Source organism: Scomber japonicus, chromosome 14, assembly GCF_027409825.1.
Source record: "Scomber japonicus isolate fScoJap1 chromosome 14, fScoJap1.pri, whole genome shotgun sequence".
Lineage (NCBI taxonomy): Eukaryota > Metazoa > Chordata > Actinopteri > Scombriformes > Scombridae > Scomber > Scomber japonicus.
In genome coordinates, this window is record NC_070591.1 from 8,668,491 (window position 1) to 8,740,579 (window position 72,089).

The 72,089-nt window shown below is 38.7% G+C and overlaps 2 protein-coding genes across 2 annotated transcripts in view; both read left to right on the forward strand.

Moving 5' to 3' along the window:
• The first annotated feature begins 6,477 nt into the window (after positions 1-6,477).
• cdh5 (cadherin 5) lies at positions 6,478-36,693 on the forward strand. The gene is made up of 15 exons (XM_053333606.1): positions 6,478-6,841; positions 16,261-16,500; positions 16,849-17,125; positions 17,705-17,827; positions 17,960-18,127; positions 18,226-18,410; positions 20,553-20,657; positions 21,171-21,313; positions 21,406-21,539; positions 22,676-22,785; positions 23,280-23,382; positions 29,222-29,352; positions 29,453-29,567; positions 33,882-34,014; positions 35,270-36,693. The coding sequence occupies exons 2-15, from the start codon at positions 16,261-16,263 to the stop codon at positions 35,652-35,654; spliced, it is 2,352 nt and encodes a 783-aa protein (XP_053189581.1). The 5' UTR covers positions 6,478-6,841; the 3' UTR covers positions 35,655-36,693.
• A 19,906-nt stretch (positions 36,694-56,599) lies between these two features.
• Positions 56,600-72,089, forward strand: part of bean1 (brain expressed, associated with NEDD4, 1) — a 40,483-nt gene continuing 24,993 nt past the window's right edge. The window contains exon 1 of the mRNA XM_053333604.1: positions 56,600-56,771. Within this exon, the coding sequence (XP_053189579.1) occupies positions 56,600-56,771 (172 nt within the window). The remainder of the gene's footprint in view (positions 56,772-72,089) is intronic.

Here is a 72,089-nt window from a genome sequence, read left to right on the forward strand (position 1 = left end):
TTGACACATGAAAGACAGACAGTGAGAAGCCCCTCTTAAGCACAGTGTCGAGCACATCTGGAAGGAGTAACGTTTGCAATCTAAGCTTCATACCCGGACAGTACAACTTGCAGGCTTCCATTTCCAAAGAGGAACAAACTTAACAGCAATAAATTTGAGAATACTGTGAAGGGACAGATGGTTTTAAATTGCTAATTGACAGCAATGTGGACTTTTGAAAGAAATTTAAACATCTTGTATTGAAGTGGGGGTATGTTGCGCTCACATCAGTTCCACACCACGGAATTTGACAGCTCCTCGCTAACAAACGCCAGCTCTTGCCAACTAAGAGGATGATATTCCCAGTAAAATGTCCAAAAACCAGATTTAACTTCTTTGGAAAATATAGTCACAACAGTTGCACGTAAGCAGTGAACAGCTACTCATCATAAGCATTGACTATTTTGATATCTCTGCTCAAGATATATATGCACGTATACATTGAGCTTGATATAAAATTGAAGTGTATTTGACCCAGTTATACAACAACTGTGAAGGAATGAGAGAAAATGCAGTTTTTTTTTTACTGGAGCTGAACATATGCTTCTGATGCAACAACGCAGCGAGAGTGTTTGAACACTACGGTGAAATGTACTAACTGACATTTACATAAAGCTTTTCTAACAGCCTTTTATGTGGTGGTGAGGCGATTAACAAATGTGTTGCAGCGTGACTAATGAATCATGACTGAAAATACACGCTCGATTTGTTTACTGATCAGCTTGAGCAGTAATAAGCATTGAAACATTGTTCTTATAGGCATGATACTGCACAAGGTGGGTGTACAGAAATCTGAAAGTTGTTTGAAGACTGAAGACTTATTTCTGTGTATTGATATAAGACTTAGGCAGAGTATTGCAAGGAGAAAGAAAAAAAAATGTTTAAATGGATGTTAAATGCAAAAAATTATATATATTGTGATAACTCTTATTGAGTGTTGCCTATTTCTCACTTATGTGTGTAAGTTCTCGTTCCCTTTTATATGTGAAATTAAGTCTTAACATTAAATCTTAGCATCAGCACTTGAAATGATCTACCAAGGACACAGATTTCCTTCATTTCTTTGGTTATGCCCATTGTAAAAAAGTATAAATGTGGCATTGTGAATGAAACAAGAGATGAAACTGATAACTTGTAATGTAAAAATGTGCAATAGAGTAAAAAAAAAGAAAAAGGACACATAGAGGATTTCAGTGCCTCTTCTCATCATTTAAAGAAACACTTCACAGTTTTTCAACCTTTTCTCTATGCTTGTGTCATATCATGACATGCCTTTATACTTCACTGCACTTGTCAATACTCTCCGTATCATGTAGGCAGGCTCTGTTCACCACCCAAAATCCTACATATGATGATGCAAGCACCGGCCAAACGGCAGCAAGAAAGACTCATTTCAGCCCCAAGACCTGTAATCATTCTCTTTACCAGATAAGACTGTGAGATTTGGAAAAAGGGGAGCTAAAGTAAGAATCTAAAACCAGAAAACTGTAGCTATTCTTGCTACTCTTCATCCTATGACTGCAAAATCAGATCTAGGATTATGGTGGGGTGGAGGTATATTTGACAATAGTCTCTAAATTTAACGTTGTAAAATGGTATATATCTTTGATTTATGGGAAACAGATTAAAATACTGTAAAATGGTGACGTGGTCCTTTAATGAAAAGGTTGTCCAGCAAGCCAAAGTCCTGTCAGAAGGTCAGATTTCACATCTGCAGTCTGTTGCTCTTTTGATTTCACAAGTATGAACTGCCTGGTGCTTGCAGATAACAATGTGCAGAATGGTAATTGAGCTAACAAAAGGTAGCATGGAGGTAACTTGTTGTGAAGAAAGGGTGAAGACGATAAAACACAAAACACAAAACACACCACTGGTCTCAAAAAAAAAACTGGCAATTCATTTACAATCTCCAAAAACAATAAGAAATGGAGAAAAGGAAGCCTGCAGGTTTCTAACAAAAACAGATATTCATCTCTTAAATTGCTCATAATAACCTCTGCTACTTATTTTATACAGTAAGCTCATTAAAAATGAACAAACAATTCTGTCATTGAACAGTATTTAACCAAATTACATTTAATTTCATCACACAAGCATTATCCAATTAAAACTGAGATCCTGCCTACACATACTATTGTGTTCCCTCTTTAAGCTCCAGCCCAAGTTAGACTTCACAAAGGACACGACTAAGAACATGTTATCATATTTTTTTACTAAATAAAACAAAATTATAATCACTGCTTTTTTGTCCTTATCAATCTGAAAACTGCATACACAATAAAAAAAAAACACATGCAAAAAAAATAACCCCAAAAAGAAACACCTCGTGCAGCATGGCTCAGAATATGCTGAAGTCTGAAGTGTTTTACTGAAGGTAGATTCTTTGTTACATCCTGTAGGACCCAGCTGTTAAAACTAAGAGGCCACTACTTTACAATGAATAAGTAATCACAAAGAAGCTTGCAAAGGTCAGTTCACTCAAAGGTCAGTGGCGCTCAGAGCTTTAAAAAATGACATTTGAAAAGCTCAAGGAACGTGTTTCCAGAGACATTGTCGCACTTTTTTATTGTGATTTTTTTTCTCTCCTTAAAACGTGCAAACTGTTCACAATGGAGCACCATATGATTTCTGGAAAGATACTTTGAGCACCATATATTTATTTCTTATTTTTGGGTGAACTAACTCTTTAAAATCAGTAACTTCCAACACTCATTCGCTCTTGAAAATCAGCTTTTAAATATGGCTCCCTCCATCAATCAGCACTTTGATTTGATATGTGGGTTTTCGGAGCAGCATGAGAGCACCAGCACAACTTCAATCCAATTTGACCCACCTTTGTACTACAGCAGCAACGCCAGCGAGTATGTGTGTTACCCCTCGAATGTGCTTATGGCAAAAGCATTGTAGGTGTTAATGATGAAAGTCGACCCTTTAGGCAGATATGTACTTTTAAAAAAAAATCTGTCATGTTAGACATTCGCCCCTCTCTCTCTCTCTATCGCTCTCTCCCTCTTTCTTTTTTTTTCTTCTTGCTGTCTCTCTGTCAGTCCTCCAGCCCTTGATGTTCAGCTCCCAGTGGTCCTCCTCCAGTCAAACCACCAGTGGGGGAATATCACCCGTTTCCTTACATGTCATGAGTGGAGCGAGGATGCAATTTCTAGTTTGAAAGTGTGGATTTTTTTTTTTTTTTTTTTTTTTTTTTTTAGGAAAGTAGGCCAAGAGCATGAGGATTTTTTGAAATAGACAGAATGACAGAGAGACACAGAGGGGGGAGAGGAAAAGCGATGTGTAAACATGAGAGTTTCCATCATATTTGTGATGTTGTGTTTGTTTGTTCGTGGGACAACCGTCATTCTTGTATACGTCGCCTCGTTCACTGAAAGAAAAATGACAGCTGACATGAGGACGAACTGACTCCTTTCTCTCTTTTATTCCCTCTCATGTTCCCCCTTCTCTCTTTCAAGTACATACAGTACATTGCTCCCTCTACACTGCTCAATTAGATTTAAATCAAGATAATTTATAGGCAGGATTTTTAACACATTAATAATACTCACAAAAGAGGTTTATATCAAGAAACTTACACAAGACATATGACATATACACACATTTAGATAAACAAGTCACATTCCTTTAATTATGGCGAACACTGAGGAATAATGTTGGGTGAAAGATTTAAAAAATGCATTCGGTGTCTGCCCTTTATGCTTTTTCTGTCTCTCTGGTGTGTAGCTGTCATCCAACTCACCAGATTCTTTATCTTTATATATGCTTAAGATGACACTTGCAGGAATACACACACACACACACACACACACACACACACACACTTACACACATTCAGACAAAGAGTAAAAGATTCAAAGTTATGCATACAAGCAGAGAATAGAGAGAAAATTAAAGCGGGAAGAAGAAAAAAAACCCTGAGACTGTCCTCATTAGAAAAATGACAGCCTCGGCCGTTTAAATATGCGACCCCTGACAACGACCTCCCATGATTCTTGAAAAAATATGACCATTGTCTCTTAAACACAAAGGCAGACAGTGGACAGACAATGACAGACAAAGACAGCGGCATGACGTTATAACACCACAAGAAGTGTCAGACGATAAAATATGAGCCAGGAAGGATGTTTTTGAGTAATAGATCCTTAAATTTAAGGATGTAAAAAGAAAAACAACCATATACTACTACTAAGAACAAGCCATTCTTAATAGTATTTGGCAGGATTTTACAACTCGGACTAATTATAATGGTGTAAATTATGAGCCCGTCTTGATAATTGCAAGGTCAGCAGAAAGACTCCCATTAGAAAATAATCTAATCTAACAGGAATGTGCACTTGCATGTACTTAATTGTCTGGGGGGACTTTCTGGCAGATGTCACTTTGCACCGTGGCAAAAGTTGAACCGTCCAATTTGCTTTTTTGCAAGTGCCCTTTGTGTTGGCACCCCCACTGTGCTTGATGTTGTGGTGAGGGGATTATTTATTTTTTTTATTTAATTTTTTATTTATTTCCTGACAAACAAGTGTTGTCATTTGTTTTTTGTTTTTTTAAGGTTGCTATTTTTCATGAATATATTTAGGTTGCTAGAAAGCTAAAGTTGCATTCAGAACAAACACAACAGCTTATGGTAAAGTAATGTAAAGTACAGCTGGAGCTACAGATCAAAGGTTTATCAGCTTTGGAAGCTATCGCATTGGAAACGGTTTTATCTTTTTAAGTGTGTTGAGCTCAGTTCAACTTTTTTTCCAACACAACTCTGTGTTGTTTTGCCGAGCCCTCTTCTGTGTCAAAGCACTAGCTCCATTAAAATGAAATATAGGGCTGCTTTTTTTGAGTAACGATCTGAACATGCGGGTCTGATTTCTACAACTGGTGGAAACAGTTAATGGTCACACCTAAACTGGAGATGTGTATAGAGATTCAGAGACTTGAAACCAATCTAAAAGTGGGCAGTTGTGTATAAAAACATGCATGTCACTATTATTTAATTTGAGTTTTTTAAACCTACCCTTAACCATAGCAGAACATGAAAAATAATGTTCATTTAGCCACTGGGAGAGAGCGAGATTATACCCACGCACACATGGCCACATTACCAGTCAAAAGTTTGAACACACCTTCCCATTCTCTTACATGTGAAAGTGTGTCCAAACTTTTGACTGGTGCTGTACTTCAATATGTGAGGGGATTCAAAGTAAATGTTGATTTTCGTCATGTCAGTGCTCTGGCAACACCGCTCCCAGCTGTAATGAAATTATTGTACGTAGAACTGAGCTGAAACTGCAAATAACAAGAGAGTGAGCAAACAGAGAGAGCGAGAAGAAAGAATGAAAGAGAGAAAGAGAGAGGGAGAGAGAGAGAGAGAGGGAGGGAGTGATGGAAGTGAGCTGCTGTTGCCACAGGAGAGGTTTCATGTAAAAACACACAGCCAGCTTTCCTGTCCAATTCGCCAAATTACTGACGGCCGACCCCCCCCTCCCCCCTCCCCCCTCCCCTCTGCCTCCCTCCCCGAAGTGAGGAGAAGGGGGGATAAAATAGATGAAGTGTGTTTGTGTGTGTGTGGTGGGGCGTCCCTCTCATCTCATTTACCGGCTTAGACAAGATCTCTCTGTCAGATACACTCATGCACACACACACACACACACACACACACACACACACACACACACACACACGCATACCGAAGTCAGCCCTCTGAAATATTTACTAGCCTCATGTGGGGAAATCTCTTAGGATTATCCCCAATAACCTGTTTAACTTAATCCTTATCTCACACACATGAATAATAAACCTCTCCCCCACTCTCCGTCTCTCTCTCTCTCTCTTTCTGAGAAGGGCTGAGAAGTAACGCCTCTCTCACCTTACTCTCCATCACCCTCCCTCCCTCCTTTTCCCTCACACACTCACTCCATCTGCTTCATGAACATGAGCCGGCTGCTTTCTCTGCCTCTCCGAGCGTCTTTGAGCTGTTTTGACATATGTGGTGCTCCCTCTCTGGTTCTCTGCCTCTCTCTTTTTCTGTTTCCCCACCAGTCTTTATATCCATCTTCCGCCCCCCCAGGACAGGAAAAGGAGCGGTAGCAGGGAGCACCAGCGAAGAAGGCTGACCACAATAACAGGAAGAGGAAGTGGGCAGTGACCTGTGCGAGAGAGCACTGTGGCTGGACAGCTGTGGTTCAAACACTTTTGGCCACTGGATGAGAAAACCACATCGGAGAAGACAGGAAGAAAAGAGAGGCTCCGAACCTGTTGGAGTCTCACCTGAGGAAAATTGTTAACAACCCGAGGAGGGGAACAGGGCGATAAAGACATTTCGGGGTGAAAAACTTTACACAGGAAGAGATAACTGAAATATCTCCCTGTTTGTCGCTTTTTGACTCTCACAGAGTTTCTCTTTGGAAATCCAGTTCTGGGATCAACTCATTCTTCATCATCTACTTTATTATCTGGTCCACAGTCCAGAAAAGGATTTGTACCAAACACCTGGTAAAGAAAAAAACAAGCTGAGAGAGAAATCTCTGCCTGTACAACAACACCTGCTGCTCTCTTTTTACACCAGGGAAACCAGCTGACAAGAGAGGAGAGTGCAAGAGCGAGGAAGAGTTGATTCAGTAGGTGATTTTACTCTCTGTTGAGTAGACAACCACCTATCAGCTGCTAATTTCTAACACAACCTGCCAAGGTAGTGAAGAAGAAACAACAGTTTGAGTGAACGAGGCAGCACACCTTGAAGGATTTGGATTCGTTTTGAACCAAAAACAGAGGTCTGATCCTTGGACTTTCCATCTCTGTGGTAAGTTTTCAGGGTTTTTTTTTTTGTAGGTGTGGGATAACTGTAAAAGAAAGAAGGATTGCACAACTATGCATGTGTGTGTGTGTGTGTGTGTGTGTGTGTGTATGTGAGTGTGAACAGATGGCCAAGGTGCTCTAAACAGACACAGACATTTATGTAAAGATTTAAATATTTCCAGAGCAGAGTGTGAATATAGAGATTTCTTTCTGATTGAAAAGCAGAAGCGTAACCAGAACAATGTCACCTGAACGCCCCCAATTACTTTCATAGACACTCCAGGGTGAAAAGCTCATGAATACTGGTCAAACTGTCTGGGAGAACATACAGAAATAACTTGAAATGATGGTTATAATCCCTTTACGGACAGGCTGTCGCCCCCGTCACCGTTCACATATGTTATGCCAATGATCTCGGACAGCTCGGTGTAGATTTGAATGCTGTAATTGAGCGCTGCACCCCCCCCGCCCCCCTCCTTCTCCCATCCAACCCTCACCTCCCAGAGGCTGGACTGTCATTCCTGAAGACAGACGGCTGTGACCATCAAGATGATACAGTGATGATCTGTGGTCAGAGCTGGAAAAGAAAATTAAAAAGAAAACTAAATCCAACTAGGCGGTCTTCAGCTGTTCATTTAGAGAGAGAGAGAGAGAGAGAGAGAGAGAGAGAGAGAGAGAGAGAGAGAGAGAGAGAGAGAGAGAGGGAGAGGAGAGAAAAATCCTCACAAACTGTCAACTTCATGTCACATTAGTGTGACTATAAAGTATTGATGACAGCATTTATTATTTCCAAAGTAGCAGAGAGCTTGTCAGTTGAGTGGTGTCATTTTGTGAGCTGAAGATTTCCCTCATTTTTCAGATGAGACTCTTCATTCTTCAACAGTTTATGTCACACAAATAAGTAGACAACATAACACTTTACAAGATGATCTCAATTCAAATACTCATTTTTGTTGAGAGGGTGTTTGAGAGAATCATTAGATGATTTCTGAAGCTCTACTTTGCTCTGTAGTTGTCCTGAATTCTATTACAATGCTAAGTATTTATTATTTTTTGTCTACTCTACTCTGTGTACTGTGTGGGAATTGTTACTTGGCACTGAGTGGTGGATTTTCTTTGTGGGTCTGGATTCATTGCCCCGAGCGACAGAGGTGATTTGATTTGGTTGTTACGTCGAAAGCCGTTGATGCAACTAAACCCAGTGGTCTAATTCCTGGAGAGGGAACTATCAGGGAAAATCCTTTGGGTGCCATCTGGGAGACTTCACCCTCCCACACATACACATACAGACACGCACACACAAACACACACACACACACACACACACAAGACTCATGATTAGAGCCATTCATTCATTCAGATATATGTCAGAGTGGTTGACAAGCTGTCCAGCTGTGGCGATGTTAGCTCAGCTGCAAGTTGCTGATTACTACTGAAAGACCCAGTTATTTTCAGTGACTGACCTGTGTTCTACATTTCACATAATAAACCATATTTTAGCTTGTATTTGAACAATCTTTAATTTTCTAGTATAATGTTTTAAAATCAGTTTTATCCCCAAGGAATGGATCGATAAAGATATTCAGTCACCCAGAGAGAGGAGAGTTTTTGTTTTTTTCCCCCTCCATATTCTACTACATGAATAATGTGTAAGCTTCAAAACGTAATTAGGATAATAGGAAAACAAAAGGAAATACATAAAAAATGATAGGAAATCTCTTGATGCATTTGAAGGCTACTCTAATTGCTCCACAGCTTTGAAATGCTACAAACTTGGGCTGATTGGACTGATTTAAACATTTATTTATTTATTAGCAAGAGCCAATCAACTCCACCTGCAATCATGATGTTTTTGGTGGAAGAAAAATCAGAAGAAAACATCTGCAATATATTAATTTTAACACATAAATTATATGATCATTCACAGCATGGTTAACATGAACAGGAAATCTCAATTCTCCATAATTTGGCTCTGTTACCATTTCCACTATTGGAGGTGGTGTAGTTGGAGCTTTTGCCCACAGCAAAGGCTAAGCCTGACAGCTGAGCCAAAACCAATGTGGATAACACGCTTGGCTCTAAATTATTTTCAGATTACTGTTGGTCATTACTGCCAGTTTATAGTTGGCTGACATCATTCATAATTGGTTCACTATGATCAGATCTGATTTGTCTGATTGTGAAAGAAAATACAATTAACTAGCGAATCCGTGAAGACCATTCAGAGCATGAATACACTCTGTGACATGACAAGAGTGTTAGTGAGGACAGTGTGTGGGTGTGTGTGTGGGTGAGTGTGTGTGCGCAAGTGAATGTCTGTGTGTGAGGGTGTAATAGCGGTTCCTAGTGTGACTTGCTGGTAGACAGATTGTTGGAAGCTGCTCGGTGATTAAACATCACAGATTTGAGGCTTTGAAACAGACCGTCTTCACAAGGAAAACAACAGTATAGGTCAAAAATTCAGCCTATAGTTAGTTTGGGTGACAGACAGCATCTAGCAGCCGTTGTACTTATGACCCCGGAGAAGTGACGCAGTTCAGATGACGTCGACGTAAGGTGACAAATGTCCATATTAGGAGGTGGCAGGTTGAGTGGATGCTACATAGATAGCCCTGGGGCAGTTCTTTTAAAAACATAACCTTGATTGCTATAGTATTTACTGTTGCCTTGATGACAAAGGTTGCCTAACTTTAACTGTAAGCCACACTGGACTTCAAGGGAATCATTTTAAACCAAACCATGATTCCCTAATCCTAATCAAGAGGTTTCCATGCCTAAGGTTTGGTGTGTCCACAGCCTTGTCACACCATAAAACATAGTTATTTTTAACAGTGATTTGTAATGGTTTTGGAAAGCACAGTTACAAACCGAGCAGCATATTTGGAAACGCCCCTGTCAAAACTGACCTCAGGGTGGACCCCAGATAATGGAATAACCGCACATAAACAGGTTCTTCTACTGAAGTGTATCACAAAATACTAATCAGCCTTTTACATCATGCCAGAGGCTAACTTTGTACAAGTTTAAATTTTAATATTCGGGTGCATAGAAAAGATCATGTGACTATTACTGTCACAAGGTTTATCCTCTGGGGATCATTCATTTCACTGCAATCTGGAAAATGTTGTGTGTACTAAGAGCAAGAGGAAAAGCTCACAGTGTCCAAAATGGAAAGTGTTCATCTTTTAGGGAGCATGAATGTGCTCAACATCTTTCATGGTGATCTGCCCACTAGATTTTGATGTGTAATAACTGAACTAAAGCTTTGTGAGAAATGTACAATGTACAATGTATTGCTATGTAGCACAGCGAGCTGATGATCCACCGCAATCAGAACAGAGGTTTTAGAGGAGAGGAGTCAATAAAATCTTAAGGAATAATCATCTGGGGACTGTGAATATCCAAGTTGTTGGTGAGATAGTGTTCAGACTCACTCATAATCAAACTGAATTGCAATTTTCTTTCACCTTATTATTGTGTGTCTTCATTATATAAAGCATTTTCATAGGTTGTTGTTTTGACACAAATGAGTGATGTATCCATCCCTCGGATGTTATTTTCAGCCGTGGTAGCGGCTGCTTGAAGCAGATAAAGTTTTTAATGTCAATCGCAGAGGTTTAAGAGTTGCTATTTCTGAGTCAATTTACAGCTACATTTATTGCTGCAGTTAAGCAATATGTCACCACTTTTCTTTTGTCCTCATTTAAAAGCCTGAACACATAATGCTGATTGGCGTGGTTGTTTTTTTTCAACTGGGGAAGCAGCTAATGAGCAAACTGGCAGACCTATTCACAATTAGAAACACATGTGAGATAAAGGCATCGATAAGATCTGAAACATCAGTAGATTCCTCTTGTATCTACAAATTCCTTTTATTTTTGTGTTGAGTGGGACATGGACTTCAAATTTCCTGCCAGTTATCAGATGAATTTGTGAATCCCTGAGCCACATGTTTTTCTTTTTTTTATATTAAAAAGAAAATAAAGAAATACATTTAATATCACACTTTCCTTTGAATGATTGCAGTTGGAGCTGTACAAAAAAGTTACTTCTTGTGACTTCAGTTTATGTGTCAAAGAGTTGTTCAAAACGCATGACATACAGATAACATGGACAAAAGACAGATACTTCCCTCATCCCACCAAAACCAGATTTGTATTTCTGTCTTAAAAACACCGTAGTGACACAACAAGACTTGAGCGTGAACTTCAATGACCCGCCAGGATTATGAAGTCTTGTTGACTCGTTTCTGTGCTTTAGCCTTTAGTAGACTGAAACTAGGTCAGACCTGTCTGCCAGTCACAAAACATCCCAGAGAATGACAACTGTATCTCTGCGTCTGTCTGTTTCTGCTTCTCTGTCACACTTGCACACACTCCCTTGCCTGCGGATAATGTACAGATGTAATTACAGATATTCCTGGATGTTATTTATTCTCCATACCGCTGAAAGATGCCTTTGATAAATGATGTGGTAAATAACTTTGTATAATCCTGAAGTGAGATTTGTATGCATGACACTTTCAGTTGAGAAGAAAATTAAAAAGTTGATTATCATAACAACTTCCAGCATAAACGAACATGACAGGTACAAACAAGTGTATAAATAAAACTGTTTACATACTATCTGAGCATACCTCATTTACCATATTTCATCTTCTTCTATCATAATGATGCAGAATGAAACTGAAGCTAAATCACGACTATAAAAAGTTGTTAGACTAAGTTTTTCTAGGCCTGTTCATCCTTAACACCATCTCATGAGGTGCTAAATCCATTCTGAAGGTGAGGTAAAGAGAGTGACAGGGATGAAAAGGAGGGAAAGGTGATGAAAAAAGGTGAGAAAAGGAAAAAAGGGGAATGATAGACAGGAGACAGAAATAGGCTGTGAAAAACAAGATTCATCTGCAGAGATTCAACAAGAGGGAATTAGAGAAATTGTCAAACGATTGACAGTATTAAGAAAAAAATAGGTGGACACACAGCGAGATGGAGAGTGTGGACAGTAAGAGACCAAAGCAGTGAGTCAGAGACTGTCAGGTGAGGGACAAAGTGAGACAGAAGATGAAAGAGACACAATCCAGAGTAATGAATGGCAGACCCGAAAAGTTAGAAACTGAGAAACACATGCAGTCAGCTGCTGTTTCTGAATACCAGGAAGGGTGTGTCCACTTACTAATGATGACCCTTTATTAACAAGGCTCATGGCATTTCCCAGAAGGCATTGTGTTTACACTTCCTGTTGCTGATAGGAGGGGAGGAGTAAGACGCCGGCCTTTGAAATGTTGTTTTAAAAAATGCCCATTTAGGGAAAATGCCCCCAACGGATTTGTCATCACAGAAATTAGGCAGTCGTAGGATGTTGTCGTATACTGTATGCGTGAGTAAGATGTTGTATGGGACGGCGAGGAAAAGTCTGTGTCTAACATGTTAGATACCATCTCAAACTTTCATTATGCAACAGCAGTAGCAGCACTTCTTATTCCCCAAATCCCATCCCAGCTCATAATGATTTTATGTGACTCAACACAATTCAACCCAACACGAGAATTTTATCAACTTTTAACTTCCCCTTGAATCAGGGCAAACGTTAACAGCACTAGTAGCAGTATAACTAAAAATAAGAAGAAACATAAAACAACCAGTCTATAAAGTCCAGCCACAGACAGCTAACCAGTTACTTTTAGTTATTTTGATTTAATCTCTGAAATTAATGACTGCTGCATGAATTACAGTATTACTGAATGACCTAAGGCTCAAATTTAGCCTGTTAATCAGTTTCAGTTAAAGTTAGTCATGTTGTTTCTCTTAATCTTCTGCCTATGCTTAAAACCACCGAAATATCTCAATATCCTCAAATGTAGTTTAATATTTGTTTAATCCAAAGTCATTTAAGAACTCTAACTCTATCTGTTAGCTCTACGTAACCTCTATGTGGGAACATGCATGTACAGCAGAGACAGTGATTACTTTGTTTGTCCAGGACATGTTAGAGGAAGGATATGGGTTGACGCACAGTTAAAGCTAAGCAGGGTGAAGAGAAGGACATCACAGGGAAAATATTTGGTCTCAAGCTGTAGTGTGAAGTGAACGTGTGAAGTTTTAGTGAAGACTGCGATGTTTGATGAAACCGAATGCAATCAGTTACTCTCGACGTCTGTGATGTGTTTGCATACTGACACATTGAACTGAAATAAACTAAACTAAGCCAACAGAGCGATGCTAAATATATACAGAAAAGTGCAGCTGAAGTTTCCCGAATAGAACAAAGTGTTAAAGTAAGATATGAGATGAATATATCCTGTCGTCAGTGTTAAATTTTAATTGAGTTGTGATTATTTCACGTTGCCAATGAGTTCATGCAAATAGATATAGAACATCCACAATCAGAAAAACAGGTACTATCAGCAACTATTCACACTTACATTCAGAAGTCAATAGAAAATAGCAGTAAAAGTTGGCGCTTTTTCTGTTTAATTAATTTAGTACTGAAAAGAAATTAAACAAAGAATCAAAAAACACAAGAGGAAAAATGAAAAACAAACAAAAGGATGCAAACTAAAGGCCAAAAATCACTGTTGAGTCTTTATTTGAGCTGATTTGTGGGGAGCCGTGTGAAGAGGTCAGGGGAGGTCAGCAGAATACGAGATTAGGCCATTAGAGGGAGAAGTCTTTGTGCCAGTATAATCCCCTCATCATAATCTCTCATTCTCCCTCCCTGCTGCTAATGGCTGGGAGACAATAAGATGCTCTAATCTGTCTACTGGGATGGCACAGGGCTGCGCTGAGATATCTACTGGAGTACAGAGCACATACAGTCTAAAATGTTTTGAAGATTATTTCAGTGGCATTTCTGCTTTATTAGATAGAGCCCAGTGGGGGGAGACAGGAAGGATGGGGTAGAGAGAGAGAGAGAGAGAGAGAGAGAGAGACGAAGGAGGAAGAAACAATCAAAAAGGAACTGGAGAAGAAGCTAAAGTTTTTAAAAGACTGCTGGTTTTTATGTGTCTTTTATTTGGGGTTGAATAGTCTGAAAATGGCTTGCAAGCAGGAACAACTACAGCTAAGTCCACTTTTTATCCATCTAATTTAACTATAGCCATCCCTCTAATCTGCCTCCTCCTAATAAGGAACTGCATAACTTCCCTGAGTCATAATTAATACAGCTGTTGGATGGTGTCAGTCATAGAAATGTATCAATAGGTTGTTCTTGGCGACTGAATTTATGACACATGGTGTGGTTTTTCTTGGGAGGAGAGGGTCAATGAAAGACAGTGAAAACTCCCCAAACACCCTTATCAATCATAAGCCATAAATCAGATGAGGCGGCTGTTTGATTTAAAATTAAAAAAGGTTTCAACTTTAACTTTAATATGAGTTACTCCCTTCTCTTAGGACAGTTTATTTGTTTTATTAGTGGACACTGATCCAAGAAAGAAGTGAATATCAATGGTGTATGAAGTAAAATTACCCTTTAAATTGGAGGTCATGAGACAGTGTTTGCAGTCAGCTGTGGAGTTTTTAAAGTTGTTGGCCTGTCATTGTTTAGTTAAAATGGGTTACATTTGCAACTCTATGCAGTATTAGAGTGAATATGTGTTAATATCTGTTGTGACATTGCTTTGATTTTTAAACATGCTGCAGACTGAAATATCTCAACAACTATCAGATGGATTGCTATACAATTTTGATTCATGAATTCATGACCCTCAGAGGATAGACCATACAGATGTTGGTAATCCCCTTACTTTCCCTACATACTGTATATCCAGTGAAATATCTTTACACCAATTACTTGGATTGGCAAAAATTTTGGCTTAAACATTCATGTTGCCCAGAGGATAAACTCAAATGATGTTTCTTGGTTGACATTTGTGGTTTTCGAGTAAAATAGATGGTTGGATGGTGGCCATTAAATAAATTTGGTTCAGACAATCATGTTATTTGTGAACACTCTTGATCCCCTGGCTTTCCCCCAGTGTCATCATAAGCTCTAAGATTTCAAATTGTGAAATATTTTTGTCTTTCTTTTCTCTCTCTGCACGGCAAAGAAATAAAAAGTAATGATAGTAATAAATCCATGAGTTTGAAGGCTTATCTAATGTTGAAACTCTACACACAGCAGTTTTTAATATCATATGACAGGATTTCACAACCCTTTTATTACAAAGAATTTCATCCTCGATCTCGATGATCTCAAAGTAAACAGTAGAATCTACCAGGAATTCGTGCTTGTTCTTATTTGTGTTGGCCAATGCTGTGCAATCTGTCGCCAGAAAAAATTGCATTATGACGATTGCAATGTATTCATTTTGCCCTCTGTTCTGGGACCCATGTCGTCCAAAGGCAGTTGACTCATTGAAACACATGTGGATGCATTTTCTTTGACAAATCACTAATGTCTGTTGGGACATAATTTAAAATTGATTGTACAAAACTGACAACAAAATTGGATAAAACTCTTGCTAATAATGCTATTTGAATCAACAACTGGTATCAGTAACAAAGCCCTTACTGGTTTGTACCCACATTCTTTCTTTTTTTCCACACAATTTGATGTTTGTTGTAGTAAAAGGGGGGGGGGGGGAAATACCAATCAAAAATTCAAAATGTCAAACGGTCCCTTCATGGTACATGGCCTTTCTAATGGCTGATAAAGACAGACATCCTAAGTGGTTTTAATGTCAACTCCTCTGTCTGTCTCTTTTTGGCTGTCTCTCCTCTTTATTTTCTCTCTCTCTTTCTCTCTCTTTCTCTCTCTCTCTCTCTCTCTCTCTCACTCTCTCACTCTCTCTCTCTCTCTCTCACTCTCTCACTCTCTCTCTCTCTCTCTCTCTCTCTCTCTCTCTCTCTCTCTCTCTCTCTCTCTCTCTCTCTCTCTCTCTCTCTCTCTCTCTCTCTCTCTCTCTCTCTCTCTCACTCTCTCTCTCTCTCATGCTATACCAGTGGTGGGTCAGGACCTAAAATGGGTCACAGGCCTATGTTTAATAGATCCCCATATGACCACAGTAGTGATATGCTTTCAGCCCAGGTCCCCTGATAAGAGGTTAAATGTTTCATTTGGGTCCCTGGCTGAAAAGGTTTAAGAGCCCTGGTCCTAAATGATAGCTAGACCTCGAGCTCAGCTGCGAACTGTAAGGGGACAGCGAGTCCTTGGCCTTCACTCTGAGTCTCTCACCCTGGCACAGTGAAGGGGTCTGTCCACGGCTGATAAGTGGTTTTAATGTGATCTCCTCTCTCTTATTTTCTGCTCCCTCTCTCCTCTCTCATTTCCTCTCCCTTCATACTCATCTCTACGCTCTCACATCTTATTCCTGTCTTCCTTCTCTCACCCTTATTCATTCTTCCACCCTCACTACCCCCCTGTGTCCCCTCGTTCCTCCCTCGTCTTGTAACCATGCCTTTCCCCACTCTCCTGTCCTAGATGATGGCTTGGCTTCGGCTGTGGACTACAGGGCTTACGGCCATCATGGCCTTGTCCGTCTCTCTTGGCATCTCTGAAGACTCAGGCCTTCCTGTGGTGGATGCCAAGAAGCAAGGACCCGCTGAGATTGTTAGGAAGGAGAACTATCCTGTCCTGTTCAGGCAGAAGAGAGAGTGGATCTGGAATTCATACTATGTGGAAGAGGAGAAACCTGGCACAGGCCCCGAAAGGATAGGAAAGGTACTTTAAGAAAAGCATTTTGAACCTGCTGTTCGAAGCTGACAACTAAAACAATCCGACAAGGTTTTTGGATTTATTTCTCCTTGTCATGGCTATCTGAAGGGAAAGGAAATGTATATTTCTGTCATTTCCATTCAGTTTGATGCTGCACCATGCCAAGAATCTGGGGCATTAACTTGTTTCTAACTAGCTCTTTGATGAATATTTCAGAAATTCTGTCCAAATACTCAATTTTTTTCCAGAGTTTTTTATTTACTGGAAGGTTGTCCTCACTCTTCACTATAAGACAATACACCTTGATCTCACTCCTCACTATAAGACAATAAACCCTTTTGTTTTCATTTACAGCTAAAGTCAAGTACGGACGCAGCGGTCAGGAGGTTTGAAATAACAGGTGATGGAGCAAACGACATCTTCGTGGTGGATGAAAAAGGAGACCTGTTTGTAACAAGAAGCCTAGACAGAGAAGAGAGGGCCCTATACCACCTAAAAGCCAGGATACTGGATGGGAACGGCAGAGTGATTGAGGACACTGGAGAATTTGTCGTCCAGGTGACAGATATTAATGACAATGTCCCTGTTTTCTCCACGTTCAATGGATCCGTTATGGAGAGGTCTCCAATAGGTAAGCAGGGTTACTGTTGATATAATTACTTGAAAATCATCAGAGGTTGATAGCATGTTGAAATGTTGCTCAGGGTTTTTGTTTTTCAATATGTTACAGAATACAGAGATGACAGTCAAATCAGATTTATATGTATATCCCTATATGGACTTTAAAGGCCCACAACATCAATGGTTCCCAACCTAGCCCAAGCTCAATGAGAAGACAAGAGACCATTAATCAAAAAAATTCTTACGGAACAAAGTTTCTGTTAATGCAAGGACATATTTTAAATTTTCTGTCCAATAGCAATTTAGATTAAAAATAGACTGGACTGTGAAAACTCTAGCAGAAAATGAAACATACTGTCAGCACCTGTCACAATCATTAGCACATCCTACTGTGAAAAAAGGCACATTGGTCACTTAAATAACACACATCTTAGCACATAATCATAATGCATAAATCAGCTCAACAGCCAAAATACTTAATGGAAGGAATTTTTTTTGTTTACAAAATTAACCTCCTGGACATTTCTGTGACACACTGATGTCTTACTGATGATGCAAATGATTTTTTACATTGACCTTCTTCATCTAGGAACTAGAGTAGTCGAGGTAAAGGCGACCGATGCCGATGACCCCACCACTCGTAATGGCGATTTGAGGTACTCCTTGATCAAAGAAGGAGACCATTCTAAGTTCACCATCGACAGCCTCACAGGTAGATTGGCTGCACTGACATCCAAGAAGATTGTACCTTGCATTGTCTGGCTGTAGATGTACAACCTATTTTTACTGGAATATGACCTCAAGGATAACACCTCTATCTGTCTCTCTCACTGTCTGCCTGTAGGTGTGATCATCTGCAATACAAATACGCTGGATCGGGAAACCAAGAGTCATTATATGGTGGTGGTTCAGGCTCAGGACATGGGAGGAATAGCTACTGGCAGCACAGCCACCACCTCTGTCAAAATCACCATCTTAGACGCCAACGACAACTTTGCTTCTTTCACCCAAAGTAAGGAACAGAGTGTTATGCAAAACTTTAGTAATGATTAATAAGAAGAAATCTATGTAATCTATCAAATTACAATATTCACAATACTTTCCCCACAGAGAAATTTGATTTGGTAGTCCCAGAGGACCGCAAGTTGAATGAGGTCATTGGCACCCTGAAGTTGGACGACAAAGATCAGATCCAAAACAAAGAGCCCATCTTCACCATTTCTGATGAAAATGTTCTAAAAATCTTTAGTCCTGGACTCAGCCGTGAAAAGGACGGCCAAATTATACTCAAGCAGGTAAGACACAGACATTTTTTGAAGCTGTTTTTATTTCTGAATCTGAGTCTTTTTTGGTTGATCACAATATATTTTTTCGTGGGAACATGCATAAGTGAATTTGTTATGTGGGGAGTATTGTGTAGGTATTCACACTTTCATGTTTTAGGCCCCAAAAACTTCATGCTCAAACAGCACAATAAGCTACGATTTGATGTTCATTTTACATTTGAGGTATTTAAGTGATGCTTTTATTCAGAGTGGTTTGAGACAAGCAGAAAAAAATAGAGTAAGCTTAAAATCCAACATCACCAGCATTACAAACATCCAACAGTTAAAAGCCCAAAGATCTGTGCCACAGTGCTCTGAAAGGATTCAGGACTTCAAGAAGGCTCATGTATTGACATTTTCAGAAGCATTATATAGTTATAATGTCTTAGCTGCACATGGTGGAACTGTATGGCCACGGATTACATCAGATAATAAAAAAATTGCAATGTCAAATGTGAGATTTTTTGCAGGATGACAATCATGTATAACATAGAATTCAAATCCAAAAGTCCTGTCTTCCTTCTGGTTAGGAGAGATATTTATGCCTCCAGGAATTCTAGCAGGTTTACTTCACTGAATTGTGCTCTTCAGATAAAGTATTTAGGACATCACAGAGCTGAAAATGTATTCAAATGAAATGAGCTCTGTAATAGCTTGTACCCACGCCGGCCTGGAATCGAATCACACCACAATCTTCTCTTTGCTCAACTCGCCCCTCAGCTCTGTAGCCCCTCTCATCTTTCTCAACGGCTCTGTTTACATGTACAGAGTAAGCCGGCTATCGGCCACACTGCGGTTAAGGTCTTATTCTTGTTAAGCTGTTTACACATGCCTTTGATACCCTGCGACTGAGTATCCCTGTAACCATGCATAATCCAGTTAACAGAATACTCCTCTCTACCTGTGGTGTCCCATCCACAGATAAAACAGTCCACCAGAAAATAAACATTTAAGTGAACAGTAGGCTGCTTCTTATACAGGAGGAAAAATGATAATCCAGGTAGAAATGTGACAGTAAGCACTGCTTAAAGCCATATATTGGTTGACATGGAAGTGGAAACCTAACAGTATGCCAGATGATGAAAAAATGAAAGGAAATATACAGCGTTTCCATGCGAACATGTTAAAGACGGAGGAAAGATGAAGTGTTTTATTGCATTTCTTAGACCCAGAGTATGAGCTTAACCAGGTTATTTCAGCTGAGTTGTGACATTTAGAGCCTTTTTACACCTGACATCAACAGCTGTGTCAGTGAACAGACACAGGTGTGAATGTACTGGCGATTCATTGAAGACGAGAGGGGCATTTGAGCATGTAAAAAATAAAGTGCAAATGCAATGTGTTCCCAGTCTAAAAGCTGGAGCAAGATATGTGAAAAACGTACACTTTTGAGGATGAATCCAAATATAGAACACATTCAATTCATTGATGGGAAACAAGTGGCATGACATGTTAACCAATGACATAGTTAGGTCATGATGACATTATAGTTAGGTCAGAACCATTATTAATGAAGGAAAGTAATGTTGAGTGAGTGTGCGTCATTGTAGTGAAAGAGCAGAGGATGTCAGTGTGTACTGAAGGCACATTTTAATAAACAGGTATAAATATAACTATAAATATATCCCGAGCTTCATCAGATCTGGACAGCATGATTATGAGGTGCATGTTAATCTGTGGCAAAAATTAGATGTTCTGGTTAGTTGTGCAATCAGATTTAGCCCCCCCACCACCACCACCACCACCACCACCAAACACACTGATTTGTTTCATGTAATTAATGAGACAATATTCAGTCTTTTTGATGAACATTCATAAGCTCTCTGCCAAAAATCACCACGGCAACAAAATTATCCAAGCAATGCAAGGTTGAGAGGAATGCCAAAGTAATCTATGCACAATGATAATTCACATTCTGCTCTAACTAGCACTCATTTGAACTCTTTGTGGTTTTTAAAAAAATCTCACAAACTGCTCAAAATTCATACCAAAAAAAATGAATATTTGCACAGAATCTGGTCTGATGAAGAAAAAGAGTTACTAAGCTTTAGTAGTGTAAAAGCCTTTATTGAAATTCTGACTATTTGCATTAACCTCTTCCTGGATCCTCAGGCTCTGGACTATGAGACAAAGGACAGCTACACCTTTACCGTCAAGGTGGAAGAAAATATGCGATATACTGCTGACAACGCAGCCACTGCTATCAAGACAGCTCAGGTAAATATCAGACAGGACATGTGAAGAATGAAAGCCTTCCTGCAGACATTATCACCCTGTCATTTTTCATTGGAATGGAAAAGAAGAGGATGTCCTGTACCACAAGCACAATATAAATCATTGTTGACGTCAGCTGATTATCAGATTGTTTACTTTACTAGTCAGGAAACAGTGTTACTCATAACCAGTCCAAATTGGCATCTCAAATTATACACTGAGAACTCACTCGTTTGGAGAAATTGGAGAGCAGGTCTTTCTTAATTTCTCTTCGTAAATGCTGAGTATTCTTGAGCCGAGCCGAAGAGTCCCAACTCCCAACTGTGGACCTGCTCAGTCATCACTTCTACCAGGCAACCTTTAGTAGGCAGCTCTCAGTTATGATCATGTGTAACAGGATGAGCTTAAAGTACAACACTGTAGAAGGAAATATAACAGAAGTTCAGTATAACAATACTAGCTCATTAAAATCTTAAATCTTGACAAAATAACAAGTGAATGAATTTAAACCGACAGGTGAACATCAGGGTGTTGGACGTAGACGAGCCGCCACAGTTCTCCGAGCAGAGCTACAATTTCACTGTGAGGGAAGAATCAATGATGAACAACATTGGGAGAATCACAGCCATAGATCCTGACAGAGCCAAAAACGCCATAAGGTACGATACTGTGCACACTCTTAAAAAGAAGAAATACCGTCACTAATCCATCAAAGCTGCTGTTATAATAATCTATTGCTCTCTTGGTTTAGGTATTCCATCTCAGACAAGAACTGTCCGATTCAGATCGACCCAATCACAGGTCAGCTGTCCACCCTGAGGACTCTGGACAGAGAGGTGGTGGCCAAACACATGTTTCAAGTTAAAGCGCAGGAGGAGCCAAGTGGTACGTCACAGGCGTAGACTGCATTATCAATCCTGTTTCCTTTAAAACAATAGATCCTCACATTAAAAAATGAAAACCATGTGTGTTTTTAAATAACGATAATGTGCATGCAGGGAGAGAGTCAGAAAGGACCAAAAAAAAAGAAAGAGACTCACGCTCTCTCTTGTTGTTCACTGAGCAGTTCTTCTGGATTTAGTGAGGAAAAGGAGTGCAACATATTAACAGGGATTTTTATAGATTTAACACATTGCCTCAACACCTGGTCGACCCACACAGGAAAGAGAGAGTAAGCAGGAAAATCACATTAGTGTGCCTCTTTGTTCACTTGCAGCTTCCAAACCAAACTCTATATTTTTAGACCAGCAATGAATGAAATTCAAAGATCTATTTTAGTGGTTTGTCACGATGTTTAAGGAACACAATGGTCCCTTGAGCTTGACAAGGTCTTCGATATAGAGTACATGTACTGTACTAAAGATAGTTTCAAAATCTCACTACAAGAGACATTAAAGAGACCCACACATTTATCAAAAGAGAAAATGTCAAAAAGAACGTTACTGATGTAAAATAAATGTAAAAGCTGCTTTAATGTGACAAAAAAAAAACCCACCCTAGCTTACAAATAGAAATCCTTTGTCAATTGACCTTAATCAGTTCTATTAATGACAGAGACACAGCTGATCAGCTTCATGGATAATCACTGTCAGATCAAGATCAGGACACACGTGAAAACAAAATATTAAATTAACACAAATACTACAAAAATAGAAACTTTAGAATATGGAAGCTTTAGAAAAAGATGCAACTGAGCAGTAACTGATTTTCCATATGGCATTTTTGAGTAGTTTCACCAAATAGACCATGAGAAAATGAGTGACCAGCATAATAAAAATGGTTCCCACACTTGGGTCATATTAAGTTCAATAAAACATAAATTATATCATCGGAGTTACAGTGTATATCTCTGCAGGAAACTCTTTTTTTTTAAAGATTGTGCCACGTTAAACTGCCATGTTGACTGTTTCCATCATCATCACACTGTGAAATTACAAAATTTAAGCCCTGCAACAAACATCCACCATTACAGCATTACAGCAGACTGCAAGTAACTGTGCGTTGTTGTCTCTCCTCTTTAGGTTTGGAGTCATTTGTAAAAGTTAATATTATAGTTGAGGACGTCAATGACAACCCGCCTGAATTGATTGCGGAGGATATCCACTTATGTGACAGTGACAATACTGGGACGGTAAGAGAAACAGTTACAGTATTTACGTATTATACAGTAGGTTATCACTGGATCTAACGTTTTTTGTTTTTTTTTTAATTAAGACTCTTTATCAGCTGCATCAGCTGAAACTCAGTAGATTAGTAATATAGTTATAGTCTTTGCAAATAAATCTGATACTAATATCTTTGTCATAACTTGGAGACCAGGGTGGCAGTTGGGAGACGTGGATGTAGAATGTAATGTAAATTATTTATTATATGTGAAATTATACTGTATACAGTAGTGACTTCATCCTGGAAATAGTAGGATGTTAAAAAGGTGTGAAGAAGAGATTTAGATTATAATCCATCCATCTATCCAGGTACAATTTACCAGATACATCTAGTGACATTTTAATTGAGACCATGTGTCTCAAAATGTCCTATGCAAATGATACATATTCATTGCATATGAAGTACGTTTGCATGCAGAATGGATATATTTCAGCTTTATTATTTGTCTTAAATCTGCAGGTGGTTGGGATTTTGAGAGCTGCAGACAAAGACGACCAGCCAGCTAAATTCAGGTTCAGCCTGGCCAGTGAGAGCGCCAACTTCTCCATCAGAGATCATGGCAGTAAGTCTTTGTGTGCCCTGAGCATACATTTACCCTTCTGTTCTTGCATGTTGCTCTAAACGGTGGTTGGAGGAAGCACTGCCCTCAGCACTTGTTGCTATGCAACAACTGAAACTACATTTAAAGTGCAGTGCTGTGTTGCTGAAAGCTGAAATTATTTTAACTTCTCAAAGCATGCTTTGACTCTCCTAGCCAGACGGGGGATTTAGAGAGTCTGTCTGGGACCATAAGTGTTGTCTAGAATGTACAACAGCAAATATTGAAAATAATGAGAGCGAGTGGCTCAGTGGACTTGCAGATGACTCTGTATGTATTATAATCTCATCCCACATGAGACTGTAGGAGAAACATGTCACTGTTACGCACAGAGCTGCTGCAGTGCAAACAAAGTGATGTGAAAAAGTATGTTGGAAAACTGTTTCAAGAGGAAAAGTTTGGGATATGTATGAAGGTATGTGTAGTGATTTAGGTTTTATGTGTATTGTGAAGTATTTTAGGGCAATCCAAAGATGTTGTAAGACATAAGAGAACTTAAACATGAGACAGACTTTAACATAGGCTTAAAGTGTATTGTTTTAATATAGTTCACTAAAATTACTGATTAAAATGAATCTATTCCATATGAACATTGTATAATTGTTTATGCGTGCAGACAGGGCTGCTAAATCCTAACAGCATTATGCTAATATATTCACCATCAGCACTGACCAACGTTTGAGACTGTTAGCATGTTAACATTTGTTAATTAGTACTAGATGTACATTTTGTTTGTATTTGGCCATGACCTAAATTACTGGACACATTCAAATGTTGTCCTGAGGATGGATGCTAATCCAGTCGATAGATGTCGAGATGTTTTCACTCAGTAGTTTAACATGTTGACTTTTTGTTGGTATTTTTCCTCTGGTGCTAGCTGCATTACACAGCAACAAGCTTTCTGTTTCTGAAAGATCATATTACACTCAGAGCAGCACTCTACATTCAGCAGATTCTGTGCCAATTGGGAGTAAAAATGAGTATAAATGAACAAGTTAAAAAATGTCAGCTCAAATAAACAGACTGCGACAAACTCTGTAGGAAATGGTGTTAAACTCAGCAGAGACATTTTCTTTGATCCAGACGTTGATATTTAGGCAAAGGTTGACGCTCTGTTACGTCAGATTTCTAAAGCCTATTTGGGTTATTCAACTTAGGACAGAAAACGGCACGAGTAAAACACTTTTCATAATTTTTGATCATCACATGCCCCCATAATACATGAAAGCCAGAGGAAAAGTGTTACCAACTGTTCTAGTCAAATATTAAAAGTGTGAATAGATGAAAGCTTAAGGTAGTCATATGAAAGATTTAGGTGCAGTGTTGCTATTTAATTTAAGTGAAACTTGAAACATGCTCAAAGAAAGATAAACAGAGAAAAAAAAAGGCATGAACTTGCCTCATCCATTTCCTCCCTGCTCATGCCTGGAGGGGTTGACATGTTGAACCGATGGAGAAAAAAAGGAAGAGGAAGATGGAGGGGAGAAAATGGAAAGACAGATGAGGCAGAGTTGCAAGAAAAGATGAAAGGAAGCAGGAGGAAGAGATCAGGATTAAGGGGGGGACGGGTAATATTAAAATAAGACCGTGTTAAAATGAGGTGAGGAGGCAAGGGAGGGAAAAGTGAAGAGGGATAAACAAGAGAATAAAAAGAGACAGTAAAAAAATAAAAGGTATGAAGTAATGGATATAGGAGCGATGAAATGGAAAAAAGTATTGTAAGGAGGAGGAAACAAAGATAAGAAAATAAAAAATCGAAAGGGAAGTAGACATAGATGATAAGACGAAGGGAGGAAAGGGAAAGGGAAGGAAATGAGGAATTTAAAAAAGCAGAGTAGAGCAGTGGCTAATGAGAAGATTGAAGAGAGGGGAGGAGAAATGACGATAATGATAGAGCGAAGTGAAGATGAAGCGAGGACATGATAAAAGACGAAAGATAATCAGAAAGAAAGAATCAAATGTTCGAGCGAGACTTTAAAAAGAAAGAGGGTAAAGGAGAGGCAAAGGGAGGAGAGGATGATAGGACATGAAAAGACGAAAAGAGGAAGGAGAGGAGACGAGGTGGATAGTTGTTTTATAAGTGCTGGTTAGTGTGAACCTCCGCTCTCCCCTGTGGCTCAAGACTGTGGCCCCCAAAAATAATCTGACAGCTCCTCACACCACTTAACACACAAACTCAAACACGGCAGACACATGAAGCAAGAGCTGCAAAGTGAAGACTTTTAAAATATTTATCCACTACCAGCTCTTTAAAACTTGTAAAAAAACAACAACCATGCTTTCATTAAGGGATCTAGAAACACACACACACACACACACACACTTCAACAGTCAGTGTAGCTGCACAGTGAAGTGACAGGACCGTGTGTTCAGACCGGGCGACTACACGAAGCTCGCTGCATTAATACCAGACAGAGACACACTGAGACAACAGAGAGGAAGACAAGGAGAGGAGAAGAAAAAAAAGAAAAAGAAAAAGACTAATGACATGCAGAAAGAGAGAACAAAAGAAATATAAAGTGGAGTGTGACAATCTAAAGAGACAGGAAAGACATAAATTCAAGCAAAATACAAAAAAAAAAAAAAAAAAATTTAAAAAAGGAGCAGGAGACAAGACAGAGAGCAGGGATGAGATGAAGGGAGGACAGAAGCGTTTTTTCATCTTTTATTCAGTTAGTCAGTTATTCAGTTAAGCTTCAATCTTCACCCATGTCCTCCCACACACACTTTCATTGACTATATCTAAAGACAATACGGTGGAAACCTGATCTGAGCGAGGTGGTTGTATCAACATAATTAAATAGGGAGCAACTTGCATGAAAAGGTCAGTTTACCTAAAATATCTTTTCTAACTTTCACTTCTAGTAGTAATTTGGCATCAGATGGTTTCGCTTTTATTTGCTTTAGTATCCAGAAATGGAATAAAAACATAAAACATGAAAGAAGCTATAATCAATATTTTTCCTATATAACAGTGTATCACCAAATTGTGCAGTTCCTCTCAGTTTTATGGATGTTGATAAAGAGTTTGGGCTCAGTTTTGTTGTCTGGTGGCAACTTGACTCTCGCTGCTCACAGGCAGATGTTTTCTAAGGAAAGCTTTTAGAAAACCCGCTGTTTCCCACAGGCATCAACCGGCAAACAGACACAGTTAGTGGTGAGCTGGTGAACATAGTGGAGCATTTAGCAGCTAAAGAGTCAGATATTTTTCTCAGGAGTTGGTAGAGAGCAAAAAACAGGGCTTAAAGAGAGTGATTATTAGATTTACATTCACTAGGTGCACAGAAACATGACTCCCAATGAATTATAGTGTTGCTCTGTGATGCTACATGTTTCTGTGATGATCGTCGATCGGCAAAGATGAAATCAGGAATTCGGCATTAATACATGGTTTATTCAAGCCTGGCTCATGTCTGCATGCATGAGACACCGACAAAGATTTGCTCCAGAGTACAAGGTTCTTATACTCTTACAGATAGGTCAGATATCTCCAGTAAGCATTTTAAGCTGAATGTGATATATCCTTCTGGTGCTCTGCCAGCTATTCTGGTCTGATATTTGTCATTGTACATTTTTCTAGACAGGGTGGCACCTTGCACATCCAAAATAAGACTGCTAGCTAGACTCTATGTAAAAATACATACTGTAACATTTGGATGTGTCTAGTTCACAGTTTTCGCTTCCCTCCAAGTGGCCAAAAATTCATTTTCATTTATTTATTCATTCAAAATCATTTATTGCAGGTTTAAACAGAAACAGTGTCTCAAGTACTCTGAATAATCCACAGAACACATCGGGAACAGTTTTAGTTGGAGTCACGTCTTTGGAAGAAAATTATTTTAATGATTTATTGATAGGATGAGTCACCAATTTAATAGAGATAGGTCTAACTGAGAAGGAAAACATCCTTTTTTTGAGACATTTTATACAAGCTTAATACAGTGGAGATGCTCAGTGGTAATAAATTCAAACCATTACTGCAGGTGCATAATTGGAGCTCCAACAAAATATTAAGAATACATTAGTTTTGTATTGTGATGCATATCATTACCAAAAATATCCTGAGTCAATGACAAATTTAAAAATAATGTAACTATGATTGTTGTGGTGTTTATTGTTGCAATAATGACAAAGGTTGCCTAACTTAAAGGAAGTCATTTTAACCTAAAGCATGATCTTACCCTAATTATAACCAAGGCTGTGTTCGAAACCACATACTACATACTACATACTTCTACTACATACTTCCATCCTACATACTACACACTAAACGACCAGATAGTAAGCAGACCGTTTACACTGTAGTAAACTACACGATTACCCACAATGCATTTCGTCCCTACCCGAGCTGAAATCATCAGGCTGAAGCTGATTTCATTTTAGCTCTAACTCTGTAAATATACCACTTTATCCACATTTCTAATCTTTTTAGGAAGAAAGTAAAGTAGCCCTTTAGATCCACAATGTGACGCTCATTTGTCCAAATAACACCTGTTTAAAGTTTTGTTCCTGAGAATTCGGAGTTAGGCGTAGCGAATAACGCACTTACGGTCATTTTCACAAAATAAAACACCCGTTACCTTTTATTATTAAGAAAACCATAAAGATAGAATTGGAGCTTTTATTTTGAAAACAGGAAGCGAACATACTCTCGCTATAGCTAACTTGAAACCAGCGAGGTGGTGATCTGTGACGTTTGTATTTTGGGTTTTTTTTCAGAAGTTGCATTGCATCTTGGGTAATTTGAGTGTGAACTTCTCACATACTCTAAATCACATACTACGCAGTTGAAACACACTACATACTTCAAATGACGTCAGAGTTAGTACGAGTAGTAGGAAAGAATGCGGTTTAGAACAGACCTCAAGTGGTTTGCCTTAACCGCAGTGTTGTCACATCATAAAACATCATTATTTATAACCACTGGGTCATTCTGAAGTGGCATGGTCAAACAACCTATGTGGTGTTTTAATTTGGAGGACTTGTAGCTCCTGTGTAAAAGTCACATTTATATAAATACAAAACCATATGTTTCTTTGTCTGAGAGTTTAACAGATGTGTACAGTGTGTCTAGGTACGTTTGAGTGTACACAAGGCTCTTTCCTGCAATTGTGTTCACTGAAATTCCTTCAGTGGTGGGATATTGTGGAAAAAGGTTCTCCCCGCCATCTCAGCAGGAAACTTCTGCCTGGTGGGGATTTGACTAATGACTGTATTGTTGGACTGGTCTGCACGGCTTCATTCGCTCAACACATTTATGTTCGTTTTTTGTTGTGTTGTTCTGTTCCTTTTTGGCGGTCTTGAACTTTAAGCAAAATAATTACTTTGGTTGTTGACTTTCAAACTTAATCTTGCTACCAATTAACCAAATAAGATTCAAATGATTAGGGACTGCATTGTCTTTGGATAAACATTCATAAAAGGAAATAATCAACCATTGTAAGTAAATTTTTGTCTCATAATTGCAGGTTTTATCATAACTCTAAATGACTCAAATAGTAATGCACTAAACTGACACTGACAAAATCACAAATTACCTGTCTGTCTTTGTGTAAGGACTCTCTTCTTGCTCTCATATCTTGTTATATATCTCTGGAGCAGACGTCAGCTGTATAAATAGACTCTGAAGACTCTATAAACTGAGCAGGTGAACATTAGATTTGCTTCAGTGAGAAGAAGAGGTGATGAGTCAGACAAATTCGACATGGATGTTGCAGAAAGGAAAGGTGTGCATTTGTTTTGTTAAAGGTGGCTGTAACATTTTGTGTACTCACTGTGGGTGTTTATGTGTTTCCTTGTTAAGACAACACAGCGGCTATCGTGGTGGTGCAGGGGCCGTTCAGCATGGATGACCCCAGGGATTACAGCGTGGATGTAAGCATCAGTGACAATGGGATTCCTGTCCTGACCAGCAGGACCACAGTAAAAATCAAGGTCTGTGTGTTTCCTTTTGTATCTGTGTCGACTGTTTCCTTTTACATAAAAGAGAGTCATCGGCATTTGTAGTAATCGTTGTTTTCCCCTCTTCTAATAGGTGTGTCAGTGTGATGGCCAGCGAAATGATTTGGTTTGCAAAGCTCTTGCACGGGGGATGGGAGTCAGTGCTCATGCCCTGATCGCCATTCTGCTCTGCATACTGACCATCCTGGGTAGGTTCAAGTCCCATCTATCTTGACTTTCTTTTGTTCTGTCTTAGTCTCCGTCTTAAGTGGAGTAACAAATTGTTCCTGTTTATGCACCTGTCAATCAAATGTGTGAGCAGGGTTTTCCGATTTAATAAATGAAAACGAAACGTAAAGAGGAACATAGCAGCTGAAGGTCATTTTTTTGCTGACTTTCAGTAGTTTTCCTCCTCACCTCGCTGCAAGTGATATAAAAGTGTACTCCAGGGTGCCTCAATACCCAGTGACATCACTGTTAGGTGTAGTTTCAGGTGCGACATATTGGAAATGATGCTCTGTTAATTTTCCCTTTAAAAGTGTTTAAAGCCATATTTCCTGTTTATTGTATGCCACGTTGTCATGTTTCTTATTAGGAAGAAGGAAATCCTGCGTGAATCAAATGGGTCACTTCTTATCTGACTCAGCGTTTATCAGACTGAATGTTTAGATTTGTCTTTGTAAAATGGGCCACAGTTTGAATCAGGGATAGAAAACAGTAAATATGTTTTCGTCCTTTAGTTTCAGTCTTTAGTGTTTTCAGTGTTTATTGCCTGTTAACAAAAATGTACAAAATCCGTGTGGAGATAATATTGACAGTTTGAAACCATTCTGCATTTTTAACCGGACAAAATAAAGTTTTTTTTAAATCTTCTCTCCTTGCTCTACATAAATGTGCCTGAAGGACTTTTTCTTTTTTTTTTTTTTTTTTTGTCAATGGCCATTTTTTTCATCTTCATGGCATACTTGGATTTACTGAATGTGAAACTGATGGAGCAATAGGCTTCTGCATTTTTTTTTGCCATACTAATATAAACCAAGTCATTTTGCACTTTTGCTGCATTTGTGCATGATCAGAAGTGCATTCATGGTGCCAAGTAAAGTAGGAATACTGTTGAGCAAGGCTTTTAATTGTTCAGGTCAAAGCAACTAATATTAAAGTTAGTCTCTAAAGAATTGAATTCATATGATAATTCTGCAGAATACTGTACAACCAAAACCATGTATGCATGAGATAGTGATATTCATATAGCACAGCAGAGTAAAGAAGTGTGTACATATTTAACCATAACTACAACCTTTACTTAAATGTTTGATTGTCTAAATGTACCCATACCTTACTAATACAGTGCACAGATATCTCACAGGTCAGCTGGTTTTCACTGAATCATCAGTCAGCATTCTGTTGCAACAATATCTTCACTGATTTAACAAATGAAAATGAAACGTAAAGAGGAACTTAGCAACTGAAGGTCATTTTTTTTGCTGACTTTCAGTAGTTTTCCTCCTCACCTCGCTGCAAGTGATATAGAAGTGTACTACAGGGTGCCTCAATACCCAGTGACATCACTGTTGGGCGTAGTTTCAGGTGCGGCATACTGGAAATGCTGCTCTGTTCATTTTCCCTTTAAAAGTGTTTTTAAATCCATATTTCCTGTTTATTGTATGCTACCTTCATTTGTCATGCTTCTTGCTAGGACGAAGGAAATCCTGAGTAATGAATAACTTTTTCTGCCAAAATCAAATGAGTCACTTCTTATCTGACTCAGCGTTTATCAGACTGAATGTTTAGATTTGTCTTTGTAAAATGGGCCACAGTTTGAATCAGGGATAGAAAACAGTTAATATGTTTTTGACTTTTAGTTTCAGTCTTGGTTGGTTTATTGCCTGTTAACAAACAAGTATAAAATAACTCCTTAAATCCACACAGTTGTTATGATTTGAGAGTAATTTATGAAGATGGCATCAATGAAAGATGCAGAATGCCAGCTCAGAGTGACTGGGGCATGTTCACAGACTCTCTTGCCCTTGCTTTGCGATAAATAAGGTTTGTGTTTTTGCAGGGAACTTTTCTCCTCCCGGTGTTGTTGGTTTTATGAATAATGCAGCGGCGGATGTGGAAATAATGCCTGCAGTTGTGAGCTCAATATTCTCTTTGATACCTTCGCCCCCTGCTCCTTTTTTTTTTTTTTTTTTTTCTGGGGGAAAAAAAAAGAAAGAAAAAAGACACTTGTCATGTTTGGATGCGAGGCACGCCGGAGATAGTTGGCCAAACAAGAGGGATCTGGGATGAGAAGTGCTGAGGAAGAAAGGAGAAGAGAAGAGGAACTTAAAGATACAGAGGGACGGAGGCGGAGTGACAGATGGAAAAAAACTTATATCTAGACTTAGATATGGGAGGTGGAGAGCGGTGAAACAGACAGACAGACAGACAACTTAAGACGAGGTGGAATGAGACAGACTGAGTGACAGAGCGAGACAGAAAGAGGTTAAAGAAAAGAGAAGGCGAGGAGGAGAATTGTGGGAAAAGCAGCAGAAGAATAGGAGTGGTAATGAGGAGAGTTTATCAGCTCTTTAGGTGCCGTCTGCTTATCAAACACCACCAAACACTCAACCTATTAACTATTAATACACCCCTTCACTATCATGCCTTTTCTCCTCCGTTTTTTTTTTCTTCATCTCTCTCTCTTCCTTCTTCTCTTTCCCTCTGGGTCTCTCTGTCTCTCTCTCTCTGTCTCCCTCTCTTCCCCTTTCTGTCTCTCTTTCTCTTTATCAAACACCCCCAATGCAGGCCAGATTAACTATTTAATGCACTTGTCATTATCTGCCAGGGCCCAAAGCAATTTACTGCGCTCCCCATTCACAGACGCATTTTCTCACAAGAAGTCGGGTTTGACACACGAAAAAGAACATTTTCTCAGTCGTTTTTCCCACAAAGAAAAGGCTTCTTCTTTTTTCTTTTTTTTCCCTTTTCTTGTCCCTCTAAGTCTGATATCTCCCGAGCTTATTAAACTGCAGAGCATGTGTTGTAAAAGATTAATCTGTTGGTTTCCCATGCAAACTTAAATTAGTCCCGCTCGCCCTCGACTAAAAGGCATGGCTAATGCTGCCCGTCCACCGAGAGAGAGAAAGAGGTTCATATCGGGACCACGGCTCGGAGCCTAATCTAATGTCAAATTTATCCTTCCTCTCCTCCTTTTCTCTCCTCTTCTGACTTCTCTCTTCGTTTCCTCACCCTCTCCGCTTCTCCCATTTCTTCCACTTCCTCCTTCCAGTCGTCGGCTGCTCCCTTTGTTTGTTTCTTCTTTCCTTTGATTCTTTCTCTTCCTTTCTCCTGCTTCTTTGTCCTCATTCTTACTCTCTTTAGCTTGAATACAGGTCACAAGCAAGAAAGAGAAACATTTCACTTTGTTTCATTTACCACACTTTTTCATCAACTTGGACAGTAAGTTTAGAAACTAAAGATATTGAAAAATGACAGAACCAGGTTTGCTTTTTTCATGTAACCTATTAAAGTCAATGTTTCATCCCTTTATTAAATCTTACAGAAGATTTTACAAAAGCTAAGATTATGATAGGCTGGACAATTATAGTTTTAACTTGGGTATTAATGACTGAGATCATGGTCTTTGTTCACTTTAATGAAAATCTAAGTTGTGGAAATTCAGTCTCCATATCTAACCCCAACCTTTATTTTTTCAGACACTTCTTTTTTTTTACTCTCTCACTTCCTCTTGTCCTCTCTTCACCTCCTTTTCTCTCTTTCTAAACTGTTTATTTCTTCAACCTCTACTAAGTCCAACTTTCTTTCCCTCTTCCTTTCTTTCTCATCCACCATCACCTTGTTTTCTTACACTCGTTTCCACTTCCCTCCTGTATTTACTGAATCTTTCTTCCTGTTTCTTAGGCTCTTTTCTTTCAATTTGCAGCGAGTCTGTGTCTGTTTGTCGCTGGCTGGTTAGATTCATTTGAGGTTTTTACGCTCGAAGGGAATGTCGCAGACACCTTCAACCATCCGCTCCTCATTTTCTCCACTCGTTCTTGCTCTGTTTTCCAAGCTCATTCCCTCGTTAGTGTTCTACTTTCCTCATTTGTTTCCTGCCCCCATTTTTATTCACTTTTGGTTTTCTTGGCCTCATTTTTCTCTTGTGTTTTTTAAATTCATAAAACTGTTGGCCGAGCAGGACAATCTGTCTGTGTCTGGGTTCGACTCTTTGAATCAATCCTTACTAATTTCTTAAGAGATGAGTCATGCAACAGGGAGATTTTAACACTTTGCATCTTTTATATATGGCCTGAATACATGAATTGATTTTCTTTACCCACTTGTTTCTCAGGTCACCAGGCCTCACATCGAAAAATTGCACGTCTGCGGATTTTCATCTGCAGCAGTGTGTTTTTGATTGGCTGAATGTAACTTGTGTTTCAGGTGCTGAGAAATGTGCTGACACAGATGATTCACACAACAAGGTGTGCAACAGAATGAATCTATTTAAAACACTTTACTCTGCTCTTCCTTTTCAGTCATCGTGATCCTGTTTGTGATGAGGAAACGCTACCAGAAGGATTCTCTGGCTAATATGAAGAATAGCGGGGAGATCCACGAGCAGCTGGTCACATATGATGAGGAGGGAGGAGGAGAGATGGACACCAATGGGTATGTAGATGAAAAGATACATCACTATGGACCTTTATACAAAATACTGAAGCCCTCCTTCACTCAGAAATGTGTTTTGCTGTTTCTTACTTTGAGCTTCACTCTGCAGAATAATGAATGTAGAGTTTGAAACTAGAAAGCTGTTTTCACGTTGATCTGGTGAAGGAGGAAGGTTTCTCTTTGCTTATTGAATATCTGAGTCTTAGGGGAAGACTTATGAGCATGATTTACATTACAATGTGTTTGGAAGCTAATCCCAGTCCAGTATGCAATGTACACAAGGGTGATGTGGAAACTTGAAGCCAGTGCACATACACTGAGAATGAACTTTTCAGTGAAGTAAGAGTCTTGTGTCCACTGGGAAAACTTTTGAAATGAATAATATTTGCATATTCATCAATTCTGGGATTTTCAGTGAGGAAAAAGATGTAATTTTAAGGTTTTTAATGAGGTAATTGTACTTTCTTATAAGAAAAAAAAAACATATTAGACACGTATTATTCGAACCAGAGTAACAAGTCTAGAGGGGATTTTTGAATGATAACTGAAATGTGCTGAAACGGTTCAGCAGTTCTCTCTTTGGAGATACATTTTCTGTTAATTTTCTGCAGCGACATATCAAAGTAATGAGAGTTTTTAGCCAAATTATCCATGCGGCTCCAGCTTGGTCAACAACTTTGGTTCAGACTGATATAACTCAACAGCTACTGAATGGATTTGTGTTAACTTTAGTGACTGACTTTTCATTCAGCACCATCATCAAGTCAAATAGTTTGGATTACAAATAAATACCTGAAAAACAAATGACATTACCACTAAGCCTGAATTGTACTTTGTGTTTATGAAACTATGAGACTGAATGAAATTGCAAAAAAAACCCCCAAAAAAAACACTCATCATTAACTTACTTCAGTTTTCATACATTGCTTATTTAGTTCTCTTTGTATGAATGTTTACTTTTATTTTACACTTTTTTAAAACTTGATGGCCAAAAATACACTTTTAATAACTCTCCCTATCTACTTGCTGACCCAGTTCACCCAAAAGGAATCATTAAAGTTTAATCCAATCTGAATCTAACCTAATATATATTTTAATAGTATTAAAATCATACATAGCCTTACATACTACTTGCAAATGGTTCAGAGGTTAGAACAAGTTCAGATTCATGGATGGAAAAGACAAATGGCAGAAACTGTAATATTATTTTATCATATCTAGCGTTCAATAACAAACAATATTCCTCTCTCTTTAGTTACGATGTCTCCATCCTCACATCCGCTTGCAACGATGGATCTCTACTCCGCCACCCGGACCGCCACCCCCACCCCTCTCTCTATGCCATGGTCCAGAAACCCCCCCAACACACTCAACCCACCGCATGTAAGGGTGACATGGCTGCTATGATCGAGGTCAAGAAAGACGAGGCGGATCACGACAGAGACGGCATCCCCTATGACACTCTGCACATCTATGGCTACGAGGGACCGGAGTCTTTAGCTGGCAGCCTCAGCTCTCTGAACAGTACCTCCACCGGCTCGAACTTGGATTACGACTTCCTGAATGACTGGGGTCCGAGATTCAAGCCCCTGGCCGAGCTGTATGGGGTGGATGGGCCTGACTACTACCATCAATACTAACGGAGATGGTGTTTGCTGAAAAGCCTACATGATGCCAACACACGTACACGTACAAACACACACACACACACACACACACACACACACACACACACACACACACACACATACATACAGTTCACCAGTGGTTAAAAACAGCCATATAAATACACTCACACATTGCCAAAAGCATGCAGGAAATATAAACGTTTTCAAAGCATCGACACCTGGCTTTCATTCTGTCCATTTTGTTTTTTGGACAAGGAGCTTCGATCTAGTAGACAAAGTCTCCAAACACTTCTTTAGCTTCTGAAAACAGAATGCAGGCACTCTGGTTTCCTGTGTAACGACAACTAACTTTTTTTGTTAATGAATGTTATTCGTAAATCCATTAGTTTGTTGAGGATCCTCCGATGTGTTCATGTATAGTCAGTAAATACGATGTTCAACAATCTCCAAGAAACTCCATCACGTTGAAAAGGAGTTCTCTTTGTCACTCTCTTTCTTTCTTTTTTTGGTGATGATAAGGCACCCTTATGCTTCCTCCAAGGAGAGAATATATTTTAAACACCAGGACTTGATGTCATAGGAGGATGTACAGTACAGACGAACTGCTTCATAAATGCTCAAAGAGATTGATTTTTGCTGTGATGTTTGAGATCATAATCCTTTTGTTTTACCTGAAAAAGATCATTCAGATGAAACTCTAAGCGTGCTTCGCTACAGGCCGGAGCCAGAGTTCATCTTGGAAAACTGATGGGTTAATCAGGTCCCTACTGGCCAGCAACATTCCTCAGTTATTAAAATTATTGAAGCTGTTTTGCATTAGATTAATCTCTTAGCTTTTGTATGCAGTGCCATTTTGCATCCCATTTGAGTGTTACAAAGTATGACAGGTTTAAAATGAGTCCTGTGCATATACATCTACAAGTATATATGTCTCTATATAGGTGAATAAACTCATTTAAAGTTTACATTTACCACAATAAAATGACATCATCCTGGCTAATATTGAAAGACATTCAAGGTATCATCTGGATATGAGCATATTTCAATATGTTGACAAAAATGTGTGCAATTATGGATGTTATATGTTTAGTTCAGTGCCACTGGGGATGCAAAATGGTGCACGTCAAAGCAATTCACGCTGATTTAAGTTGATTTCTTCCATACTCTTCAGTTCTCTTTGGTATTGACTCGGTGTAATCTCTTTCAACTTTGATGTTTTCTTTCAATATTTGACAAAGGAGCCACAAACACGGCGAGAACGAGGTGATTTTAAAAAAAAAATCTTTGATCTGAAGCTTATGATTTGATTTGTAAATATGTTGGCTTGGGGGGGTTTATTGTTTGAGGCAAAAACTTTGAGCAGCCATGTAAGTTTTAACTCAAAGAGGTTTAAAGCGTTTGATCACAGCAAGACGCCAGTTGTGTTTGCTTTATCTGAAATACTAAAGAGAGACGTCTTTAAGGAAAGTTCAACTCTGGAAAACTTATACTGTTTATGAATTTGTGATATCCAGCAGGTTAGATTTATGAGGTGACCCTGAATAGTGTGCAGAGTATCTAGCTGGATTTAAAACATTTCCCCTTAAAACCAACATGACCAATATGAATGAAGAATAATTTTCTAAGTGAGTCATTCATCCATGTCCCCAGTTATCTTCTGTTGTAAAAAAAAAAGACAATAGAGAGACAGGAAATTGTGCGGAGGCTGCTCAGACAGAGTTACAGCGTGTTCCTATGTTTTATTTGACAGAACCCATCATCACAGTTATTGTTGAGATGAAAGCTGAATTCTCAGAGGTCTACTAGAACAAAAGTCATTCGGACTACTCAGGAAACACAGAGTGACAAAGGCAGCTAGTTGGGCAGTTGAGTGGTGCTACGATGGCTCTGAGGTGGCCTGAATAACTTTAACCTCTCATCCTTTTGGCTACTGTCAGGTCTAAAATCTCTGATCCAAAATGTACACAAACCATGGACTGTTTTTTTCAATTGTTGTCATTTAACAATAAGGCAAACTTAGAAAGGGTCTATGATTTATTGCAGGATAATTGGACTGAAACACTGTTGCATTGTTTATTTAGTTTCCATCTAAGAGAGTGTATTGTCCAATGCTTGCATTTTGGCAGGTCTGCATGGTTTAAAGTGGATAAACCGGAACTTGAAACCTTGAAGCATACAATTACCCAAAAATAACGCACTCTTTGGAGCCATGCTTGTCCTCATTGTGCATTATGGTTTTTTTGATAACTGCAATGGTTTTTGTGAGTTATCGTCTATGCAAATCATTAATCAATACATTACAGACAGATCACTATAGGGAAAGATCCAAATGTTTATTGCACAGATAAAATAATCTTCGGCTAATGTCGAAGATATTCTGTCTATTGGCTCTCTAAGTAACAACCAAGAACAACCACGCCCATGGACTGGTTGACCCCTGGTCTCTTGGAGGAATACTATATCCAGCCAAGTACTATTTATCAATGACTGACAAGCATTCTGACTTTTTGCATAAATGAAGGCCTTGCAGAAATGATGGCTTCAGCAGTTAGTTCAAAACTCATTTAAAATTGGTCATAAAGGTAAAAAAGAAAAAAAAGTGAGTGGTGACGACTTAAATCAGTTTGCCTGATTGTAAAGTGGTACCTATTGATGCAGTCTAGTTGATACAGCAAAATGTCTCCAGTGGGACCTTTTATTTTTTTAAAAGTGTAATTTCATTCAGGATTGAGAGTTTAGTTTATTTATTCTCCTGTTTATTCTGTTTTGTTTGGACTTGAACTTGTTTTCTTAAAACTTTGGCTTGCTTGGAATGCCATTTGATAAACGGTGGATACAATAGCTGGAAGCCCTCGCAATGCTTTCCTGTTGGGTTCATATACACTTTGAGCAGCCGGTTCCTTCACCTCACTCTCTTACTCCTTGTTTGCCTCACTGCCTCTCTCTCCCTCCCTCCCTTTTCTAATCAGCTAAACCAAACATTGGAGTCAACTTCCTGTGCATCTGGGGGGTAGTTCCCGCCTCTTCCTGTCTGTGTTATCTCTCTTGTCAGCCGACACATTGTGCTCACTTCCTGTTGGCCTGGCCTGGGAAAACAACCCTGGATAGAGGAAAAAGGGGGCGTGGCAAGGTAGAAACATGGGATGCTGTGGGGGCAAAGACGGAGGAGGGGGGGGGGTAGGAGGGATGTCAAGAAGAGAGAAAGATGAAGAGAACAATGTAGAGCAGTGATAAGTTTTCCAACTGAGCAGAACCACTTCAAACCAAACACGGGCGTGATGAAACGCTGAGACACAGCACGCACACTAGCGGTGATAGCATCCTGTTACACTGGCATCTTTATGAAGCAGCAGGGGTGAATTCTTTCTCCGACATGTCTGAGACCAAACCTTTGTAGAATAACAACCTTAAAATTTACAATCGGCAACTTCTCACCTTGGTGGCAAAAAAAAAGAAAAGAAAAAGAAAATGAATATTCTAATATATGAAGGTCTTTTCGCCTCAGTTTGTGCTTATCTTATTGTTTTTACATTTTAGATATTTGCACTGATGATTACATTATGTCACAAGTAAGCCATGTTTTAATCAAAAAAAGAAAAGACTAATGTTAATTGTCTTGTGGCACCACTGCTGACAACATGTCCAAAATGTTTGTTTGTCTGTTGTTTTTTTTTTTTTTTTTTACATTTGTTTGTCTGTTATTCATTGTTTATCATTATTGTAGTTATTTTTTACAAACTGAATATGTGGACAGCATAATCTTTGTTGTTGAAGTCAGCAGCTTGTAGCAGACAGAAGCGCTCCGTTATCTATTTTCCTAACAGCAATAAGTGTTGGGTGCACATTATAAGAGATCATTTCAGCCACTCCTGTTTTCACTCTTCTGTTACAAAGCAACATATTAAAAAAGCTGATGATATACATTTCCATATCTAAAAAAAAACCCATAAAAAATTCAGATTTAGATTTTTAGTAGTACAGATTTTATACATATAAGCAACGTAAGATGTGATGGAAAAGGGCAAAAAACCCATAGGGAGGCTTCATATAGGCATTATTAAAAAGGGAGGTCAAAAGAAAACAAAAAACAATCATACAAACACAAATAAACAAAAACAAAACAAGAAAAAAGGAAAAAAGCCAAAAAAAAAGGGACAAAACTAAGCTTTCACAATGTAGCAGATTTACATATAACTGCACGAAGAAAGCTTAAATTACAGCTTTCTTTCTAAATAAAAAAAAAAAGTCAGTATATCAGTCATTTAACACTTTAAAGATACGGAGTGTGTGTTCAGCCCATTTCAATATATTGTATTGGAATAAAGGTTAAATTTATAGTTTACAGCCCAAGAAGTAAAACATGTTGATTTTGGATCATTTAAGGGGCATTTTCATGGTAATCTCTGGTTTTAGCTTTTAATGTCTATATTTAAGTGCCACATTTGTTTGTTCTTTTTTTTATATATATATAATAATTGTTTGTATTGTTTTTAATTGTTGGTTACCAGTGGTTGTATGTATTATGACATTTGGCTTTCTTCTATCAAATGGTGAATCACTTTGGATCCAAACAGTCACAATTAATCTCTCAGGTTGGGATCCAGGCACTAAAATAAAGTTGTTCACCTTCATGTCAAGAAACAAACGCCCCATGTGTATCAATATACTAGTTTCACAAACCAAGACCTTTATTAAGTGATTTAACTGTAATCTCATCATCTGTGTATCCCACATGTTACCGAGGGAACGTATTTTGAGTGAAATAGAAAAAAAAATGTGCCTAATAGTGATATTTCTCTGGCCTCACCTTGTTTATTTTATTTTATTTTTGTCTAAATGACTGTATTTAGAGGATTTTAAACTTGACACAATCTCTTTTTTTATTGCTGTAAAACAAAACAAAAAGGTTCATTTTTCGGTAAATGAAAGACAGGATGACGCATGAGTGAATGTGCCCGAGTGACTATGTGTTTTTCTGTTTGTGTCCACTTGTATGTGTGTGCGTGCTTGTGATTGTACCCATGTACATACACACAAATGGGTTTCAAACCAATTAAGAAAAAAAAAAATCCAACCAAGTAGACATACATTTTTTTTCTTGTGTAAATACTGTAAGGGTCGTCGAGGGAGTGTAATGTGCCTTTATTCCTTAAAAAAAATACTGTAATTCAATTTTTGATGGTTAACACAATGTTTTCTATATTGTTTTTATGTTGTAAAGCAACTAATTTTTCTTAAATGAGATTTTTGTAAGTGTAGAATAAAAATAAACACTCAAATATGATTTATTGTCCTGTGATTGATGTTTTTTCTTTATATGTACCTGTGCTTTTAAAAACACTCACTCAGCCTCAGCCAGCCTTAGAAGTGAACACTAAACTAATAAAAGATTACAGAGATTAGATAAGACCAAAAAAAGAGAAAGGAATGGCAACAAATCAGGCATTATGTTCACATTATGTACTTTGGCACATGAGTGTTGTTTTTTTATGAATGAAAATATTGAAATATTGCCAAAAAAGTGAGCTTGTATGTTAAATGTAACTGAAATACTTTAAGGCTGTTAGACCTGATCTCTTTTTTTTCTTCATCAAGCTAATGAAGAAAAAGAAAGAACAAGAGAATCAAGCGAATGGAAACATGTTTAAAAACTAGAAATATTTATATAAAAAACACATGTCAGAGTTATGATTATGAAGCCTGTTCAGGGAGTGTTTTAAGGTTGGTTTAGAAACAATGACATCATGTGTCCTCATGATTAAATCATCCCTCAGGCCCATGAAAGGCAGAGGTGTTAACCCCCACAGTGGGGTCGGGTCAGGTGATTTGTAGCAGATTTTCACAGAGTATCTATAAAGTCTGAGTGTACATATGAAACTGATGAACACAACATGTACACATTTCCAAACAGCTCTTATACAGTCAGTGTATATGAGATTCCATGTGGTGAAGATCAGCTCTGCTCCTCGCTGTAAAATGATCCAACGTGTCAAATGTTTCACATTGTGAGGCGGCGTGAGGAAAGCTCTGATCTCCTTCACCTTGATCTTTGACATGTGAGATGGAGGATATCCTCTGTTTTTCTCTTTTTTTTTACCTCAACTGCAAATTGACCACAGGTTCATGTAGTTGTGTTATTGTAAAGACTGTTAGATTGAAGGGTCAGATCTCCATATGTGATCATGTCCACATGAGACATGATGACTGATTGTACAACATCACAGGGGAAGAAAAAAACAAAACAAAAAGAGAAAGAGAGTCTTTTTAAACCTCAAAAAAGGAGATTTTGATCTGGCTGACAAATCATGCTGTAAAAATAGGACCAGGTGTTTGTACACCTTCAGGCTAGTTTCAGTGTAATGCTACATCCTCTGTGTTGAGCTACATATATACATATATGTGCCAGGAAGTCCCAATACCTGAGGCTCAGTACAGAAATTACAGGGGTGGGGAGGGTTGCTGAATATTTGATTTTATAAAAGAAGCAAAACCTTGCCCTTGACCTAAAAGAGAACTATTGGCAGATATATTTATAAATGTATATTTTATGCAAAACACATGTTCATTACAGATGGCAAATTAACATTGCAGTGCTTGTGAACATGCCAAAGACAGAGACAAAGCTGCAGTGTTGCTCTCACTTCATTGACCAGCACACCAGCCGAGTCGACTTTTAAGAAAAACCTAAAGTCGGCTAGTGTTGAGAGAAGAAGGAGGATACGAAGGCTACACAGGAAAAGAGAGGGTCAACCAGGGGAAGCAGGTCTTATAAACCCAAAGCCATTCTCATCTCTCAGGTGCAGCCAGTTGCCAGTTGCTTTAATGACTCAGCCAGGCTGCTACACCCAGGTAGCAACTGGGCAGAGTCATCACACCAATTTCATCCAAACTATGAGAGAAATTTAGGTTGGAAAGTGCTGACTTAAACCGATACCATACACCTCTAGATATTCAGACACAATGTACATGCTGAGTGTTTGACAGTGGTGGAATGTATCCAAGTACATTTACTCAAGGTACTTTATTTGTATGCATTTTCATTTTTCACATCAGTGTTTTATACATATAACATATTATAACAATAAAATATAATGTTGGGTAGTCTAAAAGTTACTAAATTTAACTATAATCCTGACAACATTAAAATAAATTGGAGTTTCTATTTAATAAAGGTTTTTCTGTTCTAAAACAGATTTCATGTTACATCCCTATTTTTGTGATGATAGTTTGATTAATTTGGTTGTGAACTTTTGAGATTTCTTATGCCTTGATGACTCTGAGTGCATAACTGATGAGGCTTCAGCCTTCTTGTAAAAAAGTGTGTATATACGTGTGTGTGTGTGTGTGTGTGTGTGTGTGTGTGTGTGTGTGTGTGTGTGTGTGTGTGTGTGTGTGTGTGTGTGTGTGTGTGTGTGTGTATATGTATAGTACATCACCCTGTTTTACATTGATGAAATAAAAAAAGCTTCTTCCACTAGTGTTGCAGAGTTGTTTTTTCACACTTCAGACATTCAGACACTCATTAAAACACAGAGCTAACATCTATATCCATCCAGACTTTTACATTATATATGTCTGAACCATAATTCATCGTGTCTCTTCATCAGATCTACCTGGACAGCACGACTACATGACTTTCACTGATGTCGATTTTTTTTTCACATTCCACTATGCTAACACTTTCTAATACCACCTAAGGTACAGGGATGCTTTTAAAAAGCTTTCACTGAGTCCTGTGAGCTGCACAGACACCAAATTCACCCTGTCATCAGTTATTCAGGCGAGGAGGATAGCTGGGAGATGTGACAGATGTCTGCAGGAAGGAGAGGGACTGAAAGGAAAGACGGCTGGTGATCAAGAGAAGAGAGAGGCATACTTCTATCATCTCATCCTCCCTCTTCTCTCAACCTCAGCTAAACTTTGGTCTACTTGTGGCGAGGATGGGACAGGACCAGCTGGCGGCAACATGCTAAACATTATGTTACGGTCAAACTACAAAACCAGACTATTAAACCAAGACATGCTTTATCCTTGAATACGATTACATGGGGACTGCGAAAGGATAATCCTTTGAAGCCTGATCAAAGAAAGTCTGAATTTTGAAGTGGGCTGCAGTATGTGTTTACATGCACAAGGAGTTGATATGGGTAGCTGTTTACATGACTACAGCATGTAATCCAGTTAGAGAACACTCTGCATCTTGTCACGAGCAGTAATGTTTGTTACTGTTAGCGTGAAAACACGGCACAGATGAATGTGAGAGTGGCAGCCTACCTGTGCACACTGCAGCTACAGAAATTAACTGTATTACATGCACACATCACATGATTTTGTGTGAAGGCATTTGATATGTGTAGGTTTTTAGGAGGTATTCTCACCCATTGCCTCATAACCTGATTTTCCAAATGTTTCCTCTGTACAGTAATGCACCATCAACAGCAAATATATGTATCAAATGAGAGCACATTTTAGATACCTGACATGGTTATACAGAATCAATTTACATTCCTATAGATTTTCATAATGTATAAAGATCTCACATCATTTAAAATATGCCATAATTAATATTCAATGTATTGTTAATGTATAAAGAAACATAAAATATACTCTTCTCAAGCATTTCACTTAACATCTGTAGTTCTACCAAAATAATCCCGGAGGGCAGTAAAACACAGCTGTTATCAAACCCTCATAACCTTTCAAAATGTAAAGATCCCCCTGAGATATGTTTTGATATATAATAAATTTGGAATTTGTTTTTCTCCTCAAAAAGTTTAATTACCTCATTAAAGTGTCTAAAAGGACATTAACTCCCTCTCCTTAATTAAAGAAAACACCTCAATGTATGAATCTGCAGATATATTTCATTTTTTAAACTGCTGGATGCAAGATGTCTCAGATTTCACTGAAAGTCCGTTCTCTGTGTGTGTGAGCTGGATGTTTCCACATCACACTTTTCTAATTTGCATATTGGCCCAGGATAGTTATGTCACAAGTTATGCTCATAGGTGCAGTACATCTTTTTCTCATTTGAAGGTGAGAGCAGAGGAATTTTCTTCCCTCAGCAGGAGAATGTGAAAACAGCCTTCTAGTGTCAAACTCTGCACATACATCATTCTGCACAGTGAAGCTCAAACATCCAACTGATGGAGCTATAAGCAGAAGACACTGCTCAGTATAGGAGAACTTTAAAGGATAAGTTGTCCATTTTTCTAAGTCTGTCTTAAAACAACAGTCAACTGCTTATATGAACACTGAAGCAGTTAGTTCTTGCTGTAATCATTCCTCCTGTTCATACTGGCTACTTTCTCCTTCAAATGCACAATGCAAGTGTGAAAAGTAAAATAAAGACATTATGAGGATTTATCCATCCGATTGAATCAAATAAAGTGGATATCTCCCACAGTTACAGTACTTTTAGTTACTTTGGAATGATTAAAGAAAAAAAAGGGAGCGGGGAACTAAAAGGACAGTCACATGATTTGACTAATTTGTTCAGCCTCATTTAATGAGGGACTGTGGATTTTGTCCCTCATTAGGGGTGGGAATGTCCCTAATGAAGAACAAATGATTATTGATGCAACTTGATGCGTCAACATGATTGAATTTTATACAGGATTTATTTTCTCTGAGTTCTTCTTCCACTGAAATACAATATGACACATAACTAGCACATAAGATAAATAATCTGCAGCCTTTTTAGTTCAAATAGTTAACTGTATTAATGAATGAATTAATGAATTTGAGAGCCTCTTACAGTCTCCTGCCAGTGTGAGAATAACAAACGGAGGGGAGGCCGAGTGCTCCGCTGTGTTATTAATGTCATGTCTCCAGCAGTGGAGAGCAGCTTCTCTGCTGTGCTGTTGCTCTGGGAAAGACATCGCTGTCCAAGACACTGAGCGGGGTTTGTGAGGTGAGATAGACTGAGCACTGACTTATTGTCTTCACCTCAGAGTTGATTTAAGTTGTTTAAATGCTGCAGTTTACATTTGGTCAGTTGTTTGTTACTGCTGGGTTCGCTGCTCCACTCTGCTAATGTCATAGGAAGTTCATAATATACACATTCATCTTGCAAAGGTACTATTTAGTCATTAAATCAAAAAATGTTTGCAACTGCTGCCTTTTGTGAAGATGATCTCGAGTATATGCTCACTGTAAACTGTTCAGATACTGCACTTAGGTTCTGTCTATTTCTTTCTGTCAACATCATGTTATTAATTAACATTTAACAATCGATTTTTGAATTTTAGGAGTGGATGCAGAAATGTCCGCATCACAGTGTCTCTGGGAATCAATAATCAATAACATGAGATCTCTTCATGGCCAGTATAAGCAGAAGGAATGTTTATAGCAAGAAAGACATGGCAGTGTTTACATGATGGTAGAACAGACAGGCTTGAAAAGTAAAGTAAATTCATCTTGAATTAGTTTTTAGTTGTTTTTTTTTTATTACCTTGAGTTTATTATGTTGAAAAATGATCTTTAAAGCAATTTAAAAATGAACTTTGAGGGTTAAAGACTACATTATCACACTAAAACAATGTCACATTCTCTCAACGTGACACCAAAACAGTAATGTTTCTTTTCACACTGTGAAGCTTTATGTGTGAATGTAGTGGAATATGAAACACCACATTTTATGGCTTATATAATAATACAAAATGTTATTCGAAAATTAAATGTCTTGTCTCGCATAATTTGATGCAAGTTGTACCTGAAGAACAGGTTTTGGCTTCTTTGGAAACATTGAAACCTTGGCTAGAAGTCAGAATATATTTTATTTGGTTTACAAAGGAACCTTACAATGCTTTAAAAGATAAATCCAGTTGAATAAAACAGTCTTCCTCCACATTAACACAAAGAATGTCTTCCATTGTCAGCAGCAAACTTGTGTTCTTCCTAAAACCGACTAACTTGTTTCCCTGCCCACATCTTTTGATAAAATCTCATAAATAGAAATGCTGTCTCTATTGTTATTGCAGGAGAAGGAAAAACTGTTTTCTTTTGGGTTGTCTGTGTGAATCTTCCACTGCGCTGTAACACAAACATCTACAGACTAAACACTGTGGCACACACAGGTTCTGGCCTCATGCTGTGAGCCAGTTTTTCATTTCTGGGTGTCTTTTGTTTCATGTCCTCTGTTGGTCTGTAAAGCAGATGTGTCGTTGTCTTTGTCTGAGGTAGAAATAAAGCTTTGGCATCTAGCTAAGAAGGTAGAACACGGTATTCCTAGATTTAGGGGTACAATTCCCCATGCGGGAGTTACGGTAGAGCAGGATTACTCAAATATACCAATGCTCCTCCCATGCCAACTGGAAACAGGCCTGGTCCTCATTCCTGGTTTGAAAAGCACTGCAGTCAACCATCACAAGAGCAGAGCTGCATCAAACATCCCAACGACACACTGACAAACAAACCTGACTTCAAAACAGCTGCCACAAAAAGCAGGAGCTGTTGCAGATGGAGACGTCGTCGAGGTCCAACATTTCACAGAGCGTTTGCTAGAACCACAGACACGCTATGGGTCCCTTTTTGGTTTAAAAAAAAACACATTACAAGTAATGCTCTGGTAGCTAATCAGCTGGGAGATGTTGCAGTTCTGTGCTACAACACTGAAGACTGAGCTTTCTGCTGTAGTAATGTAAAATATTATGTGCAAACAAAGCATGCGTTTAACAAAGACTGCCATTCTTGCTATTTGACTAGCATCCTGTCTGTGATGGTAAATGCTTCCCAACAATGTGAAGAGGAGGATATCCCCTTTCCCCATCCTCTCATCCTCTTTGTTTGCCCCCTTTCACATTGAACAGTAAAACAAAAGAACCTTACCTAAATCCTAAATTTAAGACTCTTGGACAAGTTGGCCTGGATCCAAATGCATGTTGAAGTGAAAATAACGCAAAAAAAATGAAAAAGTTCCATACCTGAATATAAGATAAGTGATTCCATGACATGAGCATACTGTTTAATATAATGAATTAAAATGTATTTTTGTACTTGAGAAGATTGTGAATTTTATCATCATGACACACATAAAGTAAAACATTTTAAAGATCATTTTAATGAGACAAAAGAAGAGGAAAAGGACACTACAGCACAGTATTCAGGTAAAAAGTGAACATTTTGCTTAAAGGTTATTTGAGTGTGAGTTTTACTTTGTGGCTTCAAAGGTTACTTATCTTCTCGACTCTTTATGTGTATGAGCAATGAAATAATAGGAACTGTATCAACCAGCGAAGGGAGAGAGCTTGACGACCTGAAAGAATATGACTGATAACTGGCTAAAACACTAGAAGTGCTCTGTCGCCACCCTGTGGTTTAAAACACAAACTGCACCCTGTATCATTTATATTTGTCTGACTTTGTTCTCAGTGCAATGGGATGATTAAATAGTCACATAGGAACCCAACCTTTTCAAGTATTTTAAGTGTAGTTTATATATGTAATCTTTTCTCTACATTGTTTCTCATAGGTTTACATGTCTATCTGCCTGGCTGTTGTCTGTCTGAACTGAACTGAACAGAAATGTCTGATGTCCAGTCAAACATGTTAAGAGCAGGACACTATTTTCAATTTTTCTTTTTTTGATCATCAAATAGTATTGATACGGCATCTTACCCGAGGTTGCTTGGTGGTGGTGGAAGAACTCAAAGTATCTGGGGTTAGCTCACATTTAATTTCAAGTAGAGGAAAACAAGTATTACTTCCAGTAAAATTAACTAAAGTATCTAAACTGTTATTTAAATAAAAATAAGCAAAGCTGAAAGTTGCTTTAGATGAGTTTTTTATCGGAGATTAGAGATTAAGATTGCCACATATTTCCCCTTTCTAAAAGTCTTTTATTATCATGTAGTTATGAGTTTAGTTATTTGTTTTCCATTAAAACTGTGTAATATATGGGGATATATTATGTTTAATTTAAATCATAATCAACAGTAATTGCATTTTCCTCTTAAATATAATGGAGAAAGAGACTGTTTGAGTACTAGTCCGAGTCAAAACTGTACAATACTCAAGTAAATGTAGTTTTTGTGCGTGCAGGGTTTGTTAGGAAATCCAGGATTAAAAGAATGGCATGTGTATCTGTGCTGACAATAAAGGCTCAGCATACCAACACAGGTGACTTCATTTGTTGTGGTTGATACCTCTCCTCATTAAAGCCATGTGACATCAGCATGTAGTCATGCAGATTAAGGTATTAAAATGCCCTGCCCTAAGAAGAGTCAGAGGATTGCAAAGAATAATTAAAGTCTCTGTTGTTTTTTTGCATGACTGCAGTAAAATACACGATGTGTCAGTTACATTTAGCTGGTTTCAGGGTCCTGGTATTGTGTATATTCATGGGTGGCCTGGTTATGTCTAAAATTGGGGATCAAACTTGGAATGATAAATACTTAGGAGTCAGGAGTTGGGAGTCCTCCCCCAAAAAACTGTAATTTGAAACAAATTTCCTGCATTTCTACACTACCTAACTACTTGGATTAAGTCGAGAAACAGCTACTGCACTAGTTTAGATTAGTTAGATTGATGTTAGGTGCTATGAAAACCAAGAATGCATCAAGAACAGTATATATTTGGGTGGATCAGGACAGGGAATGATTATCAAAAGGCTATTTCTTCTTTGAAATTAAATATATATATATATATAAAATAATAGGAGGTTGCAGGCTACTACATCATCCTCAATGTCTAACATAGACAAACAATTTATATAAATGAAATCTCACAACACATCACAGTATAATTAAAGCTGGTTAAACGATCTTAGAGTTGCTATTCTCAATATTAACAAGGTCGTCTTTAAAGTACGGTGGCCGAGACCCGCCATAGCTGCAAATAAAAGTAACGCTGCAAACAAAAACAAACGCTGCTGCAAATAAAAAGAAACGCTGCTGCATATAAAAGAAACGCTGCAAATAAAAAGACACACCGCAGCAAACAAAAAAAAACGCTGCAAATAAAAACAAACACCGCTGCAAATAAAAGAAACACCGCAGCAAACAAAAACAAAAAAAAACACCGGAAGTGGATTACCGGGGACTGTTTTTGCCGAAACACCGGAAGAAGAAACAACAACAACAGGACTACGAATTGGAAAACGAACTAGAAAGTAAGTGAAAATGGTAGTGTTTGAGGGTGACTTGTCTGTTTCAGCCAACATGGGGATGAGGATCGGAACTGCAGACACTTAAAACACGCTGTTCCGCCTACGGGACGGGTCGTAGGTTGGGAGGTAGCCACAAGTCCTTCTGAATGTTTTAAACACCAACCCTTAAACATATATATTCATGCTGTACATTGTTAGAAAGCATAGATTGCCCTGATTCATTCAAGACCACTCACGAATTATATTGGTTGCTCACAGCCGTAATAGTATTAGCGATTGGCTCGGCTAGCCACTCAGCTAAAGTAAAAACAGCTATAATCTCAACATACCTTCAAAGTCTTCTCTTTATCCACAACGATCATCTTATGACTCAGGACTTTCTGTACAGCTCGCCAAGTATCCATTCTTGTGAAATATGAAATCCGTTTCCATAACATCGAAATACTTTCCTCAATATGTTCATGAATTTAGTCCAACACGTAACGTAATAACACAAATAACAAACCATATACGGTCCGTTTACGTCTTTTCCTGACCTACACGTACAAGCAACAACAACAACGACAGTAATAAGCTGCCGGAACTATGTAGCCGTCAGTTGTTTCCACTCTCGTTAGTGGTCTCTCCGTGTTAGTCGAAGCTAACAATACAACAAATTCGTTTTCCAATTCGTAGTCCTGTTGTTGTTGTTGTTGTTGTTTCTTCTTCCGGTGTTTCGGCAAACACAGTCCCCGGTAATCCACTTCTGTTGTGGCCTTTTTTATTTGCATTGTTTTTTTTAATAATATGCTGCGGTGTTTTTTTTTTTGTTTGCTGCGGTGTTTCTTTTATTTGCAGCGGCGTTTGTTTTTATTTGCAGCGTTTTTTTTTGTTTGCTGCGGTGTGTCTTTTTATTTGCAGCGTTTCTTTTATATGCAGCAGCGTTTATTTTTATTTGTAGCAGCGTTTGTTTTTGTTTGCAGCGTTACTTTTATTTGCAGCTATGGCGGATCTCGGCTGCAACTACAAACATGCATGCATTAAATGGCCTCGCAACAACTTTCTAATTCCAATCACACCTGTTTATTTTATACACAGCTTCTAGTGGGAGCTATTTCCAGTAGCACTACTAGCTGATGTAATTGTAATATTATACAGGAATGAATAATCATAACTTTAAAAGCAGATCATTTTAACCTTCATTATCTCAAATCAAGGACACAAATCAGAAGGTGAATTTTGCTCATGAAGACTTAAAAGAACCATTTTAGTCAAGTACTTGGACTCATGGAGAAACCACTCCTTGTATGAAAACATGAGAGAGTAATCGTAATAATGAAAAGGACAGCGCAGGGTGGCTGGATGAAAGGAGAGATCGTTGAATGGGTTTTATCCATCCAAAGCTTGACTAAAACTGAAACTGAAGCAAAGGAGTCTGTAGAAGTCCAAATAAATCATGATGCTGAACTGCTGAACATTTGACTTTTTGACAATTCATCATCATATGTCATCATACATCATCATACATCATCACATAATTTGCAGATGTTTCCTACTGTATGTGTTTCCTTACACAGAAATATACGGTACAAGGCTTATAATCTAATGCAGGTACAGATCAGCGCTGTACAGAAAGATTGAATCAAAAATGACAAGATCTAAGTATTAATGCATATATATAAAATACTCGACATACACACTTTTATCTAAATGCACAACATACAAAAAATAGCCTACAAAGATATGTTAACACTGTTTTTATTCTTAATTCAAGTTACTTTAAATATACAATTCAGCTTAAAAATGAACAATGAAATGAAGAAAAGAAGCCGACATTAGCAAACAGCCAGCTCTCCTGCACACTCATTCACAAATCACACAACATCAACAGCTGACTGAACAACCACTCAATTAAAAAGTAATCAATTCTCTTTCCAGACAGCTCACTTTAACGCTTCAACATCTTCAGTGTTCAGGCGAATTACCTGCAGCACATTATATGATCTCTGCTGTATTCTTATTCAGGAGATTAATTAACACCACAACAGCCACAGAGACATTTACATAGTGTATTCTGGTTGATGACTGGTTTTATTTTACGTATTTTCTCCAATCATAGATTAGAATGAAAAAGATTAGTTACATTGAATGAGATACCCCCCCCCCCCCAAGGAGGACAGCTCTCCTCTCCTCTCCTCTCCTCTCCTCTCCTCTCCTCTTCCTGCTCCACACACTCCTCTGCTCTGCTCTCCTCTCCCTGCTCCTCTCCTCTCCTCTCCTCCCCTCTCCTCTCCTCTCCTCTCCCTGCTTCACACACTGCCCTTTCCCCTCTTGACTGCCCTGCTGGTGTCAGTGTTGAAGCATTTTAATCAGAATTTCAAATATGGATTTTTGTCCAAAGAAGAGACAGAAAAATGAATGTATAAATAATAGGGAGATTTGGTAATGATTCATGGTTCCTCTCACTTCTGCGCTGTAAAGAGAAGCTCAGCTCGGTCTGTCTGTCTGTCTCTCACTGAGCTGTCAGTCTGCTCCGATCAATGTGCAACAGGTGCGAGAGGTCCAAAATGAATTAATTATCTTATTACTTGTTTTTGTCATTTGCTGAAAATGATAAAATGATCATTGATTCATTGATATGGACTGTCTGCTGAAATATAATCACCTGGTTGCGGGTACTGCATGATGATGAGTTAAATTTTAAAAACACAAAAAATGAGAGTAGCAAAACCATAACTTTGCTCCACCTAAATTAATAATGAAGATACTTTTGATCCATTTGCTCCACTGCTCAGGCACCTATGTCAATGTTTTTAGTAACACCTGTACTTTTCCTGTTTCCTGTTGTGGCAGTTCAAAATATTTGCTGTGGAAAAGGTCTAAAGAACAGGAGGGTCCACATAGTGTTATTTGACATATTATCATACATAACATTACATCGCTTTCTGTTATCACAATGATATTTCACAATATTCCAAATTGTACTTGGATGGACATTTTTTGTGTGAGGCCTATCAATAAAACTTCCAATTAACTGTGTTTGTGGGAGTAAAAACCTTAATAGACATCTTACCAAATATATCTGGATAATACCTACAGCTTTTTTGTGATTGTTATATTTTACATATCTCAGTATTCAGATTTGGATGTGTAGCTTTGGTGGGGTTGCTGCATATTATTAAGTCCTTTACCAACATTTGCAGAGAATCACTGCAGTTTGTTTTTGTTGTTTTTTGTTTTTTTGTGAGGGATTTCCTGACTGGCTGTCTCACCATCAGTACACTGACTGCCTGCCTTGGATGATGCGCTTCTCTTCCCGGGCATGACACACTTACTGGGCTGCAGTGAGAGCCGAGCCACGGGACAGAGACACGGTGAGCGAGCCAGAGGACAGACTCAGACGAGGACGATGCTGGAGAGGAAAAGCAGCTGATAGCTTATGATGATAATGATGATGATGATGATGTTGGTGGTGGTAGTATCGACAGGGGAATGATCATAGAGGAAGAAGAACAATAAATCTCTGCGGGTTGGAGGGTGGTGACAGGGATAATGATGATGATGATGATGATGATGGTGAGGATGTTTCGGATGTGAGGACGGGACGGCTCGCAGGAGAATGCACGCGCTGATCTGAGTGTTGATCATCGTGCGTGAAAATCTCGGGTATCACCGAGAGTTTAACGAAGCGCTATTCTGAGGAGGTGGGCCAAGTCCCGGGAGAGAGAGAGAGGAAGAGAGAGAGAGGAAGAGAGAGAGAGAGAGAGAGAGGAAGGGGAGGAGGACCTTCGGACTGGGTACCAGTGGTCGGACTGGGATGTTGTGCTGCTGTCAAGGATGTGAAGCGACATTGAGGAGCTGATGATTAAGGGACTCCTGTCTGCGCGTTGAAAACATATTTTACATTTTTGCAGGTAAGCAGCCATGTGTCGCTCTCTGTCACGCTTAACTATCTCTCTTTCTGTCTCCCTCTCTCTCTCTGTGGTGATCCAAAAACTATTAGAAATACACATATGATACTATATTAATGTGGTTGTACATGTTGTGCAATGCCTTTGATACACTTGGTATTTGAGAGTGAATTCATGGTGACATTATCCTAATAGTACTTTACCTCCTGCAGTATCACAATGATATTATGTAATAGTTCCAAATGGTGCACTGACAGGAGGGCATCAAAACTATATCATTCAAAGCCCGCTGCAGGTCACACTGATTCAGTCGTGGCATAACTCATGTACTTTACTTGAGCACATCTATTTTATGTTAGTCTATTAATCATTCAACAAGAAATGAATCGACTAATTTGATAATCGAATAATCAGTTTAGCCTTTTGTAGAAAATATGACAAAAATGTGCAGCTTTTAGCGTTTCAGATATGGCTTTTATGATTTTCTTCGTCATTCATGATCGTCAACTTAATATACTGGAGTTTTGGACTGTTGCGCGGAGAAAATAGGACATTTAAAGGCATCACATGGAACTATGTGAAATTTTGGGAAATGCCAGGCATTTTAGTATTTTCAGACATTTTGTAGACAAAACGATGAAGTGATCAATCCAGAAAATAATCTGCAGATTAATCCATCATGAAAGTTATTAATTAATTAAGTTAATTGCGGGTCAAATACTCTTTTCTAGGGACAATTAAGAGGTAAAGTTGCGTTTTACTCTATGTGTATATGACAGTTTTGGTTACTATACTTCATATTTATAATTTCATTAAAAAACGTATGATGAGTTTATAATAAATTATTAATTCTGACAGATTTAACTACATACAGTAACAGTGTGCAAAGTTGTAATAATTAGCTTCACCTCAACCTGCTGCAACATGAAAGTGTTGCTTACACACTGTAATTAACACTGACATGAGCCATTCTGCTGCTTAATGAGTACTTTTGACTCTAATTCTTTAAGTGCATTTTTATACTTTTACAAAAAGTAACATTTTAAATGCAGAATCTAGATTACTTTGTATGACTGACATACTTAAGTAAGTTATCTGTATATTTATCCTTCCATTCTTTGAAATAGGCTACATGGTGTATTGCAATACCACCAATGGGTGACAAATTACAGAATGAATAAAAAACATGAATAAATGAGTAGAGAAACATTATAAATGCAGATGCTTTCATACAAGACAGTTCACTGAATGGTTTGATGAGTACAGTCTGAAGATGATTTGAATGAATCATATGCTAAAGCTTTAGACCATTACAGTGTTTAAGACAGTTTTATCACTCAAATGACCAACAAGAAAAAGTCCCTTTAGTTATGTTACCGAATCATGATACCATGATTAAAAATCTAACCGAGAAGCCAGAGCGATCATGTAAAAGGCAATTAAAAGTAAAATGAACCACATTTACTACTATAGCACAAACACACAGTAGGTCTCTTTAGGAATGTTGTAGGCGTATGATAGTGATTTTTAGATGGGCTCAACTCCCTCTCGCTCGCTCAACTTTCCTCCCACACGCTCTCTTGTTTCAGCAGTGAAGTACAGTAGCCTTACAACCTTACAGTAACAGAAACAGCGCAGAGAGGAATGTTGGACCACATGATTTCATGCTGTAGGTTACTTTATCACTCAGATCACCATGCATGTGATGCACCAATGTGTTAGAGTTATATAAAAAGTATTTAGGCCAGTAAAAGACAGGAAATCCAAACAGGTGCAAGTACTGAAACCACATGGGTCAAGATAAAAACGGAATACACCAACAAGTAGTAAAAACTAAATATTGTCTTTTTTAAACAAGAAAGGACAAGAATATAAAATTCTCCTGCTATAATAAAAATGTGGCTATCTCCATCTTTCTGTTAAAAAGCAATATATTCAATAACACATTTTAACACATCTGGAAGACAGTTTTAAACAAAAGCATTAATTTGGGTTAATACAGTTGTACTAAAGAGCCAGCTGTGTGCATGAATTTCATGATTGTCACAACTTCAATTTGGCATCACAACAACTGTCCCAAACAGGAAGTAGTTGGTGATACATGGCGAAACGTCTTTTTTTTTTTGCAGCGATTTTTGCAGTGACAGTGGTGAACAGTTCGATCTTGAGCACTTCACAGTGTCAGGACTGCTTATAGTCTTAGTGTTGGGTTCCCCAGAGTAAATCAAAGCCCTGCCATCGGTTATCTAAGTGGCTTTCTCTCTCCACTGAGCCATAAAGGTCAATGCTATGAAAAGACCTTTAACTTTAGTCTGGCGCTCACTGTTTAAGTTCTAACAAATCCAATAAATGGCCTCCAGATATGGGATCCTGACTTTTTTCAGTTTTATGGATGTAGTGCAGTAATTATCTCTCATTGTTAATAGTGTAGAGTAAGTTTAGTGTAATTACAAAAAAAAAAACAAGAAGGTGTGTTACTACTCTAAACGTATATTTACATTAAGGTTAAGATAAGTATTGATTTTTTAAGAAATTTAAGGGAAAAAATGACACAGATTTTGACAAAAGTTAAGTTAAATTAAGTGAATGTTTCCCAAAATGTTGGCTGTATACATACTACAATTTACTGAGGCTCTTCTCAGCTCAAAATTGTCCAATTGTGCTTAACATAGTTGCATTGTCAATCAAATATGACTGAAATGCACATAAAGAATTAGAAAGATCTACATTTTTATCACTTCCAAATAAAATGGTTGCTTTGATAAATGGTTTAAAAATCATGTCATGCTTCCACATCTTTCTGAGTTACAGTATTAGCTGGTAAGTAAAATGTCATCAAGTAGTTGTTCAGAAGTGACGGATGGTAATGATGTAAAAGAAATAGGCCTTTCCCTTTAAAAGTGTGTTTTAAATTCTCAAAAGTTACTTAAATACAGTAATTGCATGAAATCCTTGTCACAATGGATGGACACTCTGTTCCACAAGGACTGAACGTCTTACCCTCTCTCTCTGGGATCGACTTTTTGACCTACATGTCACCAGAATTTGACCCACAGGCTTTCAACGATGGCACGGGTGCAGTAACCCCAGGTCCCGCCTGCCTGGCTACAAACACGAGTCGGTGTGAGATTGGTGCTGTTGCCAGGACTGACAGGTTGAATGGATGACAGGGCTGTGTGGGCCAAATAGACTGTCAGAGAGAGCTGGGAGGAGATGGATGAGAGGAGGGAGAGAGGGACAGAGAAAGAGAAAGAGAGAGCATCAGAGAGAGGGGATACCAGAAAGAGAGATGGAGAAATGATGGAGTGCTGTTGTGGCTACAGGCAATACCTGATTCCCTTAGTTTCTCTTTCTCGGTGTGAGCCAGGAGCCTGCCTATCACTCTCTCAACCATTTCTCTTCCCTCACTTCTTGGTTTTGACTAATCAGTAGAGTACTAAAAGCTCTGCACTGAATGGAGCTGTTTTGCTACCAGCGCTGGTGTAGCAACATATGTGAAATATGTGACAATGCCTACAGTAGGTTGTCTGCTGTAGGAACTTGACAAGAGCAGCTTTTTCATTACAGTATTTTGTTCTGTTCAACAAGTCATCCACTGTCTGAGTTGTCAGTTTGTAATATGTTAGGCTTTGCTTGTAGGGATGAACCTAAAGAGAATTATGAGCGACTCTGCAGCTCCCCTTTACAGGTTTACGGAGCTTTATAGCAAGTTTCAGTTCATTGTTTAACTGTCTGGAAAACAGAGTTACACAGTTAGCCATAGACTAGCCAGAGAACATAGTGGAACATTTAGCAGCTAAAGAGCCAGATAATTCTCTCAGGAGTGGGAAAGAGAGAAAACAGAGAGTGAATATCGGACTAACACCCATCAGGTGAACACATCTCCAAAATAATGATAATGTTGCTTGGTGACTTCCAGATGTGGAAATTGTTTGCTATGTATTTTAACATATAAACTTGAAAGGTTATGACACATCAACTTGTTTCTACTTATTTCCCCTAAGTGACCAAAAATTGTTTAATGCAGGTTCAAGGTTAAGGAGGAAGAGGAGGAGGCATTCAAGGTTTAACGTAACTGATGCTAACTGGTTGGTACAAAATAGGACATAAAATCAAAAACACTTTGATCTCAACCTCTTCTCTAAGACATTTTATGGTGGACAATAGCTGTCAAGACTGCAAAATGTCCCTTTAAATGTTCTAACAAATGACGTATTCTGACATTTTTCTGGTGCAACTTATAAGCATTGCAAAGTAGTAGCAGCAGAAATGTTGTGATTGCATATACGATTTAAAGCACACACAGTATTTATCTTTTTCTGCTTGTCCAGTTAGGATTTTCACAAGCCTTTCATCTCTAACCAAACTGTCTCTAAGGACATTTATATGTGATTTTGAGAAACTGGCAGTAGCCTCCCTTTGGCAAGTACACTATAAGCAATGCAAGTCTGTAGAGAAATTACATCATTTCCATTTTTAAACTCTCAAATCCATAAAAATCCTGTCTCTTATTCTTAATGCATTAAATGGAGTGATATGCATTTGCTTTTCCACAACAGGGATGTTTGAAAAATTAAATAGCCAAATATAAGTTAAGAACTTTCGACCCTTTACTTTGATAAAGCAAAGCACTTGATAAAGCTCTTTGATCAGCAAAGCAAAATTATAAAAACAAAGAATAGACATAACAGAAAAAACATTAATACACAACACAGAGCCTTTTTTGTTGTTTTAACTCTCATTTAATATAATTCAGAAGAGGTTATATTATGTTTCTTCCTCCTCCGACTGTAGCTGTTTCTGTTACTGTAACTTTGTGTTGTGCAGTCGGGTCGGACTTTGACACAAATCCTGTGAGTTCTCTTCTCTCTTTCTTTCTCTCTCTCTCTCACACACACACACACACACACATACATACACACATGCAACACTACAAGACTGGAGTGAAAACAACTAAATGTGTGTGTGTCTGTGTGTGTGAGTGTGATAGGAAAGAAAAATAGTGCAGTCTCACTGCCAGAGTGTGTTGTCTGTAATATCTGTCTGTGTGAGCAGGGACAGTTATGTAACAACAAAGCAGAATGCATCGTAGGTTCACATGAGTCACACACACACACACACACACATAGAGTGTATATAAAGATGGACGTAGCAAGGCATGATGTCACCCATTGGTTCACACTGGAGCCGGTTTGAGGCCCAGAGTTGCTGCTTATGGTCAGCACCATGTTTTCCATTTGGAGCCAGGACCTTCAAAATAAGGACAGTGAGGTGTTTCATTTCATGCTCTGAAAATATGCGTCGCTACTGAAGCTAACACTAGCTTACCACGAACACCAAATTGTAACATGCATGCTAACATACTAACGTTAGCTAACTAAGAGAGCAAATATCATATCAATCAACATTAAACTTACTGAAATATTGTGAATAAAGTCTGACTTAGTATGAATCACAGAACCGGGGAGTGAACTATGTAGATAGATATTGAGACCATTATGACTCATTGAAAAAAAGTATTCACTTATTTCATAAGAGAAGTTGATGGGTTTTTTAAAGTCAATTGGAGCCAGCCATCAGTGGTAAGAGACCTTTGCATCAATTTCACACCGTGGTTATTGTTGCTTAGTCACACACACTCAATGGCATCGATGCTCCTGTACATACTCAGTGGACAGGAACTGAGGGATTAAATTTTACACAGTGCTTATGATTTTTTAGAATTAGAGGAAATGCATGTGTGACATCTCCTTGCCTTGAGTTGACAGCAGCAATGTGTTTGACAACTTGTTTATCCAAACCAAGATATTACCATACAATATCTCAATGGGTTTTATCTGCAATGGTTAGTGGTGGAAAAACATGAAAAACTCTGCATGATAAAAATAAATGGAAGAGATCTCAGATGATGGAATCTGAAGAGACCCAAATGGCCAAAAAGCCATAAAAGTTCAAATATAAAATGTTTCAATAAAAGAGAGCCTGGCTGTCAGTAAAATATATCTTAATTGATACAAGGCTTTAAAAATAAAAGAACTGGTTAATCCCAGAATAGTAGGCTTTAAATAATAAAACTTCCACAATCCAATCACATGAATCTACAAACCAGTCCAGTAACAGTTGATAGCATTATTCACAGATGCCTTTTAGTGAGGTGGAGATATAGGGAAGGATCAGAGGACAGGGCAGCATGGGGGATACGTTGTGGACGATGTGGGGACCAACCACCTTATGCATAGTGGGAGGTCACAGTAGCTTTAAAAGAAATGGCTGGTGGTTTTCTAACAGTGATAAAGTTATGATAATACAGTTGATTTAACTTAACCCTTGTTATTATCTCAGACATTATCAATGCTTGCTTACTAGAACGTTGTGAGATACATACACACAGCACCAGTCAAAAGTATGGACACACTTTTCTCATACTATAAAGTTAAAGGATATTGCTTTTGATTTTCTAGATTTGTATTCATTATTTTATATTCTTCTTATTGTCAACAAATCTCTTGTGCAGAGTCAAAACAACAGTGCACTTATTCTACTTGCAAGTATTGTGTATGTAAAGCTAGATAGATCATATTCCTTCGTACTGTAGATCCAAAAACTGTTAATAACATATCAGTGAGCCACACATACTGGTTAGCATGTTCCTTCGTCACAGAGAGTTTTGGTCATTAGTTTGTTTAGAAAATGTCTCCAAAGACTAATAACATTATGCTTTCAGTCTCAGTAGAGTGGTTCTGTGTAAGGGCCCATTTATCAACAGACGTACGAAAATGTATACGTCCATTTCAAACGATGTTACTGTCACTGCTCACATACTTCAATGCGTCCTTTAACCAATACATCCACCAGGGGGCAGCGCAAAGTCAAAAGTTTATGACAACAACAAACTCAAAAACAAACATGGCGACTGTGGAGGAGATATTGATTATGTTCCTCTTGAATTAAAGACAAAAACGATATGTTTAAAGTTTCTAACCAACTTGCTAAACCTTTCCTCAAAAAGTTCCTCCATTGTTATTTCTTCATTGTGTCTCACTAGAGCTATGTATCAAGTAGTGACAGCAACACTGCCTCCCCATGGTTTCCAGTGGTACTGCTCCGTTTGGTCCGTATCCGTAAGCTTTATGTACAGAAGTACGGACGAAATGAACGCAGAGCACGGACAGAAGGCTCCGTCCGTATCCGTATTCGTATTTAATGTTGAGCATAAATGGCCTTAAGGCAGACGCCAATGAGCATGTGTAGGAATGCATTTCTGTACAGTTTCACTAGCTTGTAGTGCTACATATCACAACCTCTGGACTTTATACTGTAATACATTTTATATTATAAATAACTTCAGTATTAAGTGAAGTGGTTGTGATATGAAGCACACCTAGCTAGCTTGCTTTTATTAGTATTTGTAGCTATCTCTAAACAAAGCAGCATGCCAATAGACAATAATGGAAATCCACTGCATAGAATAAGATAAGAATAAGAATAAGATGTATGAGGCTTGGGATACACACACAATACTAAGTAAGTAGATCTAATCACTGATGTTTTGGCTGAAATCAAGTTAATATATCCTGACAGCAGCTGGGAGTTTGTTCAAGAGAAATCTATGGCTCTGTTTTCTGAGGTCTTACTCTCAGTGTTGGAAAAATGAAAGGACATAAAGGAAAGAATATTATTAACTATTATATAAAGTATACTATATAGTGTACTATAAAGCCTAGTTTCTCATTTGTCATTTGGCATGTTTATGCTGTATTCTACTTACTTTTCACTCTCATTATATTTACAATGGATTAGATTAGATTCAACTTTATTGTTATTACACAAATGCACAAGTGCTAAGATGACAAAATGCAGGTAGGCATCTAACCAGATGTGCAAATCAGGGCTAAAACAAAAAGTGCAACAGTTCCAAGTGTTATACAGAATAGTGTGTGGTATGTAAATACAGAGAAATAAAGGATCAAACTATATTTACTATGGATGTTATTCTTATTAGTAGTAGTAGTAGTACTTAATGTTACTGTAGAATTACGTCTATAGAGAAGCAGAGGTTGTGTGTGTGTGTGTGTGTGTGTGTGTGTGTGTGTGTGTGTGTATGTGAGTGTGTGTGTGTGTGTGTGTGTGTGTGTGTGCGTGAGTGTGTGTGTGGTAGGGTATTGGTTAGGTATAGGTATTGATTGGAACATTTGAACTCTGTGGCCATGCTCTGGAAAAAGAAATGAACACACACATACATATTTGCACACACAGGATGGCATGGATGGCCACTTGACTGCCTCACGCACACACACATACGCACACATTGCCCAGGGCTTTATAAACAGCCGGGCTTGGAGGTTGTGACTCGCACATCAGTCTCTGCTCCCTCCCTCCCTCTTTCTTTCTTTCTCTCTCTCACTCTCTCTCTTGGTAAAACAACGCAGCTTCTCTTACTCTCATTATTTCTCTCATTCTCCATCTACCTGCCTGCTGTTTGTTTTCTTCCCTCGTCCTGCAGGCCAGCACCTCACATTTTCCTCTCTCTAATCTGCTGATCTGCCCGTCTCTCTCTCTCCACCTCTCTCTCTCTCTCTCTCTCTCTCTCTCTATCTCTCTCTCCCCCCCCCCCCCCACACCTCTCTCTCTCTCTCTCTCTTTTTCTGTCTTTGTAGTTACATATATAGCAGCACTGTGTGGTGGAGACCAGTTGAAGTTGGCTTCCTGCCTGTTGAGATGTGCCAATAGGAAACACTGTGAACAGGGGTTCATGCTGATGAAATTGATCTGCTCAGGTAAGGAACAAGAACCTCTTTTCTTACTTCTTGTTTTTATGCTTTAAACTGTTTTTCTTCTGGTATTGAAAGTTTTAAAGGGGAGAATGCATTTTTCTTGAAAGACAGATATCAGACTGAGATGAATCTCACATTGTAATATGGGGTAAGATGATTAAAAAAACATCATTCATCATTCATCAGTCAGCAAAAAAAACTATGTATCTATTTAACTTTCATTTTTCAGCGAGTTACCAGATGAAAACTTCTCATGTTTAGAGCAAACAACTACATTTCTTGAATTACAATTTTCTTAAATAGTTGTCTGGGTTACTATGTGATGAAAGTACTTATAAACCACTAAAACTCTGATACCCCACATTTACATTCACCAGATATGTGTTTATGGGGTTACTGTATGTATGAATGAAAAGTGCTTTAAATTCAAAAAGGATGTAATAGATGACATATTGTAGATTAGAAACATATTTAGTGTTTGTGAAATTAAATTATATTTTATTGTAAGACTTTGTGGTCACAAGGTTACATAACTGATTATATTGGTGTTTTATTATATGATTAATATAAGCAGTCATGTAATACATTGAGTTAATTTTCATTCTCTTTTATACATATACAGTAATTAGTGTTGGTTACATAGTGTCCCTTTACACCTTGCATTAAAATGTTTCATGTCTAAATTGTATCTAGATATGATTCAACCTGATTATATTTACATCTGGTGTTAATGTGCATCGTCAAAGTCCACATCGAGATCCAATTGATTCTTCTGGCAGCTCAAACAATCGAACGTTACATCTCCTCCATTCACCATCGTTAACGTGGCTCGATCACCCAGCAGTGCATCCAGTTCATTAAGAAGCCTGATCCTGCCAGTTTTCTTGCTCTCTTGTCCTTGCCATGACCGGATGTTGATTAGCCATTACTTCATAAACAGCTTGGTTGCAATATGAATTACCAAGTTTTCCTTGTATACTTTTGCCGGACTAAATTGAAAGCAAACACTTGCTCTTGTCTTGACCAACGCTGGGCTTTAGTGGCTAATCTGTGGAATAACAACTTCTGGATCCAACAGGGGCTCAAACTGCATTTTTCCCCAACACACGATGGGAAAAGGAGTGGCTGCCAAACGGTGGATACAGTTTTTTGACCTTCACAATCATTGCAAAATGACTTGTTTCACTATCGGAATTTGATCCATTTGGTCTGATCACATTTCAGAAGTCGAGAAGAGCTGCACGATTTAAATGTTTTATCCCCATTTAAGTTTGATGGGGTCCTAAACCGAAAGTTAGCTGTCTCAGCTGGCAGAAGTCTCCAGTGAGTTATATGGGCGCCATGGGGCCTACGCTGTATGTGTCCTATGCAGAAATGATCCAGTTCTCTCTATGCAGTCATGTTCTGGACTTCATCCACAGGTGTTTTTAAATATCCATAGCTTTCTTGGTGCTTTCTTGCTAGTAGCTTAGGTCACTAACTGGCTCATGCTACCTCGCTGGTTCGGAACAGACCTGCAGGATTATGTATTTTCTCCCACATAGTTGTTGTATGTGGATTGACAACCCAACTCCATTTATACTTGTGTTCAATGTGGTCACAATGGGTCCCTGACCACCTCCGGAGGTGGTTTGGTCGATCGGTTCACAATCCATCCTCAATGCATCTTGGGTGCATTTACCTGTACTTTCATGTGGCACTATTCAATTCCAATCCAATCACTCTAAACACATTTTAATCCATGTGCAAAGGAGGCCTGATGAGAGTCCCTGATGGTCTGAAAACTTCCAATGAATTCTGAGGGAAAGCACATATGTTCAATTGAAAATAATTTGAACTAACGGGTATCAGCACATGTAAGACAAACTGGCAGCTTCAAAACAAGAATGTTGGCACTGGTGTTTAAGATCAGTCATTATTTGGGTTTTATGATTAAAAAAAAGTAAAAGTAAGTCGTTTTTAACTCTTGTATGTAAATGAACTCAGCCTTTGAAGTAAAATGTGAAAAATATGATTTATTGTCAACAAAACCACTTTCAGCTATCCTGAGATAATTTAAGAAAGGACAGAAGTTGCGTCCTGTGTGCCTCTATTGTACAGTACATTTTGATTTGTTGTTGTTGTCATGGGTATCCTGTGTTATTTTTAGCTGCATTACAGGCAGGTTGAGCTTTTAAACTCTGGAGAACAAGGTAGACATATTTATAGAAGCTTCCCATCTCAATAAAAGATGAATCGCTGTCTTATGCAACAACTCCTGACCACACTGGAGGCAGGGAAGAGACGAGAGGACAGAGGAACAGATGGATGGATGATTGGATGGATGAACAGATAGATAGACAGATGGAAGGATGGACAGATGCGTGACTTTTATAGATGTGTTTTTCTGTCACGGTTGCCCTCCAAGAAACTGTCTGTCCTACTTCCTTCGTCTTTCTCGCGTCCATGCATCTCTCTACTTCCTCCCTCTCTGTCTGACTCTCTGTCCTTTTGACACCCCTTTTTATGTCTCTTTCTTTCTCTCTATTCACTTCTCTCCATCTCCCACCTTTTATGTCTACCTTATCCTCTTTCCCACTTTCTCTTTTCCTCTCTGATCTATTATTCATATCTGTTTCTGACTCTTTCTCTCCCTCCCTTGACACCTGAAATCCCTCCAGCTGCTCCAGGGCGTTTAGACCTCCACCAACAGTGCTCCCCTCCCAGGAAAAGAAATAGAATGATGAATAAAGGAACAGAGTGAAGAGACAGATAAAAAGCTTTGGGATGGGCAGCTCTATAAATAAGGTATTTCTCCATGTGGTGTATTGTACAGGTTGACATTTTACACGACTCTATGCAGTCGTATGAAAGGACTTGTTCCTGAGTCCAACCATGTGAGATAAAGTTTGGAAATGACGTCAGGCTAGGTTGGAAAATATAAAGAAATAATGAAGTAATCTGGGAAAATACCATTTTAACTTAACTTTTTGACTTTTTTAGGAAGTTGTATGGGTTTTTGTTGGTTGCTATGATGCTTGCTTTGGTGTTGTGGGTGCCTGCTGGGATGTAGCAAGGTGGTCATCGGATGCAAGGGTCTAAGAATAAAGTGTGTTGTAGACTTTTGCACATTATCAAGCGCTATGAGGCAAATCTGTGGCTTGTGATTTTGGTCTGTACGAATAAAATGGACTTGACTTGGTCACGGCAGTGAGGCGGTCATGCTGGTATTTAGGGAATATCTGCAGGACTATTAGTCAGGTTTATATTTGGTGAAAAGCGCAGTATGACTTGTTCAGGATCCAAAAACAAAAGTTCATGACTATAAACTTTATGATCAAAATTTAAAACATGTGAGAATGAGTACATGCAGAATAATGACTCCCACACCTCAACCTAAGTAAAAGTGCATATTGAATAGAAGAAAGTGTGATAGTAAGGAGATCATGTTCATTAAGATCCCTCACAAAATTGTTTTTCATAGTGAACCAAACCACAGCTTTATTATTATTTTAGGGAAATGCATTACCCAAGTGTGTAATGTTAAGAGCTCCATACAGTGCGTACTATGTTTTTCCCATGAGTCAATCATCATTTACACTTTTACTAACACTTTCACTTCCCTTCTTTAAAACATTTACTTTTGGGATACAAGACACTCAGCTGTCAACTACTCTGATGATTGCACTCACTGTCCACCAGTAGGAGAATACAAAGAAGCAAAGAAAGACTGAGGCTTAAAAAGTGAGTTAACTTTCCCTATATATCAAGGGTTTTTGAAAACTTTAACCTGACCCACCTTTGGGTGCTTTTGCAGTGTTTAACGGAGGTTGACATGTACCACATGGCAGCTGTTTGTGCCTGAGGGTTGCTGCTGTTGCTGTGCCCAAGGGAAGGGCATAAAGTGCCCAACTGCCAGCATAACCCACTACATCTGTCTTCATATTTGGGAAAGAGGGTCACAAAGTCAGCAGAAAAAGTGTTTTTTACTTTGTTAAGACACTGTCTAGCATGTGTTATACAAAACAAACAGACAAACAGATGTCATATTCTATTATCTGAGTCTCATAAAAGTTACAGATGACTGCATTAAATAGTTAATGTGTGTATGTGATAACTTAAAGGGCATGTGAGTTTTTTTGTTTTGTGTGTCTGCCATGCCCCACCCTCTCACTGCAAAAGATAAAGTCTGAACACAATCTACATATTAGAGGTCCGCTGTGCGCGTGTGTCAAATAAGGGCAGATCTGAAATGGAATCTCCTTCTGTTCCCCCTCACTGCACACATCATCTATCCATCTATCAGAGCTGCGCCACGACGCCTCGCCTTCCCGCCATCGAGCCATCAATCATCACATTCACATGCTTTATGGAAATGGGAGGAAAAACTGCATTTAACAGCGTTTTACCCCCTATCTCATCCAACTATCTCCCCTTGTCTTTCCATCCATCCATCCGTCTGTGCTCTCGCCCAATCTAGTCACAGTGTCAGGTTGTTTATTTAAATCTATTTAAATGGATATGAGGCGTGTGCATACGCAGAGAGATTTCACAGCCCAGCAGGTCAGCAAATACCAAGGCTGTTCCACCTCACTAACCCCCCATCAGGGCCCATAGACAATTAATACACACCACAGGTGGTCAAGTGTGTGTGTGTGTGTGTGTGTATGTGTGAATGATGGTGTGAGGAAAACAAGTATCTATCTATCTATCTATCTATCTATCTATCTATCTATCTATCTATCTATCTATCTATCTATCTATCTATCTATCTATCTATCTATCTATCTATCTATCTATCTATCTATCTATCTATCTATCTATCTATAACAAGATGGGACAGGAGGGACAGAGGTGACAAATTATGAGGGTGATACAAAAAGAAAGGAAGGACGTGATATAAATGGAAGAAGAGAAAGCAGTGGACAGGAGAGAAAGGTGTAGGGAGTGAAATGGGTGTCGGGGAGGTAAACAGAGGAAGCAAGGCTCTCAAGGGGAAGTGGGTTAAAGGAGAAGAGCGGAGAGAGAAATTGAGGGAGGTGACTTGGAACGGCTGAAAGAATAAGAAAAAGAGAGAGAGTGAGTGAGGGAGGGAGAGTAGAGGAGAGGAAGGAGAAGTGAAGGGTAAATGTCTTTGCTAATGTCTTCGGTGCCAATATTGACTAACGCTGGCTCCCTTTGACTTCAGTACACTCATTCAGTGCAAGCTGCATCCTGCTCCTCAGTTCATTAGTTCTGTCATTTAGAAATGGATGTATTGGCTCTGCTGTTCAATGTCACCATGCTGAATGAATGGATGGATGCAGGCCCAGATTAGTACAGTGTGCTGCCCTAGAGTAACCACACTGTAGGTGTTCCCCTACTCCCACTGTATATGTAAAATAGTTCAGTTTACTATAGCCCTGTTTCCACTGCAGGAACTTTGGGGTAATTTTACAGGTGGTACACATTGGTGTGTGTCTCCATAGCAGGAACCGCCCCCAAAGGAAAATCTCCCAGAACTTTTACGGGGGCTAAACGAGTCCCTTGTACCTCGGAGTAGGTACTGCGAGCCATGAAAAAAACTCTGTAAATTTTCTGAAGTCTTAAACATCCACGAACTCATCATATAATTTATTAAGCCTTTAGCTGCACTGGTTATGGATGGAAGTGAAATAATAGATAGTTACAATGACTAATATTTTTCTGATAGACAAATTATATATGGATTCATTTTTACAAATCAAATTAATATATAAAGGATGGAGGTTGCAACTGCATAGCTCACAACTGTCTGTTACCTCTAAGAATGGATGGATGGAAAGATTGGCTGTTTACAATATTGCAATCCCAATAATTTCATGACTTACAACTTGTTATGCAACATGTGCAATCCATAAATGTGTGTTTGTGCATGCAGAGGCGAAAAGGCTGCACAGACGGGTGTGCGCTGGAGCTGTTTTAACATGATTAAACACCACCTCTTCCTCCCCTCTCCTCCTCTATTTCATCATCTCCTCTGCCTTTCCTCCACCCTATTCTTGCCCATCGTTATCCCCTACACAGCACTTCTGAGAGAGAGAGAGAAAGAGAGAGAGGGAGGGAAAGGGATAAGCAGAAAGGCCCAGAGCCGCACAGGGAATCACACATAGAAAGACAAAGAAAGAGAAACTCTGACAGAGTGTGAAGCAAGGAGGGTCAGGAAGAGAAACAGATCAGTCTTGTAATTCAAAAGGGAGAAAGAGGTCTTTCTGAAATGGGCGTCTGTGATATGATGTTATGACTATTTTGGCTTTTATTTATCTGACTGTTCCAGTTGCCGCAAAGCCACCAGCACGCACTAGATTGGGTGTAATCCTACTTCAGCAACCTGACAGAAAAAAAACCAGATAGAACCACTGTCAAGCAGATTGTCTGGTATGTTGGCAGACAGAGACTGATTTTCAACAAATCAGTCTGAGAGGCAGTGCTTGGGGGATCCTGCTGTTTTTTGGGTGAGGTTTGTACAAGACGGATTGACAAGCCACTTAAGCCCTTGATTTGAAACAGACTAACATGCCATGATTTACTGTACAATACTGAATCTATTGTTTGTTTGCTCTGGTCTGAATCAGTGGTGAGTTGGTAAACTGGTGCATTTTCCTGATGGAGATCTTGAAGAAGCTCCTCTGGAGAAATGCAACATACTTGGTTGCATTAGTCCAGGTTGGATCTTAATTCCTCCTCTGGCTAGCTGATAGCATCATGACACCTCACCTGCATCCCAGTAAGCAAAGCACACCTTGCTACAGAAGCTGTTTAGCTCAAACTAGCAGAGTACGCCTAGTAGTTAGGTAAGATCAAGGTCAAATTATGTTCCCATAGAGTTCATTTTGGGACCAGATTGAGATCATATCCTCAAAGGGTTTTTTAGCATGGCTCTTTTTGTCCATACTCAAGTACGATGGCTCTGTTCAGATCTGCCAAATTGCACCAAGGGAGAAAACAGATCATAGACGAGTCTGATTTAACCAGACTAAACAAGGCAGATTTGAAAATGCCCTGAGGCTGCTCCAAGTTGAATTTTCATCATACCATGACATTTTGTGTGAAATTGTTGTGTTGGGTTTGCTGAGGTTAAACTTGGCCCATTTGGACATGTGACTGTCAAACTCTCACATCTTTGCCCCCTACCACTCACTTTTTTTAAATGTCAGAACAATCTCACAGCTTTTAGTTGTCTCGTCAGGCCAGGGAGGTGGCAACATGGTTAGAAAAATGACTGTGTAAGTGGGAAGTTGTCAGAAAAATGTCCAACAGAGGAGATCAGATGACTTAGTAAGCTTAATTTTCAATTGACAGTAAATCCCATATGTGCTATTAAACAAGGTAACTTATAAGGACTATAAAGGCTGTGCTTTTGCAGGGATGCTGGTGTTTATCCCTGCATGCATCCAGGAGCAGGCAGAGTAAAAATGGTTAAAAACATATATTGTGCCTGTGATGTCACTCATAGATTTCTGAAGAGACACTGTGGAGCCTAGATTGTGGGTTTACTGCTTTTAGGTTTTTTTTGGCAAGGAAACTAAGCAACAAGGTGAATCCTCAAAGGAATTGAAGGGACGAGCAGGTCTGACCACATCAGCTGAGTGTGACAGGCTGAGACACCAATCAATCAATCAAGAAAAATGTGAGATGTCATTTTGTGAGGTGGCAGTGCAAACAGTGCTGTGAAATTACAAAAAAAAAAAGTTGAATATGGTCAAGGCTTGGGTTTTTTTGTTTTTTCAGCTGTCAGTTTTTTTTTGCAGACAGAGAGAGAGGCAAGGGAAGAGCTCACTGGCTCTCAGAGGTTCAACATTCAAAATCATGAGTCCATATCAAATTTGCCACTTCAAAACGGTTTTCTGTGAGGTGAGATAGACAACAAGAGCGAGGGATGACTGGTGTTGTGTTGTGACTTGCCATGAGGTGAGATGGCAACAGGAAATCAGTCAATGTCCCCAAACACATTTGAGCCAGTGAAAAAAGTAATCAGGGCTCATTTCCTGAATTTCACCAGATGGCCTCAGTGGAAATGGTCAAGTATGTTCTTGTGTGGGTAATAAAGTGTGTGTGTGTGTGTGTGTGTGTGTGTGTGTGTGTGTGTGTGTGTGTGTGTGTGACAGTAGTTGGATCAAATGTTATATTTTCTGTAGTGCTGAATTCTTGATTGACCAATCATAGCTGGATTTAAAGTGCTCTCCAACCAATCAGGGTCAAATCTTTGAGCTCATTCACCAGTCAAACCAATCATAACTTGATGTGCGGTGTTTATTGATCAATCAAAGCTGGATTTACAGAGATCGCTGACCAATCACAGAAGGATATACTGCGGTCATTGCAGAGATTTATTTTTCACTTTGGTCTCCACCACAGAGTCACACTAAATGTATGTGATCTGTATTCACATTTTTAGATAAAAATACACATTTTTAGACATCATTTATTTATACAAGGTTTTTTCTGTAACTCACTGCATTGACACAACCAGACCACAGGACATCCAGTAAACCTCCCAGGCCTCCAGTGCACCTGCTCATTGAAACATTACCATTAATTTTATTTTGTCAGACCTACACTAACAATAGCTGCAAGTACTGTACATAAACCAACAAGGAATCAGTTCAAATCGCCCCAAAGACTTTTAATATAATATTTCATTGAAGTAATATATTCTCTAAAACAGCGGTCACCTCCTCTGTTCCTGGAGAGCCACTGCCCTGCCCCACTCACACACACCTGATTCTCATTACTGACTCGTTATCAAGCAGCTGAAGCTCGTCAAGGGCTTGATAACAAGTTAACAATTAGAATATAGTGTGTTAGAATTAGGAAATATCTAAAGCATGCAAGGCAGGAGCTCTCCAGGAACAGGGTTGGTGACCATCACTCTACAATTAAATTTCAGTTTGCACGTTTCAATACAACTCCCAATACTTGCTTTTTCACCTGGAGCAAGATGGGAAAAAAAATACACATTTATTCTCTTCGCCTTCAATACAAAAGTAGTTCTGTGTTTAGAGTAGATTTGCACTCACACTGGAAAGCAGAGGGTAACTATAGCTTTATCAGAGATGCCTCCTATTAACGTGTGTAAAAAAAAAAAGAGTATACGCACACACACATATTCACACATATACCATCTTGTGCTACTGCTGACAATGCAGATATAAACATGGTAGAATAGCTGGAAAAAAATCAAACAATGTCATGTTGTATCCTGACCTCTACAACTGTGACAACACTGTACTAAAAACCTAATTCCTCCAAATCATAATCCCCATAATTTATGAGAATTATCCGAATTAGGCCTGATTCATGGGTCATCGGTTTTTCGTAGAAATGACTGATCCAAACAAGCGATCACAAAAACAACAACATGGGTTGGGGTAAGAGCTGAACAAGTGAAAAAAGGGGTGGATGATTAAACGAGGGGAAGGCAGAAATGTGGGCCAGCAGGGTGTGATAATCTGTCTCTCTGCCATCTTTCCCACATGGGAAAGAGAGAGAGCGAGATTAAGGGGATGTATGATGTATTCTGACCCATATTCATACACATAGTGATGTTTTGTGACCCACATACAATGTCATCTAATGTGCATCCTAATGTAATACTGATGTGTGTGTGTGTGTGTGTGTGTGTGTGTGTAACATTAAGAATGAATGTAATGTAATAATGTTAATTGCTACTGGTTAA

Bases quoted from the DNA above. Each gene is read 5' to 3' on its own strand.
- cdh5 (XM_053333606.1), top strand. From the start codon at position 16,261: ATGATGGCTTGGCTTCGGCTGTGGACTACAGGGCTTACGGCCATCATG. The intron at 18,411-20,552 runs GTAAGACACAGA...CTGGATCCTCAG, and splicing joins GCCAAATTATACTCAAGCAG to GCTCTGGACTATGAGACAAA. The intron at 22,786-23,279 runs GTAAGAGAAACA...TTAAATCTGCAG, and splicing joins ACAGTGACAATACTGGGACG to GTGGTTGGGATTTTGAGAGC.